Here is a 72,089-nt window from a genome sequence, read left to right on the forward strand (position 1 = left end):
ATCTCATTTACTGCATTCTTCATCTTTGATTGATTCTTTTTTACTCTCATCTGGGTCTTCCTGATATCTTTTATGCTTTTATGCTTTTCTCAAGTCCTGCAAGTATCCTTATGATTGTTGCTTTAAATTCTCCACCAGGTATCACTTATATCTGTTTCATTTGGATTTCTAGCTGTGGCTTTATCTTTCTCTTTCATTTGGAATAAATTCCTCCATCTTGGCATTTTATCCAAGTCTCTACCTTCTTCTCTGTTTTAGAAAAACCAGTAATGTCTCCTGCTCCTTAAAGTAATGGCCTTGTGAAGAAGAGTCCTTGCAGTGCCCAGTTCTGGGTACTTTAGGGACTATCTCTAGTGTGTGCTACATGTGCTCTGTTACTGTGTTTTGGCTGCTTTGTCCCTGAGGCCAGTTTCTGCAGAGGCAATCCTTGCCTACAATGGACAGTGTTTAGACCCTGGTTTGTAGTCAGTTTTAACTAGGTATGCTCTGGTATGCTTGTGAAATGTAACCCTACACTAACTCCACCAGACCTGAGGTCCTACAGAACTCTCTGACTGGGGGACATAGAGTGTGTAAGTATTTGTGCTAGTTTTCTGAGAGAGGGACCTGTCATTTTTAAGACTGAGACAAACTGGACTTTGAAGGGGAACTCCATCAGAGTGCAGGGGATGGGGCTTGGTGTAATCAAGTTAGGAAGCCATTGTTGACCCTGCGCTGCCTCCATCTAGTGGCTTTGTGTTTATGCTGAAGGATGTAGGAGGGGAATGATGCTGCCCAGCCCTTGTTCTGAGATGTGTCTGTGGAAATGTTGCCTCCCAAGGACACTCTCCAAGATAAGTGAATAATTTCCCCACAGTGTGCCCCAGGCATTCTTGAGATCACTTTTTCCATGACCTCTCACCCCAGGTTGTTTGCCTGCCTTCTCTTTAGGATCAAGGTAGTACCTTCTGGAATCTATCCCAGCTAAACCTGCTGACCTTTATAACACCAGGCTTTAAAAAAACAAACAAACAAAATTAAACAAACAAACACACACCAGGCTTTCAGGTCCACTGGTTGTAAGAACCCACTAATTTCAGCTCCTCTCATTTTCTGAGTCAATCACTTTAGGGAAAACCTTCTTCTTGTGCATTCCCCTGTGTGCTCTTCTCTCTCTTTCTCTCTGCCTCTCACTTGCTCCCCTCTCCCTGAGCGTGGCTCACTCCTCTCTGCAACAGTCACAATCCATTTCTCCCCTAAAGCACATGTCTGCACTTCCTGCCTTCTTTGATGTGGTTTCTTCTCTCCATTTAGTTGTGGATTGTGTTCCATCAGTCTTCCAGCAGGTTTCTGGGGTTCTTAGGACTTGATAGTTATACTGTTGTGTTTGTGGGATGAGAGGAGAGGCTCCTCCGCTCAGCCACCATCTTTGATTCCCTCATTCTCCTTTTAATACCAAGTGGAGATTTGGAATTTGATGGTTTCTACTTACCACTATTCATTCTCAGCTGCCTGATAGAGGATGGATAGGATTTTAGACCATGGAAGCCACACTGAAGGGGATCTATTATTTGTGCTTGTCTTTTGAAATTTATGTACTGTGGATAAACCAGGCTAGCCCTGGAATGAATCATCACTTAAGTGTGGCAGATTTGTCAAGGGGAAGTGGAGTTGGATTTTTACCACCTGTGTTTAAATGCCACTTCTAGGGGCACCTGGGTGGCTCAGTGGGTTAAGCCGCTGCCTTCGGCTCAGGTCATGATCTTAGGGTCCTGGGATCAAGTCCCGCATTGGGCTCTCAGGGAGCCTGCTTCCTCCTCTCTCTCTCTGCCTGCCTCTTTGCCTATTTGTGATCTCTCTCTGTCAAATAAATAAATAAAATCTTTAAAAAAAATAAAATAAATGCCACTTCTAGGAAAATAAAGCATAAAACCTTTAGACGGGGACTTTTCTTTTTTTGGAGTCCACTTGTATCAGGGCGATAATAGTCATTAGCCATTCATATTTGTCTTGCCGTCATGTCTTGCCTCCAGATCTGTCCCTTCTCATTAGGGGATGGAAAACTCAGGACCTCAAAAATAAATATTAATAATAATAATAAAATTAAGGCCATGAATTTTCTTCAATATCCCTGCCAAATACAATCTCTTCAGATTGAATAGTTTTGAAGAAGTCCTTATGAATAGTCTAACTTTTCCCAACCACAAACTAGTCTTAATTAATGGAGTTGTGGCTTCATTCCTGGTGTCTTGTTAAGGATTTTTCAAACTAAATTCTTTCTTAGAATATGTGGCATATGGATGAAATCACATTCAGAGTGTACATTCAGTTTTGGTTTCTAAAGTGCTCCCTTTTATCCATCTTTCCTGAAAGGAATATGTGGGGGTTTGCTTGTTTGTTTGTTTGTTTGTTTGTTTTTTAAGATTCTATTTATTTATTTGACAGGCAGAGATCACAAGTAGGCAGAGAGGCAGGCAGAGAGAGAGAGGAAGGGAAGCCTGCTGGGCAGAGAGCCCAATATGGGGTTCGATCCCAGAGCCCTGGGATCATGACCTGAGCCGAAGGCAGAGGCTTTAACCCACCTAGCCACCCAGGCACCCCAAGAATGTGTTTTTATATAAAAGACAAAATCTGAAAGTTAATATTGTCTATACTACAGAAAAGTAGCCCTAGTGTTAGATGTTCTCTGTGTAAATCCTGATATACAGGTTTAGAACATACTGTAAACAATACCACCACCAGAAAACTTTAATTCTGATTTAATTACATTATAATTCTTTTATGAAGTTCATTTAATATGAAAAAGTATTAGTTTTTAAGACCCTTTAAAAAACTGTCCTGTATTTTCTTCTTAAAAAGTTAAAAAAATATGTTTTGAGAAACATGAAAAAATGATTTAAACATTAACTTCAGAATTTTATTTTAGAATCTCATTAGAAAATATATTTTACTGTTTTGCTTAGTTTTCTTAATTGTTACATTGCAATTATCAGGGAAATGCAGTATTTAAATCTGTAGGCAGTAGAGTTTATTTCTGAAATTTTCTTCAGCTTGGGTAAATGAATATTTCTTTGAGAGATATTCTGGAAACATTGAGTGGATTTGGGTATGTTATTTAATTAAAGATGAACACCGGAAATAGTGAAATAAAAGTTTAATGTTTCTTTCAGCTAGAAAATAAATTCAGACAATCTGAAATACTTTAGTTCACTAATCTAATGTGATTTGTATAGTTTAATTATTTGTTTCTTAGCTGCCTCATCTTTACAATGGGCACAAGACAATGGAAACATGTATCTTATAGGCAGAAATCGAAATAAAATTTTGTTTTCTTTTTAATAGATTACTTCCTCTGGAAAGTGCTGGGTGCTCTACAGATAGAAGTATTATCCACAGTATTCATATGTGAATGCTGTGCTTCAGGGCATTCAAATTGTATGTACAACACAGCACAGTAAAGGCAAGATTAGACTTAGAACTTTATGGTTTAAACAACATGGTGTAATTGTAAGTAAAAGATGGGATTCTTGCCATTTCCCTAATAACTTTTATTACATTTTACATGAAACACAATAACTAATTAATGCATTTTAGTTAGTTTAATATACTGTAATTTTTAGGTGGTGTTCTGATGAAGTCCTGGTGATTAAACTTTCTCTGCTAGAGGATTCTAACACTAAGTAAAATTCTAACACTTAATTATTGATATTAAGAGAAGTTATTTGATTCTTACTATGTAGCAATAACAGGAAGAAGAATATATAATGATCCCTTTTTGCAAGTCCCAGGAGTGTTTTGTCTCCACTAATCTCTTGAAACTTTTCAAGTATTAGGATAACTGAGCACTGTTGGTTTTGTTTATTATTTTATTTTACTTTACTTTTTTCCCCCATTTGGAGGTAGTGGTGGGATTTGGAAAATAATGGATTCATTTAAAAAAAATCAATCAGAAATGGTGCTATTATTAGGGCACTTGGGTACCTCAGGCAGTTAGGCATATGACTTTTTTTTTTTAAGATTTGGGGCGCCTGGGTGGCTCAGTGGATTAAGCCACTGCCTTCGGCTCAGGTCATGATCTCAGGGTCTTGGGATCGAGTCCCGCATCGGGCTCTCTGCTCAGCAGGGAGCCTGCTTCCCTCTCTCTCTCTCTCTGGCTGCCTCTCTGTCTACTTGTGATTTCTCTCTGTCAAATAAATAAATCTTTAAAAAAAAATTATTATTTTTTGAGAGAGAGAGAATGTGCAAACTTGGGAAGGTGCAGAGGAAGAGGGAGAGAATATCAAGCAGACTTCCCCATTGAGTGCTGAGCTCAATGCAGGGCTCAATCTCAGACCTTGAGATCATGACCTGAGCTGACATCAAGAGTTGGATGCCTAAGTGGCAGAGCCACCTGGGTGTCACAAAGGTATCTGACACCTTTCTCTTTTAAATAAATATATGGAAATGGCATTACTATTTAAAGTAAACAAATATCAACACTTGGCATCCGTTCCAAAATGAATAAATTTAGTGTATTTGTTATAAATATCACATAGACACATACACATATGCGTATATGAATACATAAGCTTTATCTTATACATCAATTTCTACATTAGGAAAATGGTATTGTTAAATCATGTCTTGCAAGTATACTACTGTGAATTAATAACATCAAGATAGCTCTAGATAAAAGTGAGATTGCTAAAAACCAGAATTCACACAAACAAAGAAGCTCAAAAATCTTTAAAGGAATTGCTAGATATATACTCTTCAGTATGAGATTCTGAGAGAAATGTTCCTAGGTTTTTCGTTTTGTTTTGTTTTGTTTTAAGATTTTATTTATTTGTCAGAGAGTGAGAGGGAGAGAGAGTGAGCACAGGCAGACAGAATGACAGGAGAGGCAGAGGGAGAAGCAGGCTCCCTGCTGAGCAAGGAGCCCGATGTGGGACTCGATCCCAGGATGCTGGGATCATGACCTGAGCCAAAGGCAGCTGCTTAACCAACTGAGCCACCCAGGCGTCCCAATGTTCATAGTTTTAAGTTGGATTTTAGGGGCACTTGGGTGGCTTGGTGGGTTTAGCCTCTGCCTTCAGCTCAGGTCATGATCTCAGGGTCCTAGGATTGAGCCCCGCATTGGACTCTGCTCAACAGGGAGCCTGTTTATCCCTCCTCCTCTGCCTTCCTCTCTGCCTACTTGTGATCTGTCATTCTCTCTCTGTCGAATAAATAAATAAATAAATAAAATCTTCAAAAAAATATTTGAGTTGGATTTGGTCTTTCTGAATTATTTTCTGTTGCCTATGTTAGCATTTCTGCATTCTGCTTTCTTCAAATTTTCCTTTTTTTTAAAACCAGTAGTACACAAAAATGATTGAATTTAATGTGACCACATGTGTCACATGACAAATGATGCCAAATTTTCCTGCAGGCCAATTTGAAGTGCTTGAATAAATTTTGGGTATTATAGGCTACTATTACAATTTAAATTTCAAATGATCATACACATTGGAACAATCTTAATGTATTACATGAATTAATCACTAAATTTATATCTCTTGTTTTACTCATATTTAATTATTTGAAAATGCTAAGAAACATGTTTTCATTTTTCTTCATGTGCCTCTTTTTGAAATAATTTTTTTTTCTCTTTTTGAAATAATTTTGAATAGCATTTTTATTAAAATTATGATTGTTTTCTAAATACAAAAATATTTAGGTTTGTTGTATCAGGTATATATTTAATCTGGGTTTCCTATAATGTCACAAATGTTTTCTTTGCATTTAATGGAACTTTTTAAAGAACTTAGGCACAGAGATAAAAGGGGAAAATCTAATTCTGAACATTTTGTCTTCTCTCCAGTGTTGGATAATGTTCAAAAGAAGGTTGTTATTTTATGTGGTAGTTAACCCAGATAGTGTGAAGATGCCCAGTAACTCCTGCTCAGTCTTGTCAAAGCCAAAGTGGCCTCTAGACTGTGGTTGCTGATACTTCACTGACATTGCCACATATCCCTGTTAGACCCTCTGCTTAAAAATTGGGATTTCCAGACATCTCATGTTAAAGAAATTCAAGGTTTGTGAACCACAATTTAAATTGTTGAAACCTGGGGGTGCCTGAATAGCTCAGTCAGTTAAGTGGCTGTCTTTGTCTCCGGTCATGATCCCAGGGTCCTGGGTTTAAACACCACAGGAAGTCTGCTTCTCCCTCTCCCTCTGGCCCTAACCTCCCTGCCCCCCTGGTCATGCTTGTTCTCTCTTTTTCTTTCAACTAAATAAAATCTTAAAAAAATAAATCATTGAAAGCAAAATTCCTACTCTCTGTAATGTGAGTCTTAACAAAAACTTGGTAGCACAAACATTTAATTTTAAGATGCCATTCTGGATTTTACAGAATAAATATATGGTAATACTGGTGATCTAAGAAGTATGGGAAAATAGGTTTATTGTGTATGAAGTACTAAATCCAAACATCATTTTCACACTGTTCATTTTTCTAAACTTACTCTAACACCCTCTCAGGACTTGAGACAAGTAGTTAACTTATGTATTCTAATTGGTTATCTTAAGACTTCTATACTTTGGGGTGTCTGGGTTGCTTAGTTGGTTTAGCTTCTGTCTTTGGCTCAGGTCATGATCCCAAGATCCTGGGATCAAGTCCTACATCAGAATCCCTGTTCAGCAGGGAGTCCACTTTTCCCTCTGCTCCTCCCCCCACCCCCAGCCCTTGCTCATGCTCCCCACTCCCGACCTATAAATAGATGAAATATTTCTTAAAAATTTTTGAAAAAGAATCCTATAATTTAAAATTTATATATATTGTTTTTAATTTACTAGAATGTAGCAAGAGTTTTTATGTTCTGTGATATTTTATAAAGTATATAAAGTTTTATTGTCAGGTGTGTCTTTTTTGATATAAGACGCAACTCAAGAGAATGACAATAAAGATCATTCTTTGGATCCATCTGACTTTATGGCTTCTTCAATATTTAATCTCTGCTAATATTTTGTGACATTTTTGTTCATGTTTTTTTTTTCAGTCAAATAGTTATTTTCAAGTTTTTATTTTAAAGGAAAATTGACAAAATATTTTCGGAAGTATCTTCAATTGGAAAAAATAAAACATAAAAAATAAAAAGACTTGTTTATCCATATATCATGAATGTTTTCATAATGACTTTATGAGGAAAATACTATTGATATAAAATTGCAGGAGAACTTTGTTTTTGAGCATTCAGTATGTTCTAGGCACTGTGCTAAAACAATAATATGGTTATTTAACTTAATACTCACAACTACCAGATTTAGAAACTGTAGCTTGGAGAAAATAGGAAGTGGGGACAAAATCATATAAATACTGATATATAAATCAGATTACAAAGCAGGGTAGTTTTAAACTACAGCCGCTATTAACAATTAAATTCTAGTGCTACAGTATCTGGTGACACTTTACAATTTTGAAAATTCGGGTAAATAAAAACACACAAATATAATGTGACTGAGATGTCCATCCCATCCCCTCAGATTCAATAGTAGTTGACATTGTACCATTTTAATTCAGAATTTTTGTTCCCTTCCCTGCCCCTCTCATTTTGAAAACTAATACCAAAGACTTAGTTGGCTACAGTGTTTCTCAGCTTGAAGCAATTTTGCCCCTGGAGAACTTTTGACAATTTCTGGAGATGGTTTTAATTGTCCCATCTGGGAGGAGAGGTGCAACTCTCATCTAAGAGCCAGGATGCTACTAAATATCCAACAATACACAGAGCAGCCTTCACAGCCAAGACCCTCCCAGTTCTACTTCATTACTTCCTTCTTCTCTTTCTCCCCAAAGGACACCACTTTCTGGAAGTTGATGTACATCATCTTCTGGAAAGTTTTCATGCTTTTATTACCATTGTGTATTATGAGACATACTTCTGTACATTTATATTATACACAAATTATATCACATTTTAAGAATGGTAAGGTTTTTAACTTGACATTGAAATCTATTTATCATGATAATCTTATTTACCATAGCTACATTGTACTATATAATGAACTTGGATCTTTCACAGGTAAGTTCACCCTTTCTTATTCTTATATAATTCTCTTAGCTCTATTGTTCCCTGAGCTTTAGTATATATAATATAATATATATATATATTATGTTTCATAAAAATTCCATAGGGATTTCATTTGTAAGTGCACTATACCCAGAGTTTAATTATTTGCCATCTTCAATGGTCCTCCTTCCAAAAAAATGATTTATTTCATTTATGTATATCTTCTTTTCTCCTATGTTTTATAAATTTCTCCAACTATTTTGTTAAATTTCTTACCTATAATTATATAATATATATAATATATATAATATGATATATATATTATATTATATATATAATATAATTGTTACCTTTTAATACATTTTCCAGTATTCTGCTGCTTGTGTGTAGGAAAACAGCCTTGGTGGACATTCTTATACGCTTCAGAATTGTTTAAAATTTCTATGTGCTAAAGACCTTATGAAGATGTAGGCTCAACAAATTATCAGTGAGTTGTTTTTTCTATTTGACTGTTGCCTCTTTTGCCTACTTTGAAATTAGCTACATGATTGGATAAAAGCACAGAAATTGTACCTACTTAAAATTTTTCTATCTTTAAGAGGCATTATTTTCAACTTTACCATTGATGTAATGTTACTATAAGATTTTTAGTCATCTTTAGTAGGTGAGGGTACTTCTATATATTCATTCTATAAAAGGATATTGACTTTTGTCAAATGAGTTATCTGCATTTACTGGGAAGAACATATGACTTTTCTTCTTTAATCTATTATTTTGAGGAGTTACATATATACCTAGGAAAATGTTGAACCATTTTTGGACTCCTGGGATAAACCCTGTTTGGTCATGAAGCATTATATATATGTTCTGAATTTGCTAGATATGAGAAGAAAGCCATCTGTTTGTTATGTTTTAATAACCTTTTTCTCTCTGGCTAGTTTTGATATCTGCCTTTGGTATTCTGCAGTTTCAACATAGTATGTCTGGGTGCAGTTCTTCCTGGAGTTTACTGAATGTTTAATTTGAGAATTCATGTCTTTCATCACCTCTGCAAATTCTTAGCCATTATTTATCTGAATATTGCTTCTCCCTTATGTCTTCTAGTCTCTTTGACTGTAGCTAATATTAGGTAGAACTTGGACTCCCTTTTCCTTGGTGACACTTAATCTTTATATGTCTATTATAAGTCATTTAGACAGCTCTGTCAGTCCACAAAATTCATCTTCAAATATAATGAATTTTGTTTTAATTCTATTTTTCATAATGAAAAGTTGTTATCATGTTGATTTATTTTATTTTTTATCTTTTAATCATTAGAATTTTGTTTTATAGGCCCTCTTCAGATTCTTGTACAATTATCTTAGGCTTGCAGGTTCTTCTTCTTCTTCCTTTTTTTTTTTTTTTTAATTTGCTTATGCTCATTCAAGACCGTTTTTTCCTTATTTTAAATAAGATCTTATTTTCAAGAGGACTTGTTTTTTATTTCTGTTTATAAATCTGATGTGATTTGTTGTATAAAAATCCCTGTATTGTGGATGTGTGTTTGCATCTACTAAGTATCATAGGAGAATTTCTGGCTTGATTGTTTTATTGTAAGTTCCTGGCATGTTGGTGTCCACATCAGAAAAGTATTGTCTAAAAGAAGTAGTGACTGGCTTGGCTTCCACTCTGAAGCTTTCTTTTTTCCACCTAGAGCCCAGGTAGAAAAGTTTGCTTGTTTGTTTATGGTCTTACTGACCAGATTTCTGTAGTTCAGTTTAATGAAGATACCATCTTAAGGGGAGCTTCATTTCATCTCCTAGCCTTGTATAGGCTTAATGTCTTATCTCCTGTCCTATGTGGCCACTAAATTCGCTGGTTCTATTCCCTCCTTCCCATCTACACTAGAGCACCAGCTCACCCATTAGTTGTTCTTGCTTTCAATTCCTTTGTTACTGGTACTTGGGACTTATTTTTCTATGGATTAGTTTTGTTTGCCAATTTACTGGAGCAGAAACTCTACACAGCAAGTGAAATTACTCTTGATCACATATAATCAAATGAAATATGTCATAATACATATTACATATTGTTTAAAAATATAGCCACTGAAAAGCAAATGGCTAATACCAAACACTGTTTTATAAATTATGACAGGCAAGAATCCATTAATCTAACACAATTATAGGTTATTATTCAATGTTTTCCTACTTTCTTCCATGTGTATACCTTATTTATCGGAACTTTAATTGTACTGCACATGGCACTTTTTAGTGTGAGTTTTTTAGCATCAGTGTCCTTAAAAGTATATTTTTAGATCTGCATCAAAATTCAATTGCATAGCAATTTATAGTAATTCATTATGTCACCATTCCCTAAGGTTGAATTTTTAGCTTTCATCCAAATTTTGATATTACAAAAACTACGGCAAAGAACATCTTCAAACATTAGTCTTCCCTTACATTAAAGTTTATTACCCTAAAATATGGTCTTAAAAAATAAAAATTCTTTGTTAAAGGACAAGGTCATTTTTGTGGCTTTTCTTACATATTACCTATAATATATGTCTTCTAAAACCCTGTGCAACATTCCTGAATAGTTATTCCAATTTTAATATCTTATCAGCACTGACTAATTTTGTGTTTTTTACTTTAATGAGTGCCCAAAAAAATATAGGTTTGTCTTCAATTTGCATTCCTTTGCTCTGGATAAACATTTACTTTATGGTTTTCCTTCTATATTTCTTTTCCTTTCTACCCTTCTCCTCCTCCTCTTTTCCCCTTTTTCTTTTTTACTATTTGTTTTCAGCTTTGTTTATGATATGCTCATCTTTATATTATTCATTTTACAAAATGAATAATATAAATGCAGAGTGTGTGAGAAGACTGTTAGGGAGAGGAGTGATGTCTTAAAGGCAAGTAAAGGTGACTTATGAAGAGACTGACACTGAGCCCTGCTCTCGGTGCTTCCCTGAGAAGGCAGCAGAGGTAAGTATTTTAAGGAACAGAGTTACTGAAGGACAAGACTGAGAGTATTTCTGGGCAGGAATAACATTTTCTTACTCTGTAAAACAAGGGAAAATATACTTAAGATCACTTGTCAGAATCCCCACATCTTGTGGATCATCTCTTTTGTATGTTGCCACTCTAGGGCATGCACCTAAAAATGCTTTCTCCATTTTTTTGGTGCTTTCTAATAATGAGTTTGATCATCATCATATTAATTATAAAATCATTAAAAAAGAATTTGTTAGATGTTATTCTGGGAATTATGCAGGTGTTTTACAAGGAAATTAGTTCTAATTCTTAAAACAACACAGTAAATTTGGAAATATTATTGCCTTTTTGCAGATACTGAGTCTAACATCCCACAACAATTGAGAGTGGAACCAAGCTTTCCATAGACCTCTGGGCTTTGAAATTGTGTGCTCTTTTCCCCACCATATATTGTTAGCATTAGCATTGCACAGTGGAGTCTCTACTTGAACCTCCTTGTGGTGCTAGGGCATGGCAGACATGAGTCTTTGTCCATGCATTCTGAGTGTGAACAGATGGGTAGTTTCTGGGCACTGGCTAAAGTGAATAGGACAGAAGGGGAATCTTTTCATAGTAGATTGGTGTCACCATCCAAGGGGTCTCTGGAAACTCTAGTATTCTCTATATTGTACTTGCTGTCCTAGTTTCCTAGAGTAATTGCATCTGTAGGACATGTAACAACTACATTACTCATACCTTGCTTGGGTGATAATTTTTGATGTCTAGTGTTGACAATTATTTTTTAACATTGAGTGAGTTGTGTCTCTAATTTCTCCCCTTTCATGAATTGCTATCAGGGTGTCATGATACTATCTATTAATGATTCTGCCTTTTTTTAAAAAGCTCATTTTACCATTTTTAAAATTTTATGTGAGGTTTTCAGATGCCAATATGCATTCTGTTTTACGTATCTGATGTTCTGATTTAGAATCAGGCCCACATTTTTGTAAGTGTTGTTTTCTGGGGGAGATTTATTATTCATTTTCAAATAATTGAGGATCAGCCATGGTGTCTCCCTCTATACATTCAAATCTTGAGTTCATTATCTTCCCTCTGCCATATTAAGCAACATATTAAGCTTTTTAAGCATCAGTTTTCTCATATAATTAAAATAGGAGTTGTAGTAGTAGTAGTAGTACTACAACAGATTTTTGGAGGATTAAGACAAAAACTGTAAGGAAAAGGTCCAACATTCAAAAATCATAAATAGGAGCATCATAGTATCTGTAGTAGTAGCAGCAACAATAGCATAATAATTAGTGTTATTTCAAGTTCCACTCATTTATTTTTTCCACATGTTTTCCTTTTTTTATTAATTTATTTATTTTCAGCATAACAGTATTCATTAATTTTTCACCACACCCAGTGCTCCATGCAATCCGTGCCCTCTATAATACCCACCACCTGGTACCCCTACCTCCCACACCCCTGCCACTTCAAACCCCTCAGATTGTTTTTCAGAGTCCATAGTCTCTCATGGTTCACCTCCCCTTCCAATTTACCCCAACTCCCTTCTCCTCTCTAACTCCCCATGTCCACATGTATATTTCAATCAGCAATCATAGTTCTAAAAACTATATTTTGATTGCATTTGGAATTGTGCTAAACTTACAGATTTATTATACTCAGAATGTGTTTACTATTTGGGTGCATCACTTAGTTTACTGTACTTAGACTCTTATGGTTTTTAGTATTTGGAATTATGTTGTCTATATATTTATAGTATTTATATGGTATTAAATAGGAGACCAGGTCCATCATATATATTTCCATTTATTTGTATATTCTTCTAAAACTCAGTGAAGTTTTATCTCAGCTCTCTTTTTGGGGGGAGGGTGATTACTCAGAAGAAGTTTGTTGCTGCTAGAGTGAAGAGTAACTAAGATTTTGCCATCATGTAAACTTATTTTTGTGATAGTGTCTGTTACCATTTGTGTTTTCCTAATGATCTTTGCTGAAGCACATAATTTTGGATGTCTATCATTTATCAGGAATCAGTATGACTTCCTTTGTTATTACTAGTGAGAATTTAGCTGATTCCTTCCAAAGAATGCAGTACTATTTATAAATACCAATATTACCTTTATAACAAATATTCTTACTCATTCTTCTTGAATAACTGAGGCTTTTTAATATTGAACAATATTGATAGCAGAATATATCCTTTTTTTGTCACTGAATTAGAAGAGGTTAATCACCATCATTTTGTCATTATTGCAGTGCTGGTTTTGGGTTATGTGGCTATTTCCAAGAAAAATTTTTCTCTTCTTTGGAAGTGTTTTATTGGGACTTATATTAATTTTTTCCTTTTCATTGAATTTTGGATGATGAAGTGTTAATTGTTTAGTCTACTGATGTATCAAGTTTGTTATATTGAATTATCCTTTTACTTCTGGGTTAAATGAAACCATTAATTTTGGAGTTTTTTTTGTTACATCTTTATAATATCTAGTCAACTAATAAGGTTAATCTCTGATTTTATTAGATATGGATTTAGAATCATAACTAGCTCACAAACAATATGATGCTTCTCTATTATGATTTTTGTTTCCTTCTTTCTTCACCTTTTGGTGTAGGGGGTACATTTAGTCTTTTTGCACGCTATTCTCTCCTCATGGCAATTATGATCAAAAACATTTTTCATTTATTCTTCTCGTAGAAGATGGGATTGGGAGGGAGACAAACCATAAGTGACTCTTAATCTCACAAAACAAACTGAGGGTTGTTGGGGGGAGGGGGTTTGGGAGAAGGGGGTGGTATTATGGACATTGGGGAGGGTATGTGTTTTGGTGAGTGCTGTGAAGTGTGTAAACCTGGTGATTCACAGACCTGTACCCCTGGGGATAAAAATATATGTTTATAAAAAATAAAAAATTATATTAAAAAAAAAACATTTTTCATTTCTAATGCTACAATTGTTTATTTATATTCCCGCATCTACTTCATGTAACAAATGCTTATCCGTTTTGTTTTTTTTTAGTAAATAGTTATTACATGGGCTTTTTTTAAATACTAATCAACTTCTGTGTCCAGAAGTGTCTTCACGTATTTATTGTCATTTTTACAGTCTCTGCAGAATAAAGTTGTGGTAAATTTTGTGAAAGTTCACATGTCTGAAACTCTCTCATCCTCACATATGAATGACCAACTTGCTTGGTAAAGAAAGTTCTTGAATCACACCTCTTGTTTTGTAGGACTCTGAAGTTATCCCTCTATATTACTTTCTAATATTGATGTCACAGCAGAAAGGCCTGAAACAATAATGTTTTCCCTTCTTTGAAAGACTTTTGCTTTTGTTCTTTTGGAGGCATAGAAAAAAAAAAAAACTTTCCTTTTCCTTGAATTTAAGACACTTTCATTGGTAATTTTATTGAACTCATTGTGAATTCAATCTCAGTGCTTTTGTGAAGTTCTGGAAAGTTTTCTTTAATTTTATATTTCTAGCTCAAATCCTTTTGTAAAGGGATGAAAACAAGATAGGTTGTAATAAACAACTTACTCTTGGTTATTAACTCATGTCTACTTCTTCTACGTCCTGTGCTTTCAATATTTGTCATCTCCTTTTGTAGTCTTTTTGTCTCTATTAAATTGGTTTTTATTTTATATGCATTTTTAGCTTACCTTCTGGCTTACTAATACATTTTTATACAACATAAATTCAAATATATAGTTCTCTGAATGACTTTTCAGGTAAATGTATTTTTAAATTATAATAACAAAAACTTGTAAAACTGCATTCAAAACTATTTATTATTATTCCATATTTGGAAATACATAAACATGTAATCATGTCATGACATGTACACATAATTATATCTATAATGATGTTAGATTATTTATCCATTTTTGAATCAGCATTATGTCACAGACATAACTTACATCATAAAGAATGAATAAATTTTAGAAAAGCAAAAGAAACATATCATATATGATAACAATATCAAAAGTTTATGACTGCTATTCAGTTGGGTATCACCATTGAGAATATACATAAAATGTATATAGAGTTCCTAGATCTTGTTGATTTTATTGATCCAACATATTTTAATAATTTCTGTGGCCTTAATAATGTTTGTATTCATTTGAAGTGCGCTGCTAATTTTAAACCTTTTTATGTACTATTGTCTATATGCATGTATGTGTGTACATGTGAGTGTGTGTGTGTATAGTGAATAATGCTACAAAGGATATTACTAAGCAGAAATCCACACAAACATTTCTGTGCATTATCTTAGAAAAGATATTTAGATATTGCAAAGTTTATATTGTCCTCATGGCCTTTTGCATAGCTGAAATGTACTATTTTATTAATACCTAGTTGGTCATAGTTCTTTCTAATAAACTCCACTTCATTTGATTACTAAAAGAGTGAACTATCTGGGTTTGAAATTGAAGGATAATGGATAAGCCTACTCTTATAGAACGAAGGGGCCAATCCAGCCTACCTTGCATACTGACCACAGAGATGGATAAGAATCCACCTCCCCAAGCCTGTGAAATTCCCAGGCTTCTGCTGTTCAGACATTTGGACATTGGTTGAATTAGTGGCAGTATCTTTTGCATTGAGGGAGCAGGGTGGTGTGGCCCTTTTACCTTTTTCTTTCTAAGATCATAACATAGTTGGTCATTGCAGTAACTATCTTCATAGCACGAATTTTAAATGATTGCCTTTTCTGAACTAGTATTTGAAGCATTTTTGTTGTTACTAGTAATTTCCATTTTTCATTGGGATGGTATTTTGTATCAATGCTTACAATAATTTGGATTTTGGATTTTTGGAATTTTGGATTTTTGTTTTAAAGCTTATTTGTTTTGATATATGCGGTGTATTTGTGTGTATGCTAGTGAGTATGAATTTATTTATATCCCGTAGGTTTCTAGTGTATGTCTGGAAAGAAGGCAAATGAATGATCAAAAAGAAAAAAGGAAGCAATTTCCATGGCAAGCTACTTTTCACAAATTCTTCATAGGTGTTCCTTGGAAAAGTATTCTTTTGCCAAATAATTTTAGAAATGCTGGATTGCATGACTTTAAAGGGAATCCATAGAGGCTTTAATAGCCTGACGTCATTTTAAATTTTTATCATCCATTTTACATTACACTACTTTTCTGTACACAGCAAAAAAAAAAAAAATGTCCTATAGCAAGTTTTCTTTGGGATACAATTTTTGAAATGCATTATATTTTACTTACACTAATTTTCTTTTTTCTCAGACACATTGTCCCTACCTCATGAGCTATTAATGATATCTTATTTCCACTGTTTGGGAAGGGAGATTGGTAGAAATAAGAACATCATCCTCATCCTAGAGAGAAATGTTTCTGAGGTCTTGTTTCCCTGGATGGTTTGTAATGTATTCTGGTTATAGCTTATATTCTGCACTCCATGGTGTAGGATGCTCTGAAGCTTACAGGCTACTGAGAGAGGCAGAAAAAATCTCATGTCTCCTCTGCCACTTACTAGATGTATGATGTTAGGGAATTGTTTTACCTCCCAGGACATCATTTTCACCATTATTAAAGGGGAATTAGTATTGTCTTTCTCAAAAGTCATGGGGAGAGATAAGGCTCCTTTCCAGGTTATGTAAAGTAATCTTACAAATATATTTTAAAGAGGAGCTACCCAAATGGCCACTATTCAAATAAAACCGTTTTTAACATAGTTCTTCAACAGAGAAATACAAATAATAACCTTTAAGAAACTATCACAGTAACACACTCAGTTGCATGGCAGTTTACTGACCATGTGAGGTTTTTGGCAAAAATATAAAGAAAATAAGCACTCGTGTATTTTTTCAGTGGAAATGAAAATTGCCACAAATATTTTGCAAAACTCTTGGGCATTTTCTACTGAAAGTAAATGTATGCCCCCAATAGGATTCTGCAATTGCACTCCTAGAGTATTAAGTGTTCATTGCTGTTTTAGCTATAGATAAAATCAATAAGAGAAGCAATAAAATGTGCCATATTCTTAAAATGGAATGCTATCCTACTGATACATATGGGTGCATGGGTGCAAAGATCTTTCAGAAAGAACCCAGACTTGTTAGACTCTATAATATATAGTATCATTGATATGAAGTCCATGAGCAAGTGAAACAAATCTATGGTAATAAAAGTCCAAATAATGGTATCTCCATGGAATGGGATGGGTGTGGACTGAAAAGAAGCAAAAGCGAACTTTCTAAAGTGAGGGAGATATTCAGCATCTTAAACCAGGTGGCCATTTCATAGATGTATACAGAAATACAAGTGTATCCAACTGTGAATTTAAGATGTTTGCACTTTATGTACTTAATGTGGGTATGAATTAGCTCAATTAAAAATAAAAAAAAGTGATTAGGATAACAATGAGATATAATATATATAATATTTAATTTGACATTTAGTGGATCTTCAACAAATTGAAGCTTCGTTGGCTTTTATAAGTTAGTTTGAGACTGATATACTGCTTATAAAGGCATTCTGAAGAGAAAATGTGTTTCCTATTCCTAGCTACTGATTTAAAAAATGAGTTTTTGGACTACTACCAGTTCATAAGTTGGGATCAGCCTATATATATGCAATGAATTTCCTAACAAGTAGAGTCCTAGAGACAGAAATGAGTTATATTCTGTATCATCTGCAGGCTATTTGAAGAAAATTAAGGAAGGATAAAATAGAAAGACCATAAATTTGTTTTCATTGCATTACTTGCCAGAGAAGGGTGGTAAGGAAAGATGGCAAGCCGAAAGAGATATATCTCTAAATCTGGGACAGATTTGGTGTGTCTGAGCTTATCTTACCGTTCTGCCTGAGTTTATGTCCTTTTTCCAGAGAAAAGTGCTATCTACCTAATGACTACACCATAATACATAGTTGTTAATAAAAACAAGAGAGGAGAAAAATATTTTAAAAAACTGATAGTTTCTTAAGATATAGTCTGAATGTCTGGATTTAATGTGTCCTTGGAATTAGATTTCTCCCTTGGTCTTTAAAAAAATACAAATGAATTGAGATCATCTAATAGTGCAAACCAAAGCTATCACGCTCGGTGATTGTATGGCAGGTGCAGCACACATTATGCAGAGGGTTTGATTCACTTGGTAAATGGAGCTTTAAAAATGATTATCAGGTTTTTAAACAATGGTAGCTATGAAATGGTGTTTCAAAACAGCTCTTTAAAACTACACCCATTTAATTTGTTCTATTTTTCTGTTATATTTTTATAGGTTCCCATTTCTCCTGCTGCTGCAATTGCTTAGCCTTATCAAGTTTTATGAATGAGGACACAGTCTCAAGTAGTTTATTTAATGAATCCAATCTATCTGTACATTTCATCTTTATGTAATAGACAGAGGCCACAAGATTTCTTTCCACATGGTTCTAGTGAGCCTGAGGCATAAACAATGTTTAGTTGGCTTATAATAAACAAAGCTACATAATAAGAGCACTCAAAGAAAACAGAGGATCAGAAGATTAGAAACAAAATTCTAATGTTTTTTATAACTCTGCATTAAATCTTTTTCTGTGATTTCTTAGCCGTCCTAGCAAAAAGGAAACAAAAATTGTTATATATATACACACACATATTATATGTATGTATATATAATATTTATTTATTTATTTATTTATTTATTTATTTTAAAGAGAGCAAGAGAATGAACAGGGAGGATGGGCACAGGGAGAGAGAAACCTGAAGCAGACTCCCCACTGAGTACAGAGCTCAACATAGGGCTGGATCCCAGTACTCTCAGCTCAAATCAAGAGTCTGCCATTTAAACAACTGAGCCATCCAGGTGCCCCAGTCATATATTTCTTATAATATGCTTCAAATAATCATATTTTGTGGGATTAATAGGCTTTTTCTTATAAATGAATGGTGAAAAAGAATTTACACCACATCAAAGTTGAGCAAATCATGACAGAAGCTTTCTTGACCCTCAACTAAAGATGAATGCTTCCCATAAAATATCTATCCAAATTGTTTGCTAAATGGTAGTGGAGAAAAGAGAAGCACAGGGGCTGAGCGGAGGGTGTCATAGTGTGTACCAACAAAGCACAAAAGAAATGAACAACTAGAGTGAGTTCAAAGCTTAAGTGATTACAGGGTTGCTGAATGTGAAGTGTGGCTGGGGCATCTGTGTGAAGTTGTCCAAAAGATATTTTAACATGCAAGTATGAACTTTTAAAGGAGAGACCAAGAAAAGAAATGTAGAAACAGATCTTTTTTTTTTTTGCTTAAGATGAAAATTGGGGGCATAAAATTTCTGAGAGGAGGACAGCAAAGAAATAAAACTAAACACTGAACTTGGATAGAAAGACTTTAAAAGTCAAAAGGAGAAATACTTCCTGTAAATGAGATATGGAATAAACATAAGAGTTACTTTATCTAATCTAGAAAAGGAAAGATTGTTTAAATTATTACTTAAGTATGGTTGATATACAATGTTACATTAGCTTCAGGTGTACAACGTAGCGATTTGAAAAGTTTATATATTATGCTATTTTCACAAGTGTATCATCTCATTACATTGCTATTACAGTGTCACTGACTATATTCTTTTATTTTCCTGACTTACTCCATACCTACAGGCCTGTATCTCTCTCTTCTATTCAGCAATTTTGCCCAAGCCTTCTTCCAACCATCAGTTCTCTATATTTGTGGTTCTGATTTTATTTTTTTGGTTGTTATTCATATTTTTTATTTAGGTTCCATTTATGAGTAGAATTATATGGCACTTGTCATTCTCAGCCTGACCTATTTCCCTTAGTGTAATTCCTTCCACATTGTCTCAACATGTTTCATCCCATGTTGTCTTAGATAGCACAATCTCATCCCCATCTATAGCTATGTAATATGCCTCTGTGTGTGTGTGTGTGTGTGTTACATTTTCCTTATCCATCCATTGATAGACACCTACATTGCTTCTATGTCTTTGCTCTTGTAAATAATGCTGCAGTAAACATAGAGGTGCATACAACTTTTCAAGGGATTCACAAATGAATTGTACCAAATATTTAGAGAAGACCTATTCTTCTCGAACTATTCCAGAATGTAGAAGAGGAAGAAAAACTTCCAAATACATTTTATGAGGCCAGCATTACCCTGATATCAAAATCAGAGAAAGAGGCTACAAAAAAAGAAAACTATAGAGCAATATCCTGATGACGGCAGATGTAAAAATCCCCCACAAAATATTAGCAAACTGCATACAACAATACATTAAAAAGATTATTCACCACCAGGTGGGATCTATTCCCAGGATGCAAAGATGGTTCAATATTCACAAATAAGTCAACATCTTATACCACATCAACAAAACAAAGGATAGAAATCATATGATCATCTCAATATTTGCAGGAAAAAAAATTTGCCAAGATCCAACAAAAATTCATGATCAAAAACTCTCAGCAAAAACAAGTTAGAGGGAATGCACCTCAATGTAATAAAAGCCATATATGAAGAACTCACAGCTAACATCATTCTCAATGGGGAAAAACTGAGAGCTTTTCTTCTAAAGTCAGGAACAAAACAAGGGTATTCATTCTTGCCACTTTTATTCAACATGTTACTGGAGGTCATGGTCATTGCAATTGGGGAAGAAAAATAAGTAACAGGCATCCATGTAGGTAAAGAAAAATTTAAACTATTTGCAGATAATAAGGAGATACTTTCTTAAGGAACCTACTGTCAGTAATGCTACAGAGGTTTTAACGGAAACTGAAAATAATTAGATCATCAATTTGTGTCACAAAGATCATTGGTCAGATTTGAGTGAGATTTCTTACACTATAGGGAGACAGAAAACCAATGACAAGGTAATAAAGGGTTAGTGCACTATGAGAAAGGATGAGAAGTTGAAAACATAATTAATGAAAAGACAAATACACTCTCTTTGCCTCTCTGGAAATATTACTTTAAAAAATATTTCTGTGTACCTCTCAACCTTTACTTTCTTATCTCTTGATGAGTTTAGTTTTATTTTATTGAATGTTCACAGCAACTGTCTGTTTTCAGATACATAGATGGATATTATATATAATACATTATATATAACGCATATATATATATATATATATATATATGTACATTTAGAAGAGGGCTTGAAAAGAAAATAAAAATAGTGTAAGATTCTTGGAATTAAAAAAATATATATACACTCATGCTTTGAGTACATGGAGACAAGCAAATGGAAGAAGGATCCAAAGGAAAGAATAACAAACTGATGCAAATTTTGATTGAGGCTAAAGATTAAAGAATGAAAAAAAAGCCTCATAATGAACATGTATTCCAAAACAGTAACCATAGGAGAGAAGAAAATGTGGAACGCATTTAAGGTGGAGAAAAGAAAGATTTTCATGTAATGATTTTTATCTTTTCAGCAAAGCAGGAAATATAGTCTACTGCAGGTAACAGTGGTGGGGTGGAGGAAATGGGTATTGAAAATAGTTTGCCTTGGTATGGCTATTTTTGGTGATGTAAAGGATAGGAAATCAAATTTAAATTTAAAAAAAAAAATGTATCTTGATGAGTTTCTTATGACCTGTGGAGCTTAGAGAATATCACGATGAGACTGTAGAGCTCTATGATTTTCCAAAACCATTGGCATCTTAAGGATATGAATGAAGAAGAGAAAAAGCAGTTGTACCTGGCATTGGGAATAGGAGGCAGATATTCAGGAAAGTGGGGAAATATGTGACCTTTGTGATTAAACGCCTGAAATGATAAAACACAAATTCAGGTAATTAGATACTGGATATTGAGGGATGGATATTTGGGAGGTATAATTTGTAAATTTTTTTATAAAAAGAGACTCAAATGAAAAGGTGATTTCCCATCTAAGAGGCCATTAAGGACTCATGGATCAAATTCTGCCTTTTGCTTATTTTCAGAAAATATATAATTTTGTCACAAAAGGACTTTGGATGCGAGTCTATTGTTTGGGGATAACCTTTCTTAAAAATCAAAAGCAGAACAGCAAAAACCAAAATTGAGTTCCAGTGAGCAATATCTATTGGCAATGAATATACTCACTATGTAGTATTTTGAGGATAAGCCTTATAGAAAAAGCTTACCTCATGGAATTGGTTTAAATAACTATGCACACATGTCTTTTGGCATTTCTTGAACCACTCTGATTTTGGCTTCCAGAATTCTTACTTCCTTGGGACTCTGAGGCAAACCAGTAGAAGCAATGTAAGTTGACTCAGGTAAGGTGTGAATAACAAGGGAGAGGGTAGCATTTAAAAATGTGGAACTCAAAAAGAGAATAAGTTTCATTGGGGAATTCCTGTTAGATTAGATTATGTTTACATTATTTCTTCACTGCTGACTTACAGTTTTCTTTTTCCAATTTGGATTTTTCCCCAGTATTATAATAAAATTTCTCTTTTGAAGTTCAGTAACAACCTTTTTGTTTTTCATTTGGTTAATTGAACTCTTTATAATCTTCTTTTGATTCTATTTTGCTTTCCCTCTTTGAAACACTGCACCATCACTGTTCTGAAAAAGTGTTATCTTAGATGCCATGCCCTCCTATATCTTTGAATATACCTCCTCTTCTTGGAGGACCTATACTCTTCCTGTCTTGTGAGTATAGTTTTGCACAGAGCTTTTTTACTAACCCTATAGAATTTTATGATCTTTTAGTGTTTAAATATATCTTGGTTGTGGTAAATATTTTTCTAAGGAAAAAAAAATTCACATAATAATTTTTGTAGTAGGTATTATCCCTTATCAAATTCTAATATAATACATAGCATAGAATTTTATAGACATAATACTTGAAGTATTGCACAAAAAAATACTCAAATATTATTATAAGGTTTAAATATTGGGCATTCAATGAATAGTTGCTGATTAATGAAGAAATCACATGTAAATCATATGCTGTATGGACTACTGAACTTCTTATAGTTATTATCCTATTTGAATATAATAGTGTATTAATAAGGTCTCTTCCAAAGACTTTGAAAATGCTCTTGAACTAGTAGCTTCTTACACTAATTTCATTGATGAAATAGAAATTGTGAGTGATAAAGGACATAAAAGGAGATATGAGAGATTTTAAATTCAGAAGCTTATGGGCAAGGAGCTATTTTGCTATTGGGTATGCTTTTATTGTTTGTTTCTTTTTCTTCTCAGAGAAAAAATAATTAAGCATTAGCTATGAAATAATACCTTGAGCTCATACTGTGAAATTCCTAGAGTATTCAACACATAACTAGGGTCAAGTTCAGTTTTAATTTTGATCAGATGAATTTTCTTGTTGTCATTCAAAAACAGTCTAGAAAGACAATCCTTAAATCTTAAAGTAAGAGTTAAAAAAAAGTACTGATACTAAAAATAGGTAATCAAAGTGGGCCTAATGTCCAACTGGAAACTACACAGAAATCCTTTAGAAACCACTGTATTAGTGAAATCCTTTTGCAGACTTTAACACAAAAATAATAGGAACACTTTAATACCATCTACTTTGTGCCACACACACATCTAGATGATGAATGTATCAGAAGCATTTAATCCTTTAAACAACACTATGAGATAGATACTATTTTAATCGCCAGCTTACAGATAATGAACCATGGTAGAGACATGTTCAGGGTGAGAAGTGGAAGAGCCCAAATTCAAACCCAGGAAGTCTGGTTAAGTCTTTCATCCATGCTGCCAAACTCCATTTCACTATTAAAAAAGAAAAAGCCTTACGTGCTTTGGAATGACTTTATCATGTGAAAAAGAAGGATGGCATGTGTTAATCACAATCTACAGACATTTCATAACAAATTCTCTAGTGAACTGATGAACTAAGCAGATGGAATTAATTGAGCAGAACAATGATTTCTTCTTTTCCTTGGCCCTGGAGCACCTTAAAACAGTTTTTTGTTTGTAATCCAGTCTCAGGTTGGTAATTATTGAATTAATGCATATTTTGCTCCTTGTGGTGTTTTCAGTGAGTCAAACTGATCAGAAATAATAATTTAAGTATGCTTAAGTACTTTAAAAAAACTTTTAAAATATGGTGTATTAAAAACATGAAAAGCCCTGACTTCTTGAATAAAATATCAGAATTATCAGGTGGTGTTGAATGGCACTTATAAAACCCTTTAGTGAATTAAATATAAGTGTATCAAGAATACAGGTTTTGATGTCTCAGAGTATTCATAGGTTTTTGTAAATTAAATGTATTAAGAGTATGTACTTCAAAAACAATAACAGCTAACAATTGAGTAAGACTTAATGCTAAGACAGCAGTCAAAATTACCAACATCTTCTTAAGGGTTTCATTAAGCATTTTCCTATCAGCAATGCCAATAGAAAGGCTTTAAATAATAACTACAAGCTTATCAGTGCATAGACTGAGGAAAGTACATTAGCCAAAAAACATGACAGTAAAATATATGATAAAACTTTAATAATATAGTTCTTTCCAAGGGCAATAGCTTAATTTAACTGGAATTGGAGTTTCTCTCTTACTTTTTGCTTGCTTAAGGATTTATAAAATATGTACTACAGATTAGGAACTATAAATTTTGAAAGGCTCTGAATGAAGCAATAAATAATGGTGGTACACATTCTTAACATTTCTCTGAATTATTGAGAAATAGCACGATATCAAGAACGCTGACTGTTCTTAGTTCCTAGCAGGAAGCTAATATGACAATTAGATGAAGTTAAGCATATATTTTATTATGTGACATATATATGGGAAATTTTTAAATCATGTTGATTTTTAAGCTTAATAAAGTATGAGTGAGTAGTATTTTCATTAAATAGAAAGATTACCAAGTTAATGACACATTTAGCAAAGATTCTAAATTTAGAAAATCATGAAATATTAGTAGGTTAAACAAGTGTGGTTAGGGGATTCCCCCTCCCTTTATTTGGAGGGAAGGATCTCTCCTGGGCGAGCAAGATAACTTTGGCTCTAATGTGATACCTTGAACACAGCATAGGATTGGGACAGGGGCAGATGTAGATTCTTCTCACTCTGCCAGTTATTAGGCTGACTCCTTGGCAAAGTTATTAAACTTTAGCTCTAATATCCTCATTTGTGAAATAAGAACAAAAATAAATAAAAAATAGTCTACTCATTTTAGTAGACAGTTGTGACAAGGAAATCAGTCCAGACATGTGAAGTTTGTCCCACAGTGTGAGATACCTTTAAGGGTCGGTTAATATTTGCCACCTTATCTCTCCCTATCACTTGTCTTCCCTATGTTTCAGATGAGCCATCCTTTCCCAAATATAATATTTAGCACTAACCTGTCTTGTATGATTTCAAGGAAGAATAGGACAAAAGTCCTTATGACCATTGTAGTATTCTCTATCATTTTTGTCTATGCAGGGAAAAAAAAGAAACGTGTAGCTGTGTGCAGACACACAAACATGCCTCTGGGTTAACCTCTATCTGGTCAGTGGCTGGGACCAGGCTATCTCCAACTCTCTATTTATAGATTATTTGTCATACAAGCCCAACAGTTTGCAAGATTTAAGACTTTAAGTCAGGAATTTTTCCATATCCTTCTGTTAAAGTCGAGTAATACAGTAGAATTAATGCTGTCATATGAGTCAAAAAGGCTTGAATGTGTAGCCCCAGCTCTGATCACTGATACTTATATAACCCTCAGTTGAATTGCAATATTTGAGCCTCTGTTTCCTCATCTATGGGAAAAAAAAAACAAGATACATAGATGAAGATCTTGATAGATGTACACACATATATGTATAGACACATTAAATATATATGATATAGACATACATACAAACACACATGGATATGCACACGCAAATCTATAAAGACATCCTTATTTTCTCATTAGCTATCATGAGGACTATATATGTTAGTCTCTGCAAACAGTATCCAAAGTGAATGTTCTCACCGCTCTCCTAACAAACTTGCACTTGAGCTTAACTTTCTTTCTTACTGTAACATCTGAAGAGCCCAACTGGCCTTTTCCACTGTCTTCTTTATGACCAAGCATATCAATTATTTCTTTATTTGGAGTATTAGAACAGGAATGAATAGTTCAAGGGCATCAAGTCTAATCTTTCCTTTAAAGCAAATTCTGGAGGGCAGGCCAGTCACCCGGGTCACACCTCACTGGTATGGAGGTCTCCTGATTCTCAGTCCTGCATTCCTGGCTCTACTTGCCTGTATTTCCCTCTGATCTTAAGGGATCAAAACAAATAAATACTTATTTATATGCAGTGTGATTAGTTCTATTGTTGTTTTTCAGTGCTCCAAAGTATAAAACATGGAAGGCTGGAAAGTGAGAGAAGGAATGTTAGAAGATAAATTGTCATGAAGAAGGATTTGATTTCAGAAATTACTGGCAAAACTATACATGTTTCCCCCAAGCTGCTTAGAAGCAGAATATTCAGAGAAGTAGAGGAATGTGAAAAGCTGAAAGGATTAATGAAAGTGTGTGAGTGCCTAAAGCTACCTTCAACCCAGGTGGATGAGGGTGCAGAATCTGACAGAGTGCTGTTGCCTAACTTAGAGTTTCCTCATTAATTTCATGGCAATTATTTCTCTATATACCATATGCTTCTGTCAGAGAGAGCTCTGGTAAGACACCAGCTCAGATGGGTGCTCTCTTTTTATCTGCAAGTGAAGATTCCCTTTTTGGTTGTCAGGAAATCTGAAAATGGAACTCTTCCTCCTCAAAGCTGGTTCCACTACAGGAACTGCCCTTCCAGGGTACATGGGGTAAACTTTGGTAAGTTTTCTCCCTGCAGTGCCAACTCTCAACACACTTTTAGGCAGATTATTATTATATTGTTCTGAAATGTTTAGATTTACCAGAGAGTAGTTGGACAAACCATCTTATTTAACCCCCTTTGCGATTCCATGAAGAGTTCTGTAAATGTGTCTCTGCTTGTTCATTATGTGGGTTTCTCTCCATATTCTCTAAAACTGGAAGTATATAAATGTGGCCAGTATGTTATGGCATAAAACATTAGGCCCCATGATTTTCTGCAGTTCTTTTCAGAGTAATTGCTCTCTTCATGGATTCACAGTTTCCTTTTAAACACACATAATATTGAAACAATTTGTCTCCTTGATATACAAAACTCTCCTGAGGTTTAAGGGTGATTAGGGCAGCAGATTTTCTTGCAAATAAATCAAACATCAAGTGCAATGGCTTCCTGCCATGTACACAAAATAAGAACTTCACTTAGACCCACTTAGGTCATATTTTATTTAATGATATCTTGCTCTTCAGTTTGAAAAGAACACTTTTATGATTTTTTTTTAAATCTAGAGCTTAGTATTTTTACAACACTATGATTTTCGTGACATCTTTGGGAAGTATATTGAGTCCCACTACAAGAGGACAATTTCAAAATATTTCATCTTGTAGATCTGTAATGGTTGTCACAGTAAAGGAATTGTTTTAATAAAAAGTTCATCTAAACCAGCACTATGGCTCAATAGTTCTTACATTCTTCTCTTCTGGACTCCCTTGAAGATTCCACAGAGCAGTATTACCAGACCCCTTTCACTTTCTTCAACGTCCACCTCCTCCTGCAACTCTTTCCCGTCCATGTATTCAAAAGATGACATAATCTGCCACATATTTATATCGAAGATATCAAATGTGACTCAGCTTCCTTAATTTCCACCCAGAGCTATCCTTGTATCTTTACGTTCTTTCTCTTTTTTACATTCCAGAGCAGGAGAAAGAGCTTTTCATTTTCTACATATTTGTTTTTAAATCTGAGTGTATTTACACACAGTATTACAGTAGTTACATGTATATAACATAGTGATTTAACAGTTCTGAACATCATACTGTGCACACCACAACTGTGGCAGCCATCTGTTACCATGCAACACTATTAGACTTTATCCTGTATGATGTACTTTTTATTCCTATAACGTTTTCATTCCATAATAGGAAGGCTATGTCTTCCACTCCCCTTCTTTCATTTTGCCCATTCTCCCACCCCTTCCCTTTTGGCAACCATCAGTGTTGTTCTTTGTATTTACAGGCTTGCCTCCACTTGTATTTGTATAGTCACTTGTTTTGTTTTTTAGATTCCATGTATAAGTGAAATCAAATTAGTTGTAATTTTCTGTTTGACTTATTCACTTAGCATAAGTGAAATAACCCTCTTGTCCATCCATGGTGTTTCAAATGGCAAAATCTCGTCCTTTCTTATAACTGAGTAATATTTCTGTGTATGGGTGTGTGTGTACACCATTTGGTGGTGGACATTCGGGCTGCTTCCATATCTTCACTATTGTAAAATAATGCTGCAGTATACATAGAGGTGCATGTAGCTTTTCATATTAATGTTTGTATTTTTCTGTGGGTAGATACCCAGTAGTGGAGTTAGTGAATCATATAGTATTTTTATTTTTAGTTTTTTGAGGACCCTTAATACTGTTTTCTAGATATGTCTCCTAAGGGTAAGGAATCAAAAGTGAAAATAAACTATCAGGAATGTCAGAAAAAAATGCTTTTGTACAGTGACAGAAACTGTCAACTAGATGATAAAACAACCCACTGAGTGGGAAGATGTATTTACAAGTGCTATATCCAATAAAGGGTTAATATCCAAACTATATACTGAACTTCTATAGCTTAACACCAGAAAGAACTGATTGAATGGGCAGAGGACATGAATAAACATTTTTCTAAAGAAGATACACAGATGATCAACTGACACATGAAAAGATGTCCAACATCACTATCAGAGAAACGTAAATGAAAAACACAATGAGATGTCACCTTACACTTGTCAGAATGGCTACCATCAAGACAAAGGGGCTTTTCATTTTCCAAAGGCTTGCCTTGTTGGCTTAAATTTGGATATCTCAACCTCTTTATTGCATTGTTAAAAATCTTTGTTGAAACCTTGGTATCCCCTTCTCTCTTTGGCTGTTTCACGATTGAATAAACACACTTTGATATACCTGCTCCTAATCAAAATGAGAAACAACAAGAGCTACTGTCTATTGAAAATTTACTCTGATTGTTCTCACATTCTTCAGCCCTACAACTCTGGAGAGCAGACCTCAGTTGTTCTCGCTTCCTCACGCCTCATCTTGTCTTGATTTGATGTCTTCCTTCTGGTCCATGCACTCATCTTTAGGCATCATATTTTTGTCTGAGTGTTGTGTTAGTTCTTGCCAAACTGTGTTCCATCCATTTGACCCCTTCCTTCAAGTCATCCCTTGCCTCTGACCCCTATTTTCTGAATGGTACAAATGTTTATCCAGTCACACAAACCAAATTCTAAATATACTTCAACTTTTCTGTCCTAATTTTTTTTCTAAATGCTTACTAAATCCAGAATATACAGATCTTCCATATATTTTTCAAATGTTTTTCCTTTTTTCCATTTCTATTGCCACAATATTTTAGACTTTCATCTACTTTGTTGTTTCTACTGCAGACATCTCCCTAGTTTCCTTGTTTCTGTAGCTTCTCTCTCCACCTGGCTAAAAACACAATTCCAATAATGTTCCTCTTCTGCCCAAATTCTTTGAAATAAATAATTGCAACTCAGAAGTTCTAACTCCTCCTTAATCAACAAGGCCTTCTGTGATTTGGCTATACTTTATCTTTGTGGGTTTAACTAATGCTCCTTCGCTATAATTAATCCCTTCTCCAACCATAAGAGTATATTGGCTTCTGATGCTTTTTTGCTCTCTCCTTTTTCTTTTCTTCAAAAGAAATACCTTCTCATCAAGGCCCTTAACTTATTTATAACTTTGGAATCCTAAATGCCTTTTGCTCTTTACTAAACTTAATTTTCACTCCTTAAGACCAATAGTAACTGGTTTGCACTTCTCTTAAAATACTTCCTATTTTCTGCTTCTTTTTTTTTTTTTTTAAATTTCTATATATGGGCAATTTCTGTTAGAGAAGTGACTTTCCTAAGGTTGATATTTAACATAAGGAAAATATATTTATTGAAGGAAAAAAATCAGTTAATTTGAAACAAAAAGTCTTTTATTTAGGAAGACCATCTAATTATAGTGCTTCCGAAACTATAAGACAACTTTATTTCACGTAAGTGTATTGGAATTGGAAGTTTTGCTTAGTTCTTCCTTTTCCCTCTGTTGTTGTCTTTCATGGAATTATGGGGTAATTTATTACCTTCTAAAATAAAATTTAGCATTAATCTTTCTTCTTATTTCATGCAGTTGTCATAGATGTTGTTTATTTTGTCTATAGTAAAATATTCATTTTATAGAAATATAAATGTGACTATATTTCCTTGATTGCTGGATTTAAAACAGTAGTGTCATAAATTCTAAAATACAAGCATAAGAGAAGTTAACAAATACCAGTTACCTATTAATATGAACTTGGAGGAGTTGAATAATTCTGACTGTATTTATATCAATAGATGGTGTTTTTTTAACCTAATTACCATTATGGAACTCTACATTATTCAGATAGGCTGTATTACTCCATGTAAATAATTACCTGTTTTTATCTTATTATTTAAGATATACATCTTGTCTACTTTGAAAGCATCTAAATTGCAAATAAATTTAAAACACAGAAAATAATATATTTTAGAATAAAACAGAACAGAGGTAATTAATCTAAGGACGTAAAGTGGGTAATTCCAGGTACATAGGGAAACTTTTTTTCCTCTATGTTACTATGTCTCTATATCAAAAAACTGATGATTTTATTTGGTTTCTAAGTATTCTGCCCACCAAAACATAAATATAATCATCTTGGCTTCAATGCTGACTGGATAATTACTGACCCTTCACTTCAATTTATATAACCCAGACTTGGCAAAAGTGTGAAATTTGAGTAACCAACTTAAAGAAAGATTTAAGAATTCACCATCAAGATTCAGTGTTGCTTATTAATATACATGGATTAATTTATGTATAAGAGATACCACCAAGTGAATTGAATAAGCAGAGTCCAGAATTTCTCATAAATGGTTGTAGAAATGTTATTCATGTGCATTTGTAGTGAATGCCCATGTAGTTTTAAGTCTTAAGCCTTTTTTATTTTTTAGTTTGCATCTTCTGAAGCCAGGCACTTTATGAAATTGCATTGTATTTAGCAACTAATGGATACTAATGATGAAGAGAAATCCTAAGGGAAAGACAAGGATACCTCATTGAAAGCTCTTTAGAAATAAATCCTGTGTGATATAAGAATATCGCTCTGCATTCTAAGCAAAGAGAAAAAAATAAATGAAGCATAAAGTAATGTAACTTAAAGGTATAAATGGATATATATTGAAGTAAGGGAATGTATTTGAAAGGGGACTTCAATTACTTTACTCAAAATATTTTTCTCACTATTATTGTGAACTCTTTATGACCTCATATAAAAGCAAATTTTAAGGGAGATACTAATATGTCAAATTGGGTTTGATTCAAGGGACAGTTGGCAAATAATACATTGAGTCTGGATTGCAGGCTAAGAGAAGTTAGTTTAGAAGATTTACTACCATAGATTGAATCTAGCTTCTCACCATAAACCCAATTTATCATCAGACATTACTTTATCAGGTAGTTCCACAAGGTAGAAAAATTATGCTGCAGGTTTCATTAATTTTTGGCATATGTGACTGGATTCTAAGAATATATAGTCTCGGCATGAACATTTTGCTGTGGACTGACTTTATTTCCATCAGTTCACATGAACATGGGACTATATCTTTAATAAAAAACAAAACATCATCCAGGAAAGGTTTTTTTCCCCCTTCTTAAATTGGTCATATTGGAAAACAGACTTCTATTTCTCTGTCCATCTTAAAATGTAGAATTGAGTGCTGAAGGGAAAAATTCTACCTGATGTTTATTCTTTTAATCTGTATGCCAGTAAATTTAATTAAAGCCAAGATACAGTTCCTCCTCTAAAGCATGTATCCTTACTTTGACTTTTTAACAAACATAAAAACACCATATAGTAGAATTAACATTATAAAATTTCAGAGCTGAATGGACCCCTGAAGTTGTAAATTCTAGTCTCCTGCTTCCAGACAACACAACTTTTTTTGATAATTAAGTCAACATTTACTAAACAATTACTGAATAATTGTCATTATTTTAGGTAGACCCATATATCAAACCATTTAATTTTCATGATAGCCCTATGATGAAAGTACCATTATTATTCTCATCATTTTTACTTTTTCAAACATATCCATCATCTCATGTACTACAATTCTCTTCTTCATTTCTTTTTAATCTGATGCTGCCTATAAGAATATTTGAGCAGGATCTTTTATGTACATCCATTTCTAGTATAAAGAGCAATTGCATAATGCATATCAACATAGGCTATTTTATCAATTGTATAAAAATATAATAGAAAATTCAGATTATCATTCCATGTACTATATTCTAATAATTAGTATATCTCTTTTTCTTAGCAGACAAAATTAAGGCCATAACTCTACCAGTTTAAACTGCTTACTGTCGTAAGCAATATTTAACAATTATTTTACAAGCAGAGACAAAGATTTATAGTCAACTTTTTTTCCTTTAAATTTACCTTAAATCTACATTTTTTTAAAAAGACTTTATTTATTTATTTGACAGAGAGGTCACATGTAGGCCGAGAAGCAGGCAGGCAAGGAATGGAGGGAGGAAGCAGAGTCCCCGCCGAGCAGAGAGCCCATGTGGGGCTGATCCCAGGACCCTGAGATCATGACCTGAGTCAAAGGCAGAGGCTTAACCCACTAAGCCACCCAGACACCCCATAAGTTTACATATTTTAAAGTAAATTGATGCTTTTTATGAGAATCCAGAAATGCCAGTTATCCCATTTGTCTTGATTATTTGCTACCAACTTCCCTTTTCTATTAGCACCTGTTATGCTATTTTACCTATTTGGGGAGTGGAAAAACAGGAGCAAAACGGAGATCCCTTGCTAATGTTACTTTTTTAGTGTCATTTTTTAGAATCTGTTGGATTACTCCTTCTCTATGCCTTTTGGAAAACAAGGACCACAGTATACTTCTCCTTATAGATTAAATCACTAGTAACATTCACTTACCCTTCACACTAACATTATCCTGTAGCTTTGGAACTAATAAAATTAACTTAGCAAACACAGCTCAAAGTCCCCATAAATATGGCAAATCCCTTTGACTGTTTAATACCCTTTCTCCTTGATCTTAGGTTGGTCTCTTAACAAAAGGATGGTAACTTTGCCAAAGAATAATTAAATCTTGATAGAAAGTAGATTGAAGAAACATTTCTGGTTACATTCATTCAATAATCAATAAGTGATTCTGCGTGCAAGGTATTTTAGCTGAGGATACTAACTCAGATCAATTAGATTTCATTAAGCTCAAGAGCTGGATTTTATAGAATTTTATTAGAGGATCAGCTACTGTTGGTGATTGCATTGGGTCCTCAAACACTTATATTTAACCTCTACTAAAATGCAACATTGACTTTTTCATTTTTCCAACTTTTCTCCCAAGTTCCTTTTTTAATCATCAGACTAAATCTGTCTGTGTTAACAAACAAATTGTAGACTTGCCAACTGATAGTCAATAACTCTAATTGGCTAATAAGTATGAAAATACATATGTAAACATTAAATAAAATAAAGAATACCTCTTTGTATATCATACACTTACTTACGACTGCATTTATTTGCCTTTATTAAATTTATTTAGACCACTCATAAATTTATCCACCCTGATTTATTAACTACCTGTTGTAGGTAACAAGGATGTATTGGTATTGCAAAGAATTTTATAATACTGTCACTGCCATTCTTTGACTAGTGATTAAGTGGAACTATGAACTCATGTCCACATGATTAAAACAAAGTGATGAACTTGAAAGTAAGGCCAAGTCATGATGTGATGAGAACACAAAAGAAGAGAGGTGGATTCTTTGAAAAGATTGGAAAGCTTCCAAAGAAATACAGTATTTAAACTGGGGCTTGAAATATATGTGTAATAAGTCTGCTGGGTGGCCGAAATAGGAAATTCTGAGTAGAAGAAAATTTATTTGAAAAGATAGCAACTTGAAAGGACCTAACACACCTAAGAAGATTCAAAATATTCTAGATGGCTAGACTGCCTGATGCATGGGGGAGAAAAGTTGGAAATCATGATGGTTTCTTAGTACTTGTATAGAGGTAATCACAGTACACATCAAGAAGGCCTTCCACTTTTACTCTGTGTTCCAGATATACACTATTGTATGTGGAAAACAATGGAATGATTGTAATGTAACTGATATGAAATACTTTAATTTAAATGCATAAATCTAATGACATTCTGGGTGGTAAATACCTGGGGAGCAAAATTGGAGGGCAAGAAAGCAAGGTCTGTGTTGGAGATGGTGAGGTCCTGAACTAGAATAAGGGTTTAGAATGTTGGGGACATGAGCATTTTCCCCCATTATTTAAAATGTTTTGGTGCTTTCTTTAAAATTAAACATTAAAAATGATTTTTTTATCAATTTAGAGTTATTCAGTGTATGAACATAGTTATTCAGGAATCAGTGGTTTTATCTCTAGGAGTCTATATTCCATCTCTCAAATCCTTCTAATTCAATTTAGAATTAGTACACTTGGCACAATCTTGGCACTGAGGACTGGGATTAAGGCAAATAGATCCAGTCAGGATTTCTCTTCCCCTACATCTTAATATTTGTTTTAATTTTAGAAACTGTATCCTTTCAGAAAGATAATCTATTTAGATTGGCTATTTTTTTTTTTTTATATTGGGCTTTGAGATAAAAAAGCTTACCTGATCTTAATTTCTCATTGTCTATTACTTTGGAGTTGGTTCTACATCCATCATTAAGCAATTCAGTCTTTTTTTCTTTTAATTTATTTGACAGAGATCACAGGTAAGTAGAGAGGCAGGCAGAGAGAGAGGAAGGAAAGTAGGCTCCTTGCTGAGCAGAGAGCCCAATGTGGAGCTCAATCCCAGGACCCTGGGATCATGACCTGAGCCGAAAGCAGAGGCTTTAACCCACTGAGCCACCCAGGCGCCCCACAATTCGGTCTTTTAATTTTAGTACTTTCTTACTAGACCCTCTGTTACTTTCTTGCCCTCCTTTTTTCCCCACTCTCTCATTTATCTTCCTTTCTACATATCCATCTCTTTTCTTTCAGTTCTACAGACCACTTTCTTTTTATATATGAATTACCAGCAAGTTTCCAGCTGTTGCTTAAAATATTCCCCTGGAGTTCTCATATCTATACTGACATGATTTATATGGCAGTACTGTATATTTTTATAACAAATTATATTTTGAAGAAGTTCTCTTTAAAAATTCATAGCAGTAACTTTAAAACCTAACTCAATTGACAACAAAAATAAAGCTTGTGCAATCTCGGGAAATATTATTTTCACTTATTGAGTATTGAAGGGAACACCCAATGCTGCAAACCAAAAACGTGTATTTCTTATAGTTTCCTATAATACACCTAAGATTAATTATTGCAGCAAAAAAAAATCCATTATGTCACCAAAGGATACTTATTGTTGCTAGTTATCACAAATAGTAACTTATATTTACTTATAGTTATTAGTAATAGTAACAGCAGTAAATCTTCCACCATTTGCTTGATTGGGATATTTAGCTTAGCAGATCCAACATTATGAGGAGACTGAATTAATGAGCTTTGGAATAGAAAAAATTCCCAACCTGTTTTGTCTCCCACAATATGCCAACCCTTACACTAAACTGTGAATACAGAGATCTGCAAAGAGATCCACATATATTTCTGAAATAGGAATTGGTAAAGAAATAGAAATAAGAACTAGTAAAGCAAGAAAAAAAAAACAAACAAGAACTATTGTCATAATGGAATGTAAATTCCACCCATTGGCAGGAAACCTGGAAAAGATACTGACTTGGGATCGAAGAACCCGTAAGTTCCTTGAGGTTGGTGTCCACCTCTGATTTCCTTCAGTTTCCTAGATGCTTAGAGTGCTGTCTGACACAATATAGGCACTTGGTTGTTGCTAAAGGAATTATAAATAATCCAAAAAAAGAAGTAGAAGAGAAAAATAATTACTTAAAGATAAGAATATGTTTGCTTAACCTTGGCCCTAGCATTTAATACCAAATATACTTTGAATAAATCACATTTTTTTCTGGACTTCAATTTTGTCTTTAATAAAACAGGAATAATATCTTCACTATATATATTTACCTGGTAAAATCAAAATGTAATAATTTATTTAATAGATGGAATTTTTAAGGATAGAAACTATGCCACTTTTCTTCAAATGTAACTACTATTCAGCACAAAATTGGAGATGTGTTCAATAATAGGTAGATTTAAACAAAGACATGCAAATATTTACAATATTCAATGAAATAAGCCTAAACTTTTTTTATTTTCAAAAGATTTTATTTATTTATTTGTCAGAGAGAGAGAGACAGAGAGCGAACACAAGCAGGGGGAGTGGCAGGTAGAGGAAGAAGCAGGTTTCCCCCTGAGCAGGGAGCCGGATGTGAGACTCTATCCCAAGACCCTGGGAACCTGACCTGGAGCCCAGGACAGCTGCTTAACCAACTGAGCCACCCAGACATCTCATAAGCCTAAACATTAAAGGAAAATCTCAAACCCTGAAGAAAAATCAAACATTATTCACACACAATCTAATATCCTTGGTATAGCTTCTGATATCCAGCTGTGTTAATTTTTGGATTAGAAATTCCATGCTGATTTTGTTCTGAAAATCAGATGGAAAAACAATATTAGTGCTGATCAGATTTAATTGGCAACATCTTAAATAGTACCTGGAAATTCAGAAGAATAGCTATCAATTTGTAATACTTTGAATATATTTATTTGTTCAATCTCATTTATAAGAAATTTAAAAATCTGATTCATTGTTGATTTTTTGTTCACATTATTCTTTGTTTTGTTTAGGTTTTGCTTTTTTTTAGTGACATTTTCTTTTTACTTATCTTCTTTCTATCTTTTTTTAAATAGACTTTCTTTACAGAGTAGTTTTAAGTTTCAGCAAAATGATGGAAGGTGCAGAGATTTCCCTTGTATCCACTGCCATAACACATGCACAGCCTCCCTTGTTATCAACATCTCTCACCAGAGTGGTACATTTGTTACCATTGATGAACCTACATTGACACATTATTATCATCCAGAGTCAGTTGTTTCCTTAAGGGTTTGTTCTTGGTGTTGTATGTGCTGTGAGTTTGGACAAATGTGTAATGACACATATCCACCCTTACAGTATTGTGAAGAGTAGTTTCACTGCTCTAAAAGTCTTCTGTGCTGTTATTCATCTCTCCCTTTCCCCTTCCCCCTACCCCATACTCAGAAGGTAGCTAGTCCAGAAATAGCTTATTCTCTCCAACTACTGATATTTTTACTTGTCTCGGTATTTTTGCCTTTTCTGGAATGCTATGAAATTGGAACTCATAACAGTCTAGACTTTTCTGATTGGCTTCGTTAACCCAATAATATGCGTTTAAGTTTCCTCCATATTCTTTGAACGACTTAATGGTTCATTTCTTTTTAGCATTAAATAATATTCTGTTGTCTGAACATACTACAGTTTATTTAACTTTTCATCTACTAAAGGACATCTTGATTGCTTCCAGTTTGTCAGATATGTATAAAGCTACTACATATAGCCATGTACAGGTTGTTGTTTGAACATATATTTTCACATCAATTGAGTTCACATTTTTTAAAATAAGTTTACTCTAAAAATGACGCCTCTAAAAAGAGATTGTCTTTCTAACTATTGAAATGTGGATTCCAAAGTATATCAAACTCAAAAAGTCCCATAAGAATCACTGATGATAAAAGAAAGCCAGTATAGAGCAATGGTGGGTTCTGAAGATGTGTAAATTTTCAGGAGCATGGGAGATTATAAAATTAGGTCGCGCTGCTCTGCTGAGGGAGTGGTTATTGCACATGTACTTATCTCAGCAGTTAAGAAACTGCTTCCAAAATGACTACACAGTTAAGTTCAGCCCACGCGTTGGAACTTAACTGACAAGTTGGCACATATAAGTGGACATCTTGCACCCACATTTAGTACACGTTTAGTTCCCTGAGTATATTGTCTCTTAAACTTTGTTTTCAAGACCCTCCTTAACCAAGCCTCAGGCATTAGTTCTCCATTCCTATTTGACATTCTTGAATATTTGACAAGCTCACAAACACAAAACCTGCATGTCAGTATTTTTGACAGAGATACAGCCAAATAAAACAGGAAACAGAAATAAGATGAGAAATAACTTTTTAAAATATCATTTTTTTCTTAAATTGACTACACTTATTGCAGTGTAAGAGATTATATGAGACTAAGGCAGTGGAAGAGATTAGAGTAAGAGTCCATTCATTCTTGATATAGGCAGGAAAAATATAGTGAATACTAATTCATAACAATTTAATCTGTTTCTAAAATGGCACATTTTAAAATTTGTCTTAAACATTACAGCACAAATTATGATACAAATTTTGAATGAAGGGACAGTGAAGGGAGAGAGCTAGAACACTATTTTTCTTTCTGTAAGTTTTTAAAATAAATAAGAACACTTAAAACATTTTATGCATGTAATTTATATATTTTACACAATTATATATATACACACATAAATACATATATGTTTGTGCATATAAATATTATATATATATATATATATATATATATATATATATATGGCAGAGAGAGAAAGAAATCTAATTTTGCATCTTGACCATAGCTCTGTCTTTTTAAGAAAAACACTACATTCCTTCTTTTGACATATTATCAACTTCAGATATGCCCTAAAAGAGCTGTTTATTGAAAGTGTTTTTCTTCTCAGAAACTTGGCAAATGGTCACAATGATATTAAGTGACTTTTGAAGACTCTTTCATCTCAGGCTATACCCTTTTCATTATCTCAGAAGGTAGCTAGTCCTGAAATAGCTTATTCTCTCCATATAGTGTACGTTCATGTATGTAGAAACAAAATTAGGTAATTTTAAAGGTCTGAACACATAGAAAGGGTTTTAAGGCATAGAAAAGCAAAGTTTCTTCTGAACACTTGAATTGTTTTAGTAGACGGAATTTTAGAACTCACTTTTTTTTCTCTTGTTTTGACTATTAAGTGTGTGAGAGCCAAAGTGTGAACCTTCATCAAATAATTATACAAGAATATAAAATATATTCATTAGTCCCTTTATGTTCATGAAATTATCCATTTTCTCTAACTCTACTGTCAGCATTTCAAATAGTTTTGGAATGAACAAAGTATAATATAAATAAATAAGAGTAACTTTAAAGGAATGATTTATAGTAGAGTTCTAATGCAATGATGAACAATTTGATACAGCAAAAAAGAACAAAACAGCAGGAGTAAGGCAAATTTGGATTGAAAGCTTGGCTCTGTCCATCATTAGTCATGGGTCCCTGGACAAGTCACTTTACCTGTCCGTCCTTCAGTTTCTTTCTATAAAATTGAAGATATTAGGTCATTGTGAAAATGAGTGTGAAAGTGCTCTGAGAAAACTGACATGCTGTAAGAGTGATGTAAAGTGCTACTAGGATGTCTTACTGCAATGTTTTAAAGACAGCACTTCTGGAAGATATGGATTTCCTCCTGGATCTTGTTCATTTGCACCATTAGCACTGGCTACAGTTAAGGGGATAATCATTCTCCCTATTCTCTTTCCATAGATTGTGCTTTTGAAGTTTGGTTTCAAATATTGCCAGCTTGCATTGGCTTCCTTTGTTCCTTGAAGCAATAATGCCTCTTCTGCAGGAAATAATGAGAAAAGTGCCCTTCAAAAATATCCTTATTCTAGATTCCAATAAAATTGAAAATAAACACTTCATAGTTTCATATTTGCTTTCTGCCTTTTCTTGACCCAAAATATTCCCTGTCCAGTTTTTGGAGGCAGCAAAGAGTTTGTGGATCACTCTAAGATTCAAAGATGTGGCCCAAATATTCAGGTTCAGGTGCCAGTACCATGCTTACTGGGAGCCATCATCTAGCCAGATTTATATGATTGATAAACATGGAGAAAAAGCAGAAACTACAACAGCATGTAATAAAGTTCTCATTGTTCAGAACAAAAAATAAATTATTTCAAAACAAATTGCATACAGAGAAAAAATCCCCACCAATAGCAATCATGGGGGAAAGTGTTTCTATCCAAAATTATGATTTCTTACCTCCTGGAGTTTCAAACAGTCTCTAAGCATATACTTTGTTATGAATATGTTAACATTTACTATGAGTGAAGACATGTTATAATAGAGAGTGCTAATTAGGATATTTAAATAAAAGGGAGCATTGTTTTAAGAGAAAGAATGTCTGACATCTTTATATTTGTGCATATTTAAATTGCAAAAGTAAATATAAAATAGGTAAGAAATCCAATGATCATTATCCTCTAATTTAGATCATTTAACTTCTATTAAAAGTTGACAATTAAGTTTATTAATTGAAGAGCAGTACTGAATTTCTGTAATCTTGATGATGTCATCTAATATATTTGCATCATGCTTCCTAGTTTAAAAATTACCTTGAGGTACATCTTCATGTGGAAATAATACAAATATTTGTTACCTTTAGATGGGAAATTGAGAGATGCATAATAAGTTTATTTAAACATATTTAATATATATTGAAGGAGATTCTAAGACATCCTTACTTAAATATCACATTAATTTACTATGTAACATGATAGAGAATCACAATAGCTGGAGTATAGGGTGATTTTTATTCATGAAATTTATACATTTTGAAATGAACATGCAGAGTCATCTATTTAATGACATTTCAAAACAATTTTCCTTAATATTACATCCCAACCCTACATTAGATGTTTAATTAAGTACAGAAACAGTCAATTAAATTTGAAATAAAATAAGTAATTGCACTCTCGCATCATTGCAAACATATTTTTGTGGGCTATGTGATGTAGTTAAGGACTTTAAGATGTCTCCTCTCTATCTTGACATTTAAAATGTACTCCTAAGATTAAAAGCTGAATATTAATTGCATTCATAATTTTCTGAGCTACCACAGGTGTCTTTGAAAGTAAGAACATAATTATTTTTTTCTTTAATTGATTTATTACATTACCAATGGCACTCCAAATGAAAATACAATGCATTAAAATATAGTATCATGATCAATTATGAGTTGAAAATAGCCCCTAGAGTATTTAATTTATTCTACAAATAGCTTTTTCTTAAACTTCCTGACAAAGTTTTGAACATCTATGTTAAAGACATTCTTTAATGTAAATATTGTTACTAATATTGCCTGTCATCTCCTAAATATAGGTCGTGGGGGTCAAATCTTAGTTTTGCACACTAAGTAAATAAAAAATTGTCACCTTTCTCCATAAAATGTTTTATTCCCTACCATCTTTTTTTTGGGGGGGGGCGTGGGAGAGAAAGAGTGCAAATGGGAAGTGGGGGTGGGAGGAGAAAGAAGGGGTAGTGAGGGGGAAAGAATCTTAAGTGGGCTCCGCATCCAGGAGGGGGCCCAAAGAGGGGCTCAGTCTCACCACCCCGAGATCATGACCTGAGCCAAAGTCAAGTGTGGGATGCTTAACCAACTGAGCCACCCAGGTGCTTCAACCCTCCCATCATTTTTAACTATTTCCAAATAATCAAGCATTCAGATTCCATTTGTCATTTACTTTCCTTCCGAGCTCCGCCCCCCTTAGTTTCATATACTCCATATGGCTTTTATTTTTTTTTTAAGATTTTATTTATTTATTTGACAGACAGAGATCACAAGTGGGCAGAGAGGCAGGCAGAGAGAGAAGAGGAAGCAAACTCCCTGCCGAGCAGAGAGCCTGATTTGTGGCTCCATCCCAGGACCCTGAGATCATGACCTGAGCTGAAGGCAGAGGCTTTAACCCACTGAGCCACCCAGGCACCCCTCCATATGGCTTTTAAATCTGATGACCACACCCTCCAAATTAGGTGAAAAGTATTTTTATGTGGCTACATCCAACAAACAGATACGTGATATTATTAGATAGAACATGAGAACATATTCCTTCCTAGGTGAAAGAATCACAATCGTGTTATAATCTTCATAGTTGAAATGCCAAAAGCAGTCATACCTACAAATGAGGGATGAGGTTAGGACTGGCTTTACAGTGAACGAGACCCTTGAGCTCCATAGACTATTAGGTGTTTGTTTTATATACCTTGGTAGCAGAACTTGAAAACATCTATAACAAGATGCACCCAAGACACTTGTGCATGGTAACTGCTCACGTATGTCTTAAAAAGATACTTTTATATTGATGAAACCATAGTAAATGGCATAAGACCTTGTGTACAAAAACTTTTATGTACAGATGTAGGCTAAAGGAATAGGGGAAAAAAATAAAGGAATAGAAAAGATAAATGGTGTCTTTTTATATGGGCTTTCAGATGAGTGAATTGCATGATGGCTGCTTTTGAGCAAGCAACATTTTCCCTGAAAAAAGGGACTGAAAACATACCCAATTGTCTCTGAGCACTTTGAAATATAGCAATACTTAATACAATGACAGTGTTGAAAATAAAACAAAAACAGAAAGAGGTGTGTTAGTAAGATGGATTTATGTGTAGACCTGATGATAAAGGCAAACAAGCATTGTCAATGGAAGGCTGATCTGATGGCAGATGGAAAGGGGGAAGGATCAGACCCAGTAAAGAAAGCATGCCAGGCACCGGGAGCAAAAATAAAGAGGTATGAAATCAGCCTGGTATCTCAAGAAATATGAGTAATTTGTTCATTTTTAGCATTCATATATAAAGCAGACACGTGGGTGAAGGATGTCTAGGAGGCTGGCTCTAGAAGGCAAATGAAGATCAGAGGAGCCTCAGATGCCATCACAAAACATTTCATCATCATTCTTTAGATAACAGTGGGTGGGGAGGGGCCCTGGTGTTTTATCAGTGTAACAGAATTACCCGTTTCGAAATTTTAGAATGTCATGTGGGTAGCATTATGGAGAACGGGATAGGTAATTAGAAGACTAGGGTCAGTGGTGGCTTTAGGAATCTGGTTTGACACTGAGAAGTCATGGGGATGGAAGGGAAAAAGAATAGAAAAGCATTAAGCACTTGGTAAGGAATTGGGTTGGGAGAAAAGAAGGAAGGCTAGAATAAATGAATTGGGTAATTGAAGTTGGGAAGAAAGCTTTCAGAAGGTTACCTTTTTCATCTTTTATCAAGACATATCTGTTAATACTAAAGTTCTATACATATATTTCAATAATTTTAAAGCACACAGGCATAATTTATTAGCATGATTATGATGGATGTAATCAGTCTTTTATACAGTGGTGTTTTGGTGAAGTGTTTAATACATATTAAAGACAAAATAAAATATTATGTTACATTAAATACATTAAATTTAAATATAAAAACAGGGGCACCGGGGTAGTTCAGTCACTTTAGTATCTGAATTTCAATTTCAGCTCAGGTCTTGATATCAGGATTGTGAGTTCAACCCCTGCATTAGGCTGTACTCTGGGCATGAAGCCTACTTTAAAAAAATAAATAAATAAAAATAACAAATTTGTATTAAAAAAATACCTCTAAAATGTGAAAATACTTTCTCAATTATAAATTTATACAGCTTATATTTCAAATAAAATTTGTTTACTCATTTTCTGGCATAATAGATAATTTTACATATTATATTGTAGTGTATATATATATATGTATATAGGTGTATAAAAAGATTGTATATATACATTATATGTATATATGTATGTATGTACATATTTATGTATATATGTATATAGAGAGGGAAAAAGGCATGCATACACACATATGAGGTTATTTAAGCATTATTTAAATTATAATTATCGGAAAACATCATTTGTGATTTTTTTAAGATTGATTGATTGATTGATTGACGATTTCAGGGAGGGGAGGGGCAGAGGGAGAGGAGGAGAGAAACTCAAACAGACTCTGCTTTGAGCATGGACCCTGACATGGGAATTGATCTCGCCACCCTGAGATCATGACCTGAGCTGAAACCAGGAGTTGGATGCTTAACCAACTGTGCCACTCAGATGCCCCTTTCATTTGTAGTTTTATATTAATCTGATTTTTAATTTTTTTTACATTAAACTAACCTGTTCAGAATATCAGACTGTCTTTAAAAACATTTTATAAAAATTATAAAGTTTTCTGGGGGCACCTGTGTGGGTCAATCTGTTAAGCATCTGACTTCAGGTCTGGTCATGATTCCAGGGTCCTGGGATAGAGTCTGGAATAGCACTCCCCGCTCAGCAGGGAGGGAGTCTGTGTCTCCCTCTCCCTCAGCCCCTCCCCTCTCTTGTGCTCTCTCTTGCTCTCTCAAATAAACAAATAAAATATTTTTAAAAAGAATTTTTTTTCTGAATTTCTTGAACCATACAATAACATATCTCTTATAGCAGGAAATAAATGAAGGTTGTTATATATTTATTTAGGCTGTTGTTTATATAAAACATAACTATTTTTCAAACATAAACTGTTAAAAATATTGAAGATCTATAAAGAAGAGCAAATAAATCAGTGATGGGACAGGAGCAGCATAGGGTTTAAGATAATTTTGATTTTAATTGTATCTTTGACAATGAAAAACTTTGTGAGTATAGGCAAATACTTCCAACACTCTGAGCATGAAATTCTTTATTTAAGAAAAGAGACATTGGCTTACTTCCCAGAGTTTTGGAAACAAATTAATAATTTTAATAAACATCAATTCATAAACTGTAAAGTAGTATATCAAGTAAGGCATTATTTTTATTGATATAAATTTGTATAAAATTAAGTGAATATTGTATTTCCAGAAAAATTTAAACCCTAGATGAACTAGATGGTAATGATAATTAACTTGATGATATTTGATAATTTTTTTTAAAGATTTTATTTATTTATCAGAGGCGGGGGAGGAGAGAGCGAGCACAGGCAGACAGAATGGCAGGCAGAGGCAGAGGGAGAAGCAGGCTCCTTGCTGAGCAAGGAGCCCGATGTGGGACTCGATCCCAGGACGCTGGGATCATGGCCTGAGCCGAAAGCAGCTGCTTAACCAACTGAGCTACCCAGGCATCCCAATGATATTTGATAATTTGATTTTCTAGCACTTATTAAAGAATAATTATACCCCATCTATTACCTTATTCAACCCTATGAGACCAGTGCTATTATCACCCTTATATTTCAACTATTAGCTTTTTAATTTTAAGAAAGTTGTTTAAGGCCACATCTAGTACATGACAAAGCTAAGTGTGTCTGACTATAGACCCTTACGTACATACCAGACTATACTTCCTCAAATCAAGAGGAGTGCTATGATCAAAGCACCTCTAGTATTTTCAACGCTGTATCATTCATTCTTTGTTGTGCCAAAAAGGGTAATAAAAACGGTGTTCTGTAGATTTTAATGAAAGATCTTTGGCCAAATAGATTTTTGCTCCTAACTTATTTTGACGCTTTCAAGTGACCATTTAATACTAGCTTGTTAAAAATAAAATCCATTCTGAGCCTATATCTCGCATGAGAAGATTGGGATCTTAAGAAGGTTGAATCTTGCAGGCTTCTTCCACACTATCAATAACATCGCCATTTTAAAAATGTACTAAGAACCGTTTGGAATATATGCAGAAAATGTCTTATCCTGAAGTTGTAGCTTATTGATTATTAAAAAACAATTTAAAAGTTTAAAAATTTAACTATTATGAACTAGCCATGTTTTACTAAGGTATTAAAAAGAAATTTCTCACTATAAAAGCTTAAATGAAGTTTAAATTTGTATTTATTCATATTTTAGCAAACTTTTTCCACCCCAGTGAGATTTCATTTTGTTACATTCTAGGGGAGCTTTCCAGTGAAAGTGACTAATTAGGATCTAGTCGGGCAAGGCTGCACATGTTAGTTCAGGCTTTGATCCCCCTTTTTAGTGAGTGTTTTATGATTGGCATATAGCTCTAGTGAATCTTGCCTAAATGACAGTTGTCAACCATCAGTGAACCATATGTTGTGATGGGTAGAGCGGTTGCCAGCTGCCAATCAGCCATCTGGAGTAACGCTTACTAAGTAATCCAAAGATCTCTCAGAAGTACAGATGAGAGCCAACAGCCACTGGAATAGGTCTTGATCCCTTCACATCAAAACCTGAATGTGACCTTAGCAGACTGAGGCATAATAAAGGGTAAATATTTTTGCCAGTTTCTTACATGTTACAATCATATTTAGTAAGGCAGAGGTTTCATAGTGATGTGAAAATCTACTTTTCATTTATTTGGAAGAAATCTTGTCATTTTTTATCAGGAAGATATTCATAGTAAAAACGATAGTATGAATCCTAGCCAAAAATATGGCCACTGATTTCTACGTGCCATTGCATACAAAGGAGAGGCGACTATTTAAAACATAGATTTACATACAGTTTCTATTTTTAAATATGTTGCCAACAAGTGATAGGCAATGATGCAATTAATAAAAAAAAAAAAAAAGACACCAAAATTCCTCTTTTCAGTAATTAGTATGGACCCTTAATATAGACTTCGGTATAGAATCATTTAATTTTCATAGTATTGATATGCTGGGGTGTCTTTGACATCTTTGCTATATAAAAATGATTTGAGAAATATACTTAGCTCTGAAATTCATGACACGTGAAATTGTTGAGAACACTGACAGTCCTTTCCCAACGTGTATTCAGTGGACTCAAAGCAGAAGAATAAGAACTTTGGAGGATGCTTATTGACCTTCAAGCCGATATCCCAAAACCAACAGTGATTTTTAATTTTCTTTTCTGCCTCTTAGAAACCTAAAATCTGCCTAGGTAGATACAAAGATAGCACTGTTACCATGTGAAAAGCTGGCCCTTACTTTGATTGATACACACACCAGTCTGCAGAGGGGGAGACATGTTTCTGTCCATATCAAGCTGCACTGCTCTCTCATCCCACCTTTTTTTTTTTTTTAGCTAATTTTTTTTTTTTAAGATTTTATTTATTTGTCAGAGAGAGAGAGAGCAAGAGTGAGCACAGGCAGACAGAATGGCAGGCAGAGACAGAGGGAGAAGCAGGCTCCCCCCGCCGAGCAAGGAGCCCGATGTGGGACTCGATCCCAGGACGCTGGGATCATGACCCGAGCCGAAGGCAGCTGCTCAACCAACTGAGCCACCCAGGCGTCCCTTTTTTTAAAATTAAATTAAATTTAATTTCTTTTCAGTGTTCCAAAATTCATTGTTTATGCACCACACCCAGTGCTCCATGCAGTATGTGTCCTCCATAATTCTCACCACCAGGCTCACCCAACCCCCCACCCAACCCCCTTGCCTCCAGAACCTTTTTCTTGACTAAGAATGAATCTCTGTAAGGCATCTGGAAAACAGGCGAATACAAACTGATGGCTTTCAACAAAACAAAGCAGTTTTCATAGGAAAACCCTTAATATTTCTACTTTTGGTGAAAACCACAGTTTTCTGAGTAAAATTACATAGAATTATTCACACAAATCCTCTGAGACTTAGGCTTTTGAAGAAAAAAAAGTACAAGGTAACTGTAGAGTAAACAAGAGTTAGGGCTTCACAGAGGAAAAGGAAAATAACAATGCCCTTTAGTAAAGATGAATTTTGCCATTAAAAAAAAAGTGCTGATTTTAGCAATAATGACAAGCTAAAATATGGAAAACATCCACATGAAAGGCGAGGTATATGTACCTTAATACTGGCTTTGTGTTGCATTATTTTCTGTTATAAAAATGCAAAGGATGTTTATATATTTTATATACTGATATCCATAATTGTGCATGTATATGTTCATATATATGTGCATGCATGGCTATGTGCATATATATATATAGAATTGAATATGTATGTACTAAATATTTGCAAGGAAAAAGCTCAGCTTAATAAAATGAGCAAAAAGTAAACAAAGTTGTATATGAATTATGATTGTAATCACATGTACACCATGTGTTTTAATATATTTTAGAATAATTGAGTCAGCCTGCTATTAGTTTAATTAAATTTTTTACACCTTCTTGATTAGACAGCTAGTTTAATGACATCTTCCACACTTTGAGCTATGAAGTGTGGCTCATTTTAAAGTTCTGTAATGAGAGGGAAAATGTAAATCTGATGAACATCTCGACTGAATTAAAAAAAAAACTCAGTTTTCACTTGTGAAACAAACAGAATCCAGAGATGATTAGCATTTTGCTTAAAACAAATTTAGTATGAGCATGATGTAATTGGGCATTAAATGGGTGAAAACCTTTATAAGGGATTGTACTCTATAGGAACATACCTCAATGCCGAGAGAGTGAAGTAGCACCTTCCAGATGAGATTGCATGTGTGTGTCTGTGTGTTGCTGTATATTAGGCAAATAACACTGCACAAGTGAACAAAGAGAATGTCATTCTGGTGACTTTGGAAGGTGATTCAGGTACAAATATTCATCTAATGTATTATAAACTATATATAAGACTGTAGACAAAACAAGATGGGATTCTACTTTATTTAGCACTTTAATATTTCAGTAATTCCTTTATAAAGCAAATATTTGAATGACTCTAATGAGCTGACTATAAGCAGCCAGCAAGCTCAGTAGCCATTTTATATTTACTAGAATATTACCATTGGACTCTGGAGCTGGTCATTTATAGTGTGAGCTCTGAGACTCTTATCAAAATGTTTATTTTTATATTGTTTTTAATTATAAGGAGTTCCTTTTAAAAATATGAACCCTATATATGTAGGCTCTGTTTTCACTTTTATTAAACTAAATAAACTGAGGAAATCATTTTGTCCTTGCATTTTAACTTTGAATGTAAGGGTAAAGTACTGTAATACATGAATCCTTACCATTTTGGATAGGGTGTGAATGCTTGTTTAATTATTCATATTATGTTAAAGAGTAATTAATAGGAAAACAGAGCTAGCATGCTACTCAGTAATACTGCAAGAATAGTAGTATCTCTTACATTTTTATTTATTTCCAACAGGGTGTTTGTTTTAGTTTTAAAGAGAAAGACAGCTGTGAATATTTAACGCATAAATCCTTCAATCAGTGGCCATTTATCAGTTATGAACATTAGAAACCCAGTGGTTCGATGTGTTCAAGTGCTTTGCTTGTTCCTCATTGTATTGCATAGGCCTAACAGGCTTGTCCTCACTTTATTATCCACTTGTCCTTTGTAAGAGAAATAGGAGACAGAGCATTAGAAGAACATCCACATTGAGACTATCTCCTATGTGAATATCGAGGTGTTACTTTTTGATAAATTTACAGTTTTCATAACTTCCTGTTCAAAGAGTGAATGAAGATTCCTGTGAGGGATCATTGCCACAGAGACCCACTTATGGTCCAAATTGCTTTCGTGGGAATAATAGTTCTGAACAGTCAACTAAAAACGTAACAGATCCCATAATGCCCAAGAGAGGGAAAAAGGAAAACAATTCTGTAAAGCTTTATTTATGTCTATTTTGATTTAGATACCCTATTTTGCCAAACCTCTAAGATCCAATTACAGTACATAACAGCCTCATAACTTAATAAGTATAGTACATACTAGTTTCATCTAATGTTAGTTCATTATTCTTATAAAGTCCCTAAATATGACCATGATGTTGCCATCAATTCATTTTGAACTCTCCAAATAGGTCTTAATTTAACTCAAACAAAAATTTTGGAATATAATCTATTTTTTTGTGCATCTAAAAGAAACTTCTTCATTGCAGAAGTAGCTTTCTGCAATTAATTTATCAGATCATAAAAAGAAAATATCCTCTTTAAAAAAAAAACAAAAACATACCTCTACTGGAACATCTTAGTAAGAGTCTTCTTGAGGATTTAACCTTCCATCAGTATGTAAAAAAAGAAGAGAAAGGGAAAAAAAAAAAAAAAAACTCCAATGAAATGTAGATTCCACCCTCTTCCCCAAATCAAGAGGATGAATTCCAAACCTAAAAACATACACTAGAAGTTACCATGTATTTATACTTACCATGGACTTAAAACTTGGATTTTAAGTACAATTTTTAACTATGAATACATTTACTTTCAGATACTTTAACATTTAAATTCTGTTCCCTTTATCTTTGCCATAATATATCACTCTAAGCAATTGTCATGACTCTACTTTCAGAGGAGAATCTTTAAAAATTTCTCCTCTAACTGCCACATGAAATGTAGTTACTGTTGCCACTTTTAACTTTTGCAATTATAAATTTCTTGGAATGCTACTGGGGACTATCTTGGAGAAATCTAATAAAGAGAAAAAAAGGAGGAATGGTGTTAGTATTTATATAGGGAATATGACCATGATCTTCCTCAGAACAGGGACTAAGTCATATTCATAATTTAATCACAGTGTCTGGAGCATAGTAGGAACTTCATGAATATTTCTATAATGAATAAGCTTTTTGTACTTCTTAAGTCATTCTCCATACTAAACTATAGCATTGTGCCTGAGACAACCTTTCTGAGTTTCCACTGAGTTTAGTATGATAATAAAGAACTGTGCTATTGGCAGAATGGTGATAGTTAACCAAAGCAAAGAAAAAAATAATAATAATAAATGCAAAACTAGGATTATAGATAAACTAGAACACAAAATAGGAAGAAAAATGGAAATTAAGTTATAGAAAATAGCAATAGCAAAATCTATAAAAGGAATGGCTGCTGAAGAGTGGTTTCAGAAACTACATCTGTTAATTTTGACTGCATATGTTAATGGCATGCTCTGATATATGATATAAAATGCCTTGAGCTGGGGTATAGAAACTGAAGTGGAGAGTATGACTCAAACTGGACAATGAGCTCATTATTATAATTTATCACCATCTCTTCAAAATGGCCTCTTAAAAACAGAAGTGGCATTTCCATATCTTTCTTAGTTGTACTTAAAGAATTTACCCACAATGTAGTCCATAACGCTTTTATCTGGACATGTTACCATTAAAATAAAGCTATGTTCTCTTTTATCTAAACAGGCTTTGCATGTTGAAGACAGTGTAAACATAAAAAGCAGGCTGAAGGCGGAAAAGGGATGGAAAATGTAATTCTGTTTGAAGGTCCAAATGGCATGAATACCTAGCTAAGGAACTCCTCTGATCCGTGGTGCAAACAAGCTTCATGAAGTAGTGAGTTCTGTTGCAGATGGTCAGTGCAAACTGGCTTCCTAGATAAAGAAGAGATGAAACTCCTGTAACACTAAAGAAAATGTGGAACCCTTAGAAAAGTAGGGCTAAATCAAATAATATCTTAAATCAAATAATATCCAAATAATTATCCATTATCATAACTGATAGAAAAATGAAATGAGGGAAGCATTTAATTCGGACACTGCAGGACACACACTGAGAACTTTTAGAGCATATTAAAGTGACAGGAAACATAAAATTTAGAATAGATAAGAGAATGCAGCTCAAAACTAAGTGTTGTTGGATGAAATTTAAGCCATGTAATGAGCAAAGTTATTTGAAGCCACTGGAGTTAGGGAGAATGAATTCAATTATTTCTTTAAAATAAGACAATGAGGGTGCCTGGGTGGCTCAGTGGGTTAGGCCTCTTGCCTTTGGCTCAGGTCATGATCTCAGGGTCCTGGGATCTAGCCCCGCATTTGGATGGAGCCTGCATTGGGATGGAGCCCACATCAGGATGAAGCCCTGCATTAGGATTTCTGCTCAGCAGGGAGCCTGATTCCCAGCCCCCCTCTCTGCCTATTTGTGATCTATGTCTGTCAAATAAATAAATAAAATATTTTAAAAAATAAAATAGGACAATGACAAGGGAATGTGCCCACTGCTTGGAGAAAAATAATGTGCTTTTCTCTTGGTAGTTTAGCTGGCCCAGCCTACTTATCAATTACATCTTGAATGATCAATAGTGATACAAAATAAAGAAGATAGAGTGAATTGCTGACCCAGGGTTTGTTTCTGATTCATAATCATTCTAATCCTTATCCAAGGATCACTATGTCTCCTTTAACTTAGTTTTAGTCTCTACACCTAGATAAATTACATCTTATAATAATAAAAGAATTTGCAGAATTCTTGAGCCACTATCCCTGAGAAACCTTAAATGTTATCAAAGGTGACAAAGGACAAAAGATGACCTGTTTCTCATCTGATTATTAAGAGAGCGTAAATTCTGCCTGGGAGTAAACTCAATATTAATTCCTGAAAAAAGTGCAGAAACAATTATGAACAGGATGGTGAAAATTAGAAAATGTATTGGTGATCTGTACAAGCTAATATATGTTGATTAAAAATGGCATGCAGATTATTAATATCATTACTTTTTTCAGAGCTACATTTTGTTCAGAACTGCAATTATGTTCAGGGCTTAGATATTATATAATGACAAATGTAACTGTTTTTAAATTACAATGTTGTAAATTGTTGATTTTGGTAAAGCTCAATTACAACGTTATGAGATTGAATTCTCTTTGTTAAACCTTAGGAATTGACAAGATGTCTGTAACAAGGCATCTGAAATTGAGTGCGCCATGAAAAGCACTAGACTTTTGGTTAAGATGTACATTCCCATTTCCTGGTCTAGAAATTTTGATTCAGTACAAGTAGAGGTACAGTTCAGGGATCTTTATTTTTATAAACATTTAAGGTTAGTAGGATGCACATAATCTTGAACCTCATTCTGAGAAATACTGAATCTAGCCTGAGTCAGGAAAGAGGTCAGACATAAGCTTTGAGGAATATTATAATTAGAAAAATAATCTCTAAATTTAGGAGCTAACAACAAACAAGAATGTGTAAAGTTCTATTCATTGGGGTTTAGGAAGATTATATTAGAACTCATATATATTTTTGCTTCTACCTTAATAAGTAAAGAAATAAGCTCTGATAGTAATTACAAAGAGATCATCACTGGCACCCTTGTTGAGTTTTACGTTAGAGGTCCCCACATCATAAACAACCTAAATATGAGAGATACTCTATCTGGTGGTTAGAAGTAAAGGCTCTAGAGCCTGACCTCCTGTGTTTATATTCCAGTTCTACCGATCAATGTGCTCCATGTATTTGTCGTCGATGAAAAGGGAATTGTAATATCACCTGCTTCATGGGGTCTCAGTGAAGACTAAATGGGTTCATATATGTAAACTGTCTAGAAAAATACCTGGCACACATACACTCCAAAATATAGCTTCTGAGCTTTTTATTCCCTCTTCTTCCTCCTCTTTTTATCTTGTCACTTTTTATTATTACCAATATTTTGATCGTGATTTTCATCTTTAGGGATGAATGGAAATTAAAGGATGCACAGGTGTTGAGAGCAATATTTCATCATTTGTTCACAACCAGTAATTTGCAATACTCATCGATTACCTCTGCCTGGTTAGGTTAAAAAGTGGTGGACTTGAACATTCTAGTGTGGGAGTGAGTGGTTGGGAGCAAACTTTAATCAAATAAATAAAGCCAAATATCAAAAGTAAGTTTAAATACTGTATTATCTAGATTTAATTGACCTATCTCTTGCTAAAAAAGACAGAGTTTTAATATATTAATGACAAGAAATTTAAGGCTGTATATAAAAATACAATGTAGGTGCAAGAAATAACAAGAAAATGTTATAGTAGAATATTTTTAAAAACTAATCAGTCCATAAGTGACTTTTAATCTCACAAAACAAACTGAGGGTTGCTGGGGGGAGGGGGTTTGGGAGAAGGGGGTGGGATTATGGACATTGGGGAGGGTATGTGCTTTGGTGAGTGCTGTGAAGTGTGTAAACCTGGTGATTCACAGACCTGTACCCCTGGGGATAAAAATATATGTTTATAAAAAATAAAAAATTAAAAGTAAAAAAAAAAAAAAAACTAATCAGTCCACTGGCACTTCCTGGGATGAAAACAATAAACAGATCCAATCAATCTAAAGCTTTTTTCCCCACTTTGAAAAAAAGAATTTTTAAGATAGCTATTTGTAATATGGAGTCATTTTCTTTATCATTAACAATGCATCTTGCCCATAATGTACATTTTCCTGATTTGCTAATGATTAATATAAAGTCTTTACAACTAAACAACATTTAAAAAATACTGTCATTTTGTTTTTATCTCATTTTTAAATTTTATTTTTGTATAAAATATATAATATTCAAAATTTATTAGAAAACACCATGAAAGACTGATCGAATATTTTAATAGTTTTAGTGTTTACAAAAAGTACATCTTCCAATGATTTATAGTCTTGATAAAGTAGTAAACACCAGTAAGTTCAGAGAGGAAAATCACTAGTGGACTTCAAGAACAGAACAGCAGAGAATGATGGTCATGGAAGTCAAAACAACTAAGAGTTTAGATGAAAACAAGCTCATGTTTCTTGAGAACTGATGAGATATCACGTAGTTCCAGGCTTGAAAATTGTCTAATGGATTTTGCAAATGGCACAATCATTGGTGACTTTTATATAAGTAGTTTCCTTAGTGCTATGAAGCTTTGTCCAGAGACCAACAGAGACCCTACTTTGGACCATATTTTTGTGTGTGTAGGTAAGACTAAGAAAAGAAAAACTTCAGCACTGAAGTCAAGCTTAGTGGTGTCCTTGACCACTTGCATCTGAAGACTTTGTGTTAGTTAGAGATTTATTATAAGGATTTGGTACATGCAGTTGTGGAGGCTGAAAAGTCCCAGGATCTCCAATCAGCAGGCTGGAGACCCAGGAAAGCTAATGGCGTAAGTTCTCATCTGAGTCCAAAGGCAAGAGAAGAGTTATGTTCCGGATATAAGACAATCTGACAGAAAGTAAATTCTGTTATTCTGCCTTTTTCTTTTATACAAACCTTCAGTGAATTGGATAAGGCCTTCTACACTGGTGAAGGCAATCTGATTTGCTAAGGCCTCAAATTTCAATATTACTGTCATGAGGAGACAAACTCAGAGACCCCAGAATAATGTTTAACTAAACATCTGGGTGCCTGGTGGCCCAAGCATGTTGACACATGGAATTAACTATCACAACCCTCATACAAATTATCCTAGTGTAATGAAAGTACAAGGGAAAACATGCCGAGGAAAAGTGAGGATACAGACTCCTGCCAGAAGGGATCTAGTCTTAGACCCTCTTTCCTTATCAGCATGGTGAGATAAAAATGAAACAGAAAATCACTTCCAGGAAGGTTTAGAAATCTAATGATGACCTTCTTTCATGTTGCTGTGCTGCCCAGTTAATCCTTCATAATTTCCTTCATTTTTTCTTCCAGCCCTTTCTTATTTTTCCCTCCATTCTTATAATTAATATTAATGATCACAAAAAAAGAAAGGAGATATAGGTAGATAGATAGATAGATAGATAGATAGATAGATATACAATTACCTACTACTTGGTAGACACTGACTGGACCTATGGGAATAAAGCAGCATAAAACAATGTTTTTATGATTATGAAGCTGAACATTCTAGGGTGTGGGTGGGAGGGAGCAAAACTTAACCAAATAAATAATAACAAATATTTAAGAATAACAGATAAGCCAGATGGCCATGAATGCTGTACAGAAAAAGCAGAAGTGTGTGTGTGCGTATGTCTGTGTGTTTGTGTGTAGAAGGGAAGGCTATATTTTGTTTTATGTCATTTTATTTTTTAAAGGGAAGACTGTATGTTAAACATCATAGTCAAGGAAGACCCCACCATGTGGGTAGAGCCCTCACAAATTAATCCTACTTTCTGTTTAATTAGCCAAGGACAAAGGGATACAAAAAAAGGAATAAATAACCAAGGGCAAAGTGTATATTTTTCATCTATAGGTGTTGTTTTAAATTATACTATTGTGAAACAAACAATGCTAATATATCTGTCTTGAGCTGAATTGTACAATCTCACTACATTAAGAGATTTAATGCTTTTAGAAACTGAAGAACTTCAAAGATTTATAATTATACCATTATTATGCTTTCTCCATTTCCACTGCCTTTTAAAACAATAGCAAGCACTGTATATTTCATCCTGACTTGAAGGTTTAATAGAAAACAACCTACATTACTTAATCATTTGTCTTTTATGATTTCTTTCCCATTTCTTCTCCCTTTTCTCTGCTTTAGGAGACATCATTAACTAATCTCTTTTACTCCATAAATAAGTAAAATGATATATTCACAGTGTAAATGTTTTAAACCTTGGGAAAAAAATTTGGAGTCATTTAATGAAGTCCTGAAGATACGTTAAAAATGAAGTGCTGCTGGCAAACTAATGGAGGATTTGAATATTCAAACAGTGAAGACTAAAACGCTTCTCTAATTGGGATTCAGTTCCTGTTGGCTTTACTCAGAGCTGCTTGTCTTAGGTCCCAGTAATCCCTGTGGTTCCTCCTGGGGAAGAATCTTCCTTGACACTGTTTGTTTTTCTTTTCCTTTTTTCCCCCCATCAATTGGATAAACTATGAAATTTATTTATATTTCATGGCATTGCTGTTTTCAAATTTTAATTTAAATTCTGTTATTTTCTAATATTAACTAATATCATGTATTAATAAATATTTCAGAATATAAATTCATTTTCCATACATCATTCTTGATATATTGTTATTATAAGGTAGATAAATATCACCATGTTTGTTACTAATTGTTATACTTTTCATCTCAAATGTTCTAATAACAATTACTTAGTAAAATATACCATATTTGCTACATTCATTAGTTATATCCACAAACTGAATGTCATAAGAATGTAAAGAAAGAGCATCCTTAAGATCTCAAGGATGAAGAAAATAGAAAAATTCAAATAAAATAATAAAGAATTCTTTAAATCATTAGAAATAAATATTCATGTTTTATAGCAAAATGACTACACTGATGGATTGTTAGAACGTAATGTGTTTTGAAGATTTCTAATATTTTCTTACTAAAACTTGATTGATTAGCACTGAACTGTCTATATTTTGCCATCATTGTCCATACTTGAAAAGGAAGTCTTGCTCCATATGTGAAACATTTCTAGTTCTATGTAAAAAAGAAGTAAATGGAGCACAGAAACCTCTATACCCACACAGTTTACTCTGCTCACAAACAAAAGGTTATAATTCCACTGTCTTCATCAAGTTGGCTTTATTATTCGAGGAAACTCTTGCCCAGGAAGGTAAAAGCTCTGAAAAAATTAATTGTTTTTTGGGAACTTCCTATAAAACTCATTTAAGTGACCAACAGGCTATATAACTTTTCAATAGCATCAAACAATTGATTATTTTCCAAGATTCTTTGAACTCTCACCTCAAAACCCTCACTTTGCTTCGTCTGTGTCAGTCCTAAATTATTACATCAGAATCCTTGCCCAAGATGAAGTTAGACCCTGTGTGGGAAGACCCACCTAAAACCAGATCTCCAAACCTCATAAATATCTTAGACTGGCCTTGCTACTGAGACACTCCTAAGTCTCTGTCAACATGGTGATCTGTGTTAGTAGTAATCAACTCACATCGCCATATCTACAGTTAGTTGTTCTGTGGTATTTCCTGGCAGCTTATAAGTGACAGGGATGAATCTGAACCATTTGTTCATTAATAGCTTGCTTTAAATTGAGCTGTTTTCCTTTACCACTTTCTCTACCCCCCCAGCTTTACTGAGATATGATTGTCATAATAGTCCCTAATTTTAAGGTGGACAACATAATGATGCATATATATTCTGCACAATGATTATAGTGAATTTAGTTAAAATTCATCACCTTATACAGTCAGTTTTTTTTTTTTTTTTTTTTGGTCTTAAGATGAGAATTTTTAAGACTTACTCTCTTAGCCTTATCACTTTCTTTTTTATAACAGGGCATATGCTTTAAGCTAATTTCCCAGTAAAAGTGATATTTTATTCTCTATGCATTTCTTTAACACTCAGTCCCTTCCCCAACCTCTTTCAAGTTCTTAACTTTAATATCACTCATCTAAAAAGTGTTATGCATTTTTTAAATATACTCTCTGTTTCTTGTCTTTGAGGGGGAAAAAACCAAAAGTTTGTTGTCTTCCAAGATTGATCTTGGATTTTTACCTCAATAAAGGTATTAAAAATTAATTTTGAATGTGTGCTCTCCATATTCTAGAAACATTCTCTCCCCCCACCCCTTTTCCCCTCAGTTTTTCTCACTCTATGCATTATTTGTATCACTGTAGCTTCCGTTTTTGCAATGCCCTTCTTGGTGATACCCTCTTTTTCTGTAAAAAATGACCATCTGTTTTCTTTCTAAAGCTTCCTCTTGCCCAGATCCTTTTTCTAGTTGAACATACTATTCCTCATTCTTCTTTCTTTGTACACCAAAGAATTGGGGGTAGAAGGAGACCTATGTATTTTATTTCCTTGTCTTTATCAGTGATTAAATTTTTAATACTTTGGAATTTATTTTCAAATCATGTCATTCTAAAAACAAACCAAGACAAAACAAATCCACTTTCAAATGTAACTGATGGCCGTCTCTTTTTTTTAAATTTAAACTCAATTAATTAGCATATAGTGTATTGTTTCAGAGGTAGAGTTTAGTGATTCATCATGTGGATATAATACCCAGGGCTCATTACATCACACACCCTCTTTAATGCTCATCACCCAGTTAAGCCATGCCCCCACCCACCTCCCTTCCAACAACCCTCAGTTTGTTTCCTGTAGTTTAGAGTCCCTTATGGTTTTTTAATGGCCTAAATCTGATAGTATTTCTTAATGTCATTTCTTTAAGAACAGCAAGAAATCATCAGTTAAAAAAAAAATAAAACTTTTGTCCAACATTTCTTTTATGAATCTCTCCCTTAACTGGCTTAATACTGACTTACTTTTGGAAATGTTAAAATGATGACTATACCATGGCAAATAAAAAAATCAGTAACATTTGTTGAGTAATTAAATAACCCATTTTCCTTGGCACATAAAATAGAACATTGCTGTAATTTTTTAGTGAAGATTATATATATGTATATATGCATATATATGTGTATGTATGAAAATTTTTTGAGAAACTGTTCATACATATAGCATGAATATATAAGTTAGAGTGAAAGTTATTTGTATGTTTTCCCATGTAGTCCTCATAACAGTACTGAGGTACATCCATGTACAAAAGATGTAGCAAAGCTACAAAGGAGGTATTTGATCTGTCCAGACAGACTATATATTGTGAAATTAGTATTTAATTTTTTCTCATTTGGCTCCATGTCTTTATTCAAGTTCTTTCTAACATATGGCATAACATTATATAACTAGGATAATAACATTACATAAATACATAATAAGATTTATTAGGGAATGGACACATGCCATTAATAACCTTAGATATATTATAAAACTCAGTTTTTATAACCACATATCTAAATGCATGATAATATTGATACACACCATATTTTTAATTAAGGATTTAATTACTTTTAATTCATGTGCACTCTTGATTGGCTTCATGAACATCCAAAATAATTTTACCTCATTTATTTACTTACAAATATGTGGCTATGCATGAAACTTAAGTCAATTTCAATGTTTTTCTTTAATTAACATTATGAAACACCGAGTAACTCTCAGTTTTGTCACTTAGGGGCCACTGGAATCACCAACATTTATGTAAGATTTATTGAACCAACATACGGTTTATTAAGGAACCATTAATAGCTGTGTCAAAGACAGAGAACCAAAAGTCCAAGGACTCAAGTAAGAAGTAAGAAGGAACTTACTTCTTACCTATTGAACAACCCAGGCACAAATTTAACTGATCAGCAATAAGCTTTAATCCAAGGAATAGGTCAGGAATTGGATGATGGTCGCTCTGCCAACTTTAACACATTCTTTCCTAAGTCACTTAGAGTATTACCACTCTGGAAATCAAGGAGTTCAGAGTCAAAGATTTCCTCTTGAGCAAGTGAGATGTAACTGGAACATTTATTTCAGCTACATTTGATTGACAAGAGCATAGATATATCATTGCAGCTTTTCAAGGTGCACTGGAAAATTCTGTCCCTAACTGGGCAGCCAAATACAAGTTACAAATTTTCTGCTATATAATGAGTAAAGAATTCTGGTGGCCAACCAGCAGTATCTTTCAATTAGGTCTATAACACAATTGGTCTTCATTAGGTGATTTAAAGACCTTTTGAGAACACAAAAATATTCCGATTCAGAGTGGGAAAAGTACACTTAAAAATCTGAATTATCCAGCTTATTTTTATCATGTCTGCCTACTGGTAACCTTATTCTAAACAATAATGTAAATCGTTAAAATATTAACAAGCTACTTGTTGATCTTTTACCTTGTACCAAATACTCTGTGTGTGGGCTTTTCCTGATATATTGAAGATAGGATGCTTGGCTTTTCTCAGAGTGATGTGTACAAAAAAGAGCCAGGACAAAGTTATACTTTTTATGACAACTTGGAAGCAATATAGCACCAATTCTACCACTCTTTTTCATTAGAAGCAAATCCACAGCCTGGCCCACACGGAGGGGAATAAGGCTCCACTCTTTAAAGAGAAGAGTGTCAAAATTTTTAAAGAATATGAATCAATGAAACAAGATGGAATTGGGAGGGAGACAAACCATAAGTGACTTTTAATCTCACAAAACAAACTGAGGGTTGCGGGGGGGGGGGGGGTGGGGAGAGGGGGGTGGGATTATGGACATTGGGGATGGTATGTGCTTTGGTGAGTGCTGTGAAGTGTGTAAACCTGGTGATTCACAGACCTGTACCCCTGGGGATAAAAATATATGTTTATAAAAAATTAAAAAAAAAATAAAAAAATAAAAAATTTAAAATAAAAAGAATATAATGTATTAAAACCACAATATATGTGAATACATAGAGTACGGTTCAGCTGGAATAACATATGTATTTACTAAAAAAGTGGGCGATAAATTTCAGAAATGAAAAACAGTTTGACCTTGAATATTTGGTAGAAGGGTTTGAACTTGATTCTTTACTTTCATTATGTATGTATTTATGTATGTATTTTTGAGAAATGGAGTGATATGATAAAAATGGTGCTGCTGAATGATTAGTGTGACCTTGATATGAAGGATAAATTTCAGAGGGGAGAAACTAAAGGAAAGGAAGCTTTAGATTTGCTAAAGCTATATAAGTGGTTAGTAATCTTTATAAATTTTGGAAATGCACCAGTTCCTACTAAACTTATCAAGATAATTTTCTAAGACTTATTTTTTCAAAAGACATTCTTACATTTTTAAAAATTATTTGTATTAACATATAATATATTATTTGCCCCAAGGGTACAGGTCTATGAATCTTCATGTTTCCACATTTCACAGCACTCACCATAGCATATACCCTCCCCATGAAGTCATGTTCTCTAGATTATTTATAGCAGCAATTGTCACACTCCTTCTGCAAAGAACCAGATAATAAATATTTTAGGTGTTCTGACTCATATACAATCTCTGTCATGTATTCTTTGTTTTTTGTTTTGTTTGTTTTTTATAATCCCTTCAAATGTGAAAATCATACTTAGCTTGCCGGCAGTACAAAGACAGGCAGCTGGCCAGATATGGACCGTGGAATATACTTTGCCATCCTCCCGTCTCTAGTCTTACATTTAATTTAGTTTTGTATTAATACTGTATATAGTTACTGAGCACCTTTATAATCAGAACACTTTTTAAATGCTATTGACCATGATATAACAACACCTCACCTATATGGAGCACTGAGGTATACCAGGCATCTTGCAAGGCATGGAGCATGATCTTTGTGATTCCCACAAAGGCTTCAGATGTAGAAACTCAAAGGGGTAAACTGAGTCTTAGAAAGATTAAATAACTTGCTCAAGTGAGAAAGCCAGTAATGAGACCCAGGTCTTTAAGAAATAAACCTTGTACATATAAACCCTGTGCATGTAAAGAAGAGCAAGATCTACCAGTTGTCTTCATGAGAGCTATACCCTGTAAAAGGAAACTGGTCAACAGAACTGCTTTAATCAGGCAGAAGTCCATAAATGCAACTGTAGAGGTCCCCATTATAATGAGCAGGAAGGATGAAACACAGACTGCCTAAACCAACTTTCTCATCCTAGCCCAATTCCTAGCTGGATAAACTTATGGAGTCATTAAAATTCACTGATACTCTGTTACTTCATCTTTGATATGTATTTCTTTCAGATGTTTATTATTATAGGTCTTCAGCTCTTCACTGCTGCTTCATGGATATAGTGAAAATATTGGCCTCACACAGTTGGTTAGCTCCAAAGTTTACACAACATTCTCCTCAGGAAACAGCAGATACGTGGCAAGCAAAGCCAGCCCATATCACATTCTTAAGAGAGGGAAACTTGGAAGTGCCTTTTTGGAAGACTCCATTCCTGATGTTAAAATAATTACCCTAAATTCATTTGCTTTTCCAAAACTAGCCCCTTTGCTTGGGTGTCACTTGTTCGTAGAGAAATGGGCATCACAAAGGGAGAAAGGAAAAAACGTGGAACAAAGACGCTAGGCCAGGGGAATACAGTGCCTATTTGTAAAATTGTTAAGTCATTTTGTGGCAAGGAATGTGGTAGTGGAACATGGTAGTAGAAGAGCTGAAAGTTCTCATTCATATTACCTGTATTCCTCCATTTTAGCAAAAGACTATCAGAAAGCCATTTTTATCAAAATATTTAAATGCTTTCCAAAAACTAGGGATAATTTTAGAAAAAAAAATTCCACTTAAGTTCATCATCAGACTAAATAGTAATGTTCTTCTCTTTTTGTATGGTTGTACATTTTATATATATGGATATAACCTATCAGATCTGTATATAGGACATTATATAAAAAATTTTTTGATAAATAATTAACCTCTTCCACACATTCCCTCATCAAAAAGAATTACCATGAGTTGATCATTTATATCATTTGTATCTACTCATATTTTGCTAACACTTGAAGAATAGAATCATTTGCAAGGAATAGCTTTTTAGCACAAAATATGGTTTCCTTCTCATTTTTCTAGCACACTGTTACCATTTTATGAGAACAGTGTATATACATGCTCATATCATCATTATCAAAATGGGCCAAAAATTTGTATATATTGCTCTAGAAACCCCATCATAAACAAAGTTCATTAAACAGAGTTCTTTAGGTCAAATTACTGGGTATTTCTTACAACTTTCTAACAAGGTGTAAACCTCATAAACTTAGAGCTGAATAATGTCTCTTACTTATGGAAAACTCTTTGGTGAGCTGAAGTGGTATTAGAGCCCTTTGTAGCTGCCACATATCAGGAATGGTAAATATCAGGCAGCTAATTTTAATAGATAGATTATATATTTTAATAAGTTTTAGTTTTATTTTCATTTATTGAATGAACAGAAGTTTATTCATAATAAAGTGAAATTCAATTGCATATTAATTCTGAAAATAATGGAAACATTCTAATAAACTTGGCTTTGATCTCTGTGTGTGAATATGTGTTAACATTCATTCAATTATTATGTCATAATGCATTTTAGAGATTTTTTTTAAATTTATTTATTTGACAGACAGATCACAAGTAGGCAGAGAGGCAGGCAAAGAGAGAGAGAGGAGGAAGCGGGCTCTCCATGGAGCAGAGAGCCCGATGTGGGACTCGATCCCAGGACCCTGGGATCATGACCTGAGCCGAAGGCAGAAGCTTTAACCCACTGAGCCACCCAGGTGCCCCTCATAATGCATTTTAAATCCACAGTCTAATACTTTATTGGGTACAATACCATGATCATATAGAGCAATATTTTTATTTTAATTTTATGATTATAAATTACAATTCCAAACTGCTTCCAATAATTAAACTTCTACCTATCTAGATAAGTCTGTCATGTAATTTAGTCCTTTTAGGTGAGAAGTAGTTGGGCATTGAAATACTTGTTTTGATGGGCCTTGCAAGTAAATATTAAGAAATATATTGATAGAGAATAGTGGTTGTGGTTAGATAATTTGGATGAAAAGATAATGGACACTGTCCATTTAACTTAACTACTAATACCACTGAAGGTGACCAACTATTCTAGGAGATCAATAGCAGGTGATGCCACCTCTCTCTTACTGTTCCCACTGACCATGGGGAACCTGTGAAACTCCATGAACATCTTTAGTCTAATAATTTTCAAAATCTTTCTGCCACTCATTTTCCTTGTTCACCCTTGCTGATGGTGAAAGCTGGCTCTTACCCATGATTTTTTCTGATTAAACTGAAACCATCCTTAGAGAAAATTGAAACACTCATGCTAATGGTGAAAATTCTTATTTACAGAGAATTCTGTGTATGCAGACCTCTATACACCAATAATGTGTTTTATATAGGTTGCAGATATTTTTTCATCATTTTCATCATTTTTTTTCTTGTGGTGCAACAGGTGTTGGGGGGAAGAGAATTTCCCTATAGGATATGGAAGAATTTTTTTTAGTTTTCAAAATTAGAATATTGTCAAGTTTTTATACAAGATACATACAGTCCATCTTGTATTTACTCAAAGGAAGGCTATGAAAATTATCTAGATATAACTAAATATTTTTGCTATTTCTCTAATTTCCTCCTTTTTGCTCCACTATGATATCAGAAATTTCATACAAATGTGAAATCATCTTTTTTCCTTCTCTTTAAAAAAATTTTTATCTAAATTCAATTAGATGAAATAATCTATATTTTTTTAAAATTAGGTTATATGATAGTTTAAAAGGCCACTTATCAAACAATAAATATATAATGATAATTTTAATTGTTATGACATTTGATGAAAATTTTAAGACTCTTTACCAATTGTAAGTAATAACTATCATTCTTATTTCTATTTCACTCAAGATTTATCAGCTAGGGGAAATGATAAGATCAGTAATTTTTAAAGTATATGTGTTAGAACATCTATTCTATCAGCAAAATCATTGATTGAGTCAGTATATTATGTAATTGTTCAATTTAAAACACATTTATTCTTCTAATAGTCACCTATTAATATAAGGTGATAGAGTTTAACAGAGTTAATATGCTGTGGTATCAATAATTGAGGTAACGCAATCTTTAATTTTATGCTTTATCTTTTTACATTTTTTATATTATCTATTTCCATCATTAAGCCCTTGCTTTAAAAAGTTAGTTTGAGGGGCACCTGGGTGGCTCAGTGGGTTAAGCCTCTGCCTTCGGCTCAGGTCATGATCTCAGGGTCCTGGGATCGAGTCCCGAATCGGGTTCTCTGCTCAGCAGGGAGCCTGCTTCCTCCTCTCTCTCTCTGCCTGCCTCTATGCCTACTTGTGATCTCTCTCTGTCAAATAAATAAATAAAATCTTTAAAAAAAAAAAAGAATGGGGGCGCCTGGGTGGCTCAGTGGGTTAAGCCGCTGCCTTCGGCTCAGGTCATGATCTCAGGGTCCTGAGATCGAGTCCCGCATCGGGCTCTCTGCTCAGCAGGGAGCCTGTTTCCTCCTCTCTCTCTCTGCCTGCCTCTCTGCCTACTTGTGATCTCTCTCTGTCAAATAAATAAATAAAAAATCTTTAAAAAAAAAAAAAAAGAATGAAAATTACTAATATCAGTTGCTTCTATTTTATTTTCTTGTTTAATTAATTAATTATATTTTTCACACTTTGTGTTATGGCAACTGTGTTGTTTTCTTACTCTTATTCTGCTATTTTGGTTACAGTATTTTTATATGTCTTATTTTTCCACTCCTGGTCATAATTTATTTTTCTTATTAATAAATTTGTAGAAAGTAAAAGCAAAAATTCCAAGTAACTGTTGCTTAAACAAGAGAATTTTTTTAAAGATTTTATTTATTTATTTGACAGATAGAGAGAGAGAGAGATCACAGTAGGCAGAGAAGCAGGCAGAGGGGGAGGGGGAAGCAGACTCCCTGCTGGTGAAGAGCCCAGGGCAGGGCTCTATCCCAGGACCCTGAGATCATGACCTGAGTGGAAGGCAGAGGCTTAACCTACTGAGCCACCCAGGCACCCCAAGAGAATTATTTTTAACTAAAACCTTACTTGTAATGCCATCAACAAGTGGAGATCCATCAGAGATTGTTGAAGACCTTAGTTACCTGCCAAGGTCTCATAGTTAAGATAGCACTCTGACATCTTAACATGGACACTTCTGATTAATGACACCCTGGTTTTCTTTCTTCTCCTCCTCCTCCTGCTCCTCCCCATCCCCCCCCTTCTTCGTTTTGTAAGGGAGTTGTGGAGGTGAAGGTTGATTTTACAATTTTTCAGTGCTTGCCAGCTAGGACATATGTGCCCCTGGCTGGTTATTCATAGTTTTTTTTTTTGTTTGTTTTGTTTTGTTTTTTAAGATTCTATTTATTTATTTGACAGAGGGAGAGAGATCACAAGTAGGCAGAGCAGCAGGCAGAGAGAGAGGGAGAAGCAGGCTCCCTGCTGAGCAGAGAGCCCAATGTGGGGCTCGATCCCTGGACCCTGAGATCATGACCTGGGCTGAAGGCAGAGGCTTAACCCACTGAACCACCCAGGCTCCCCTGGTTATTCATAGTTTAATCCACGTGATTAATCCATAGTTTAAAGCACATGATACAATTGTTATGATTGTTCACAATCAGGGAGAGGGCATGAGATTAGGTTGGTCCCAGATTGGCTCATACCTTTGCCACAAGGTTTGTGGATTTCATACATGGGCTTGATTATGGGATTGAAATGTCATCTCACAATGACCGTTATCTCACTCAGGCCAGCCAGCTGTACTCAGTACTTCAGAGGGCTGAAGAAGAGAATTATATCCTCAAGCTCACTATGGCAAAGGACAGAGGAGACTTCTTGTAGAGTAGTACGTGTATGTTTGCTAGGGCTAAGCCTGTGAGATTGGTTTGAGAACTACGGAGGTTCTCCTACTTCCAAGTCTCTAAACATTTTGTTATTAAAATTTCATATTTCATAATGATACCTTTGTGGGATACCTGGGTGACTCAATCGGTTAAGTGTCTGACTCATGATTTTTACTCAAGCCATGATCTCGACTCAGGTCATGATTTCAAGGATCGCGAGATTAAACACCCTATAGGGCTCTGCACTCAGCATGAAGTCGGCTTGGGATTCTTGACCTCTCCGTCAGCCCCTCTCCCCACTCACACACCCTCTCTCTCTCGCTAAAATTAATTTCTCAAAAATGAGAAATTTTTAAAAAATCCATAGTGATCCCTTTGTTACAATAATATAGCTTGATGTTCTAATGAAGAGCAAGGATATGAAATAATTTCTACAGTTTTATGCTCAATAATTAATACTTGTCTTTTATGTTCATCAGTTCATTTTTGACATATTATAAAGATTCAAGTTTAATGTAAACCTGCATTTACAAACTAATATCTTTTGAATACCATGATTATCTCAACTATTGGATAACCATAACAAATTAGGCAAAAAGCATATCCCTTTGAGAAAACAGATATAGATTGAAATAAATAATCAAAGTAAGCATCCATTTAATTATTCTTGGTTAACTTTCTGCCTGTGGTTCTTCACTGGTTTGAAAAACATATGCAGTTGAACTTTCTATCAAAAAGTTAATAAATTCGGGGCACCTGGGTGGCTCAGTGGGTTAAGCCTCTGCCTTCAGCTCAGGTCATGATCTCAGGGTCCTGGGATCGAGCCCCACATCGGGCTCTCTGCTCAGCAGGGAGCCTGCTTCTCCCCTCTCTCTGCCTGCCTCTCTGCCTACTTGTGATCTCTGTCTGTCAAATAAATAAATAAAATCTTTAAAACAAAACAACTCTAACTCAAGGCAGAATGGCCGGAGTGTCATGATGGCTATGGAAACGCTACATAGCACAACAAAGAGGGAAATTAATTAAAAAAAAAAAAAAAAGTTAACAAATTCATCTATACATATATCACATAATTTCACCAAAAATATGTTAGTTAATCTGAACCTAGAAAGTGATTCTTTAGACACCTATAACCAAACTCTGCTCTTAGCCCCTGGGTCGGAGTTCCTGCTTCACTTGCTAAAATTATTTAAAATTTAAAAATTAAAAAAATAGTTAAAATGACTAAGCTTTTAAAATAAATAGTGATTTAACTATTCCTTTCTGTGTGCCTAAATTTGAATTTGATCCTTTCAACTCTGCTGTTTAAAATATAACAACTAAGCTTCTTTCAATGTATTTTTCTGATAATAATGTACACACATACACTCATACACACACATTTACTTGGGCTTCATTTTTGTGGGTTTTTTTGTTATTAAAATTGTAAGTTCATCTTTATGTTTGTTGTCATGCATATTGCATATTGGTGGTGCTGGATTGAAAGTTTTTAAGCTGATGTGGGGAATTCAGTTGGAGAATTTAGTTTCAGGTTTTACTCAGTAGTTTCTAAGAATTGAATAATTGATCTGCTGTGAGGAAGAGAGCCATTAATATAGTGGAAGAAGCACACCAACTTAAATAGATCTAATGGCTACATAGAGACATAATAAATGTCTAGAATCCTATTCCTCAGGCTCTAAGGCAATAAAGAAATTCACAGTTTCGACGGAGAGAGAGACTTTGGTAGTCTCTCCGCATTCGTTCACTGGAGACCATAGAAAATTCAGTTTTAATAAAATGCGATGAGTTTAGGGTGGATTGAAACTGTCACAGATAGACTAAATGAGGTTGAAAAATGATTTATTTGAAGTAACAAATAAGGTGTTTCATGTATTGGGTTTAGTTTCTTTACCCTATGTAAATTCAGGGAAGGGAATAACCATATTCTTGGCAGGGGTAACATTATTTACAACTTTTATGTCTGTGTACCCTGAAGTTAATAAAAAAGATATTCAATGTGACTTTTACCACAAGATGCTTTTCAGAAATCTTCAGCTACTGGAGAAATTATTTACATTGCTTTATGGATCTGCTGTTTTCTCATCTTAGAAGTTAAAAAATTTAATCTGATGCCCAATAGATATGAAAACATATCTCCAAATGTGTTCATGTTGTGATCACAGATTAAATTTGCCTTTAAAATGTACCTTAGGACTTGTGATATCATCTGCTTTAGAGTCCCAGGGAACTCATTGGGAAAGTATAACAGTTATAAGTAATTGTCATCAGTTCTGCAACCTCAAGATATTTTTATGGATCCCCATACAATTATTTATTGCGTGGGTTTGTCTATCAGCCAATCCAAAGATGCATAAGTTATATTTAAGAATTTATTGCTTTACCAAACAGCGGCTAATCAATGATCTACTCTGTACAGACATAGATACATCTTTTAAATTGTACACCTTTTTCTTTTGATTTTTTTTTTAATCTTCCAATCCACGGTCATTTTATATCTCTGGTTTTAGACTTAGTAATATTTTTGAAAGCTCACATTAGATGGATTTCTTATAGGGTAAATTAGTCTGGTGCCATATTTCTCAAATATATGAATTTTTTATATTTAAAACTTAGGGCACTTAGATAAATCTGAAAATATGATTATTAGGTGCAAATATATTAAAGTGAGGGCTTGACTCAAACTCAGGGCTTTAGAATAAAATTGGTAAATGTCCCACACTTATATTTACTCTTATTGAGGTAGGACACATATGAAATTTTTATTCTGTAAATTACTCTGAGTAGATATATAAAAAAGAAATTTTATATGACAAATTATTCAGGACCAGTGTTCCTCAATCATTTTTATTATCACCAATCTAAGGAATATTTTTACTTAATCTTCTCAATACCCACAAAGTACTAATACCTCAAATAAACTGTTAATGTGACAGGTTTGGAAGTTCACAAACCATTTTCATAGCTAAGATTTTGCCCCCAAGAGCCAGTTAATCCCTTTGAGGATGACACTGCCTCCACTGGGAATGCATGTCTTTGACTATCTCTCAGATTTCTTTTTTTAATTAACGTCTGCTTGATAGATTTACTCATTTAGAGATCCCCTCAGATAAATTACCTTAGGTGAAATAGAACTAGCTCCAGTCCTTGGGAAATTTATTATTTCCAGACATGATACTGTTGTGTAAAATAAAATAAAGTGGTTTAGCTGCAAGTTTAAAGTAAGATGGTTCAGAGGAAACTGAATAAATGGAAAACAGATGAGGGTCATTTTTAGATAGAAAGGTAAAACTTCCTAAAATATGAAAATCTGGAGTTGGATTTCAAAGCATGTGGTAGAGTCAAATTATTGATGATTAGAGTCCTCAGAAGAAAGAGAATGGCAAAGACAATTTAATAATAATTAAGTAGGATATAACATTAGCACATGGACTGGAATGTATGAGCTATAGAAGGAGAAACTGGAATGTAGACTGAGTTACCTGACTGATGGTTAATCTTAAAAGCTAAATAGAGTACTTTATATTTAATCTCTAAGTTAAATATCTAGGCTTAAGAAAATGTACGGTAGTACATTTTTATTTGGTCTTGACCTGATCGGAGATTGCTTTGAGGGAAAATAATTATTGTTGCAGTGGATATACATGATTATGTGTATGAGGTAAAGAGAGGAATTGGAGGGAGGAATAGGATCACAAAAAAATAAATCCACATCATAGAAAAAACTTTTAGCCCCTAATTAAACTATTAGATCATCGCTTCTGAGGGACAAAAGAGATAAAATTCTTAAAGATAGGGGCTGCTGGGTGGCTCAGTGGGTTAAGGCCTCTGCCTTCAGCTCAGGTCATGAGCCCAAGGTCCTGGGATCAAACCCCACATCAGAGAGCCTGCTTCCTCCTCTCTCTCTGCCTGCTTCTCTGCCTACTTGTGATTTCTGTCTGTCAAATAAGTAAATAAAGTCTTAAAAAAAATTCTTAAATATAATGTTAGTAAAAACCAAGAAGAAAAATTTTAAAACATATTTACAATTTTTAATTATTTTAATACACATTAGTTCAAAATTAATTTGACTTACAAATTCAGTTGAAATTTAATTTCAGGGAAATTTTGACTAATCCTTCAAACTTGATAAATTTTCATTTCACTATTCCATTTGATGTTTTTAGTCTGCCTGGGGTGACACAAACTCAAAAGCTGATTTTTACAGATTTATTTCAGTTTTTACTTCGATCCCCTATAAATGCATTTTGAAGTAACTTCATTACTTATGGTGTTAACATCAGCTTACCTATTATTAACTTGCAAAAACAAGAGGTTACATTAGTAAAAATAAAATAAATCATCAACTGAATACAGGAGGAATTATGTTTCTTTTAACATTTAAAATGCCCATAGCTGGTATCACATTTGGCAGTAAACTTATTTTAATAAATTCAACAAATTTTAAATATTTGCAGTACCGGATAAAGAAGGTAATACAATAACCTCATTAAAAATTAATATTTATTAAAAAATGTTCTTTGTTCTAAGAATTTATTATGTATTATCTCAATCCTTGTGACTGCCCTGTGAGTGAAAACTGTTCTTATCCTTCTTTCAGAAATGAGAAAACTAATCCCAGAGACTTTAATTGACCTGCCCAAGGACACAGCTAGTTCATAAATGGAGGACAAGAACTGAACATATTCCCTCTGGCTTCTATGAACCAAACTTATATCAGAGTTCTGCTCTATTAAATAGGAAATCTCTGATTTTTTTTCTGTAAAATATAATTTTGAGAAAATATTTTTTGAAAGAAAAATCTGATGTTGCTTTCCTACTTGTAATGATTTGGAGCATCTATTGCCAACAGGATAAATCCAAACCCCTTAAAATTGCACACCAGGCTTTTAGTGTTCTCATGCTGCCTCTTTCTGTAGCTATGCATCCTCCTGCTCAAATACTGCCTTTCCTCCCACCGTTTGTAGCTCTCACCCTAGAAACACTGAACTATTTTCAGTGCCTTGAACACGCCATGCTCTCTCTTATATTCTCACTCCCTGGAATATCTTTCTCCCACATATTGCCTCAATATTCCTCATCAGTCTTCAAAACTAGTTCAGATGTCACTTCATCTCTAAAATTTTCCCTAAGCCAGCCCCCACCCAAGCATGGTTAATCTCTTCTTATTATTTGCCTTATATCACTGTATAACAGATTATACTATCATCAGAAATTATTATCCCAGAACATATATATCTTCATGAATTCCTCTTAAGGGTCTTTTATACCCTTGGAATCTACAGTACTGCCTGGGCATATGGTAAAAACTCAATAATGTTGGCTGCATTAAATAATTTGAAAATGTTTACATTTCTTTAAACAACTACAACAAACCTTTCAATTTTAATGTCTTATTTTTGGTTAAGATCATTACTATGTTTCCTCTGAATAACATTATACAATTTTTTAAAAAAATACTTTATT

This window comes from Mustela nigripes, chromosome 9 (assembly GCF_022355385.1).
Source record: "Mustela nigripes isolate SB6536 chromosome 9, MUSNIG.SB6536, whole genome shotgun sequence".
Classification (NCBI taxonomy): domain Eukaryota; kingdom Metazoa; phylum Chordata; class Mammalia; order Carnivora; family Mustelidae; genus Mustela; species Mustela nigripes.